Genomic DNA, 62,610 nt, shown 5'->3' with positions numbered 1-62,610 from the left:
ACAGACCGCCATCATTTCTTCCAGCCAGGACTCGTTTCTGCAGGAAATAACACAGTTATCTCGAGCTCCATTTGCAGAACACATTACTTAATTTTTCACAACTTCTACATTACACCACATGAAGAAAAAAGGGCAACATAGTGTCACTCTGCACAGTAACAGGACCGCCCCCCCCCCCCCATTTAAAACCGTGTCCTCAAAAAATAAAATAAATACATCACTGCAGTAATAATATCCCTTAATTAGCCCCTATGGTAATAATATTCCCCATCCTGGCCCCGTTTATCTCATTCTTGGCTCCAGGCATATGTTCTCCCATCCTACCCTAATGAGTATCCATCCTGCCCCATATGTTCTCCCCATCTGTCTCCATCGTATCCATCCTGCCCCATGATCCAATCCTGCCCCATGTCTTTCATTCTGCCCCGTGTCTCCAATCATGCCCTGTTGTGAATTTGGATTCTGGGCTCCCCCGGTGGCTACTGGTGGAATTGAACTTGTGACATCATCTTCCCTGTTCACCTGTTCTGATTAGATCTGGGTGTCGCTATATAACCTGGCTTCTCTGTTAGATGCTTGCCGGTCAACAATGTTATCAGAAGCCTCTCTGTGCTTGTTCCTGCTCCCAGACATCTACTAGATAAGTTGGACATTCGTCCATGTTTTGTTTTTGTATTTTGGTTCCAGTTCACAGCTGCAGTTTCGTTACTGTGTCTGGAAAGCTCTTGTTGATCAGGAATTGCCACTCTGGTATTATGAGTTAATGCCAGAGTCCTAAAGTAATTTCTGGATGTGTTTTGTTAGGGTTTTCTACTGACCATGAAAGTATGCTTTCTGTCTTCTGCTATCTAGAAAGCGGACCTCAAATTTGCTAAAACTATTTTCCTGCTGCGTTTGTTGTTTCATCTCATATCACCGCCAATATATGTGGGGGGCTTCTGTCTCCTTTTGGGCATTTCTCTAGAGGTGAGTCAGGTCTTATATTTCCCTCTGCTAGCATTATTTAGTTCTCCGGCCGGCGCTGGGCATATAGGGATAAAAAGTAGGACATGCTACCTGGCTACTTCTAGATGATGCGGTAGGTTTAGTTCATGGTCAGTATAGTTACATCTTCCAAGAGCTTGTTCCTATTGAGGCTTATGCTAGTTCTCTGGCCATGGAGATCATGACAGTTTGACCGGCCCACTAAAGGGTTAAAATCCTTGGCTGAGAAAGGAGAGAAATAAGAAGTCTGCTGAAAATTTTTTTTTTTTTTTTTTTTCTCTAGTAGTTAGTGTGCTCTTAATTGGATCACTTGCCAGTCTGTCTATGCTGCAGTCTTTCTTTTTTTTCTCTCTCCTTCTAATCTTTGAATGGCTCTATGTTCACCTGTCTATAATGGATCTACAGAGTGTAACTGCAGGTTTGAATAATCTCGCCACGAAAGTACAAAGTTTGCAAGATTTTGTTGTTCATGCTCCGGTATCAGAGCCGAGAATTCCTTTGCCGGAATTCTTCTCAGGGAATAGATCTAGCTTTCAGAATTTTAGAAATAATTGTAAGTTATTTTTGTCCCTGAAATCTCGTTCTGCTGGAGACCCTGCACAGCAGGTTGGGATTGTGATTTCCTTGCTCCGCGGCGACCCTCAAGATTGGGCTTTTGCATTGGCACCAGGGGATCCTGCGTTGCGCAATGTGGATGCGTTTTTTCTGGCCTTGGGGTTGCTTTATGAGGAACCTCATTTGGAACTTCAGGCAGAAAAAACTTTGATGTCCCTATCGCAGGGGCAAGATGAAGCTGAAATTTACTGCCAAAAATTCCGTAAATGGTCTGTGCTTACTCAGTGGAATGAGTGTGCCTTGGCGGCTACTTTCAGAGAGGGTCTCTCTGATGCCATTAAGGATGTTATGGTGGGGTTCCCTGTGCCTGCGGGTCTGAATGAGTCCATGACAATGGCCATTCAGATCGATAGGCGTCTGCGGGAGCGCAAACCAGTGCACCATCTGGCGGTGTCCACTGAGAAGACGCCAGAAAACATGCAGTGTGATAGAATTCTGTCCAGAAGCGAGCGGCAGAATTTTAGACGGAAAAATGGGTTGTGTTTCTATTGTGGGGATTCTACTCATGTTATATCAGCATGCTTTAAGCGTACTAAAAAGCTTGATAAATCCGTTCCCATTGGCATTTTACAGTCTAAATTTATTTTGTCTGTGACCCTGATTTGCTCTTTGTCATCTATTACTACGGACGCCTATGTCGACTCTGGCGCCGCTTTGAGTCTTATGGATTGGTCCTTTGCCAATCGTTGTGGGTATGATTTAGAGCCTTTGGAGACTCTTATTCCTCTGAAGGGGATTGACTCCACCCCATTGGCTAATAATAAACCACAATACTGGACACAAGTGACTATGTGTATTAATCCGGATCACCAGGAGACTATTCGTTTTCTGGTGCTGTATAATCTACATGATGATTTGGTGCTGGGATTGCCATGGCTGCAGTCTCACAACCCAGTCCTTGACTGGAGAGCTATGTCTGTGTTGAGCTGGGGATGTAAGGGGACTCATGGGGACGTACCTTTGGTGTCCATTTCATCATCTATTCCCTCTGAAATCCCTGAGTTCCTGTCTGATTATCGTGACGTCTTTGAAGAACCCAAGCTGGGTTCACTACCTCCGCACCGTGAGTGCGATTGTGCTATAGATTTAATTCCGGGTAGTAAATACCCAAAGGGTCGTTTATTTAATCTGTCTGTGCCTGAACATACTGCTATGCGAGAATATATAAAGGAGTCCTTGGAAAAGGGACATATTCGTCCATCGTCATCTCCCTTAGGAGCCGGTTTTTTCTTTGTGTCAAAAAAAGACGGCTCTTTGAGACCATGTATTGATTATCGGCTTTTGAATAAAATCACGGTTAAATATCAATACCCATTGCCGTTGCTGACTGATTTGTTTGCTCGCATAAAGGGGGCCAAGTGGTTCTCTAAGATTGATCTCCGTGGGGCGTATAATTTGGTGCGGATCAGGCAGGGGGATGAGTGGAAAACCGCATTTAATACGCCCGAGGGCCACTTTGAGTATTTGGTGATGCCTTTTGGTCTTTCTAATGCCCCTTCAGTCTTCCAGTCCTTTATGCATGATATTTTCCGCGATTTTTTGGATAAATTTATGATAGTGTATCTGGATGATATTCTGATTTTTTCGGATGATTGGGACTCTCATGTCCGGCAAGTTAAGAGGGTTTTTCAGGTTTTGCGGTCTAATTCTCTGTGTGTCAAGGGTTCTAAGTGCGTTTTTGGGGTTCAGAGAATTTCCTTTTTGGGATATATTTTTTCTCCCTCTTCCATTGAGATGGATCCTGTCAAGGTTCAAGCTATTTGTGATTGGACGCAGCCCTCTTCTCTTAAAAGTCTTCAGAAATTTTTGGGCTTTGCCAACTTTTATCGTCGATTTATTTCTGTTTTTTCGGATGTCGTTAAGCCATTGACCGATTTGACTAGACAGGGTGCTGATGTTGCTAATTGGTCCCCTGATGCTGTGGAGGCCTTTCAGGAGCTTAAGCGCCGTTTTTCTTCTGCCCCTGTGTTGCGTCAGCCTGATGTGACTCTTCCTTTTCAGGTTGAGGTCGACGCTTCTGAGATCGGGGCTGGGGCAGTGTTGTCGCAGAAAAGTTCTGACTGCGCCGTGATGAGGCCTTGTGCCTTCTTTTCCCGTAAATTTTCGCCCGCTGAGCGGAATTATGATGTTGGGAATCGGGAGCTTTTGGCCATGAAGTGGGCGTTTGAGGAGTGGCGCCATTGGCTCGAGGGGGCCAGACATCAGGTGGTGGTATTGACTGACCACAAAAATTTGATCTATCTTGAGACCGCCAGGCGCCTGAATCCTAGACAGGCGCGCTGGTCATTATTTTTCTCTCGGTTTAATTTTGTGGTATCGTACCTACCGGGTTCTAAGAATGTTAAGGCGGATGCCCTTTCTAGGAGTTTTGAGCCTGATTCACCCGGCAACTCTGACCCCACAGGTATTCTTAAGGAGGGAGTTATCTTGTCAGCCGTTTCTCCAGACCTGCGGCGGGCCTTGCAGGAGTTTCAGGCGGATAGACCGGATCGTTGTCCGCCTGATAGGTTGTTTGTTCCTGATGATTGGACCAGTAGAGTCATCTCTGAGGTACATTCTTCTGCATTGGCAGGTCATCCTGGAATTTTTGGTACCAGGGATTTGGTGGCAAGATCCTTCTGGTGGCCTTCCCTGTCACGAGATGTGCGAGGCTTTGTGCAGTCTTGTGACGTTTGTGCTCGGGCCAAGCCTTGTTGTTCTCGGGCTAGTGGATTATTGTTGCCCTTGCCTATTCCTAAGAGGCCTTGGACACACATCTCAATGGATTTTATTTCAGATCTGCCTGTTTCTCAGAAGATGTCTGTCATCTGGGTGGTGTGTGACCGTTTTTCTAAGATGGTCCATTTGGTTCCCCTGCCCAAATTGCCTTCTTCTTCCGAGTTGGTGCCCCTGTTTTTTCAAAATGTTGTTCGTTTGCATGGTATTCCTGAGAATATCGTTTCTGACAGAGGAACCCAATTTGTGTCTAGATTTTGGCGGGCATTCTGTGCTAGGATGGGCATAGATTTGTCTTTTTCGTCTGCTTTTCACCCTCAGACTAATGGCCAGACCGAGCGGACTAATCAGACCCTGGAGACATATCTGAGGTGTTTTGTGTCTGCTGACCAGGATGATTGGGTTGCTTTTTTGCCATTGGCGGAGTTCGCCCTCAATAATCGGGCCAGCTCTGCCACTTTGGTGTCCCCGTTTTTCTGTAATTCGGGGTTCCACCCTCGATTTTCCTCCGGTCAGATGGAATCCTCGGATTGTCCTGGAGTGGATGCGGTGGTGGAGAGATTGCATCATATCTGGGGGCAGGTGATGGACAATTTAAAGTTGTCCCAGGAGAAGACTCAGCTTTTTGCCAACCGTCACCGTCGTGTTGGTCCTCGGCTTTGTGTTGGAGATTTGGTGTGGTTGTCTTCTCGTTTTGTCCCTATGAGGGTCTCATCTCCTAAGTTTAAGCCTCGGTTCATCGGTCCGTATAAAATATTGGAGATTCTTAACCCTGTTTCCTTCCGTTTGGACCTCCCTGCATCCTTTTCTATTCATAACGTTTTTCATCGGTCGTTATTGCGCAGGTATGAGGCACCGGTTGTGCCTTCCGTTGAGCCTCCTGCTCCGGTGTTGGTTGAGGGTGAGTTGGAGTACGTTGTGGAAAAAATCCTAGACTCCCGTGTTTCCAGACGGAGACTCCAGTATCTGGTCAAGTGGAAGGGATACGGCCAGGAGGATAATTCTTGGGTCACTGCATCTGATGTTCATGCCTCTGATCTGGTTCGTGCCTTTCATAGGGCCCATCCTGATCGCCCTGGTGGTTCTGGTGAGGGTTCGGTGCCCCCTCCTTGAGGGGGGGGTACTGTTGTGAATTTGGATTCTGGGCTCCCCCGGTGGCTACTGGTGGAATTGAACTTGTGACATCATCTTCCCTGTTCACCTGTTCTGATTAGATCTGGGTGTCGCTATATAACCTGGCTTCTCTGTTAGATGCTTGCCGGTCAACAATGTTATCAGAAGCCTCTCTGTGCTTGTTCCTGCTCCCAGACATCTACTAGATAAGTTGGACATTCGTCCATGTTTTGTTTTTGTATTTTGGTTCCAGTTCACAGCTGCAGTTTCGTTACTGTGTCTGGAAAGCTCTTGTTGATCAGGAATTGCCACTCTGGTATTATGAGTTAATGCCAGAGTCCTAAAGTAATTTCTGGATGTGTTTTGTTAGGGTTTTCTACTGACCATGAAAGTATGCTTTCTGTCTTCTGCTATCTAGAAAGCGGACCTCAAATTTGCTAAAACTATTTTCCTGCTGCGTTTGTTGTTTCATCTCATATCACCGCCAATATATGTGGGGGGCTTCTGTCTCCTTTTTGGGCATTTCTCTAGAGGTGAGTCAGGTCTTATATTTCCCTCTGCTAGCATTATTTAGTTCTCCGGCCGGCGCTGGGCATATAGGGATAAAAAGTAGGACATGCTACCTGGCTACTTCTAGATGATGCGGTAGGTTTAGTTCATGGTCAGTATAGTTACATCTTCCAAGAGCTTGTTCCTATTGAGGCTTATGCTAGTTCTCTGGCCATGGAGATCATGACAATGCCCCGTATCTACATTCTGCCCATGCCTCCAGTCCTGCCCCCAGTGTGTCCAGCAATCTGCCCCAGTGTGTCCAGCATATTACCCCCAGTGTGTCCAGCATTGCCCCCAGACAGTGTGTCCAGCAATCTGCCCCAGTGTGTCCAGCATATTACCCCCAGTGTGTCCAGCATATTACCCCCAGTATGTCAAGCATATTGCCCCAGTATGTCCGGTATTGCCCCTGGACAGTGTGTCCAGCATATTACCCCCAGTGTGTCCAGCATATTACCCCAAGTGTGTCCAACAATCTGCCCCAGTGTCCAGCAATCTGCCCCAGTGTGTCCAGCATTGCCCCCAGACAGTGTGTCCAGCAATCTGCCCCAGTGTGTCTAGCATATTACCCCCAGTGTGTCCAGCATATTACTCCCAGTGTGTCCAGCATATTACCCCCAGTGTGTCCAGCATATTACCCCCAGTGTGTCCAGCATATTACACCCAGTATGTCAAGCATATTGCCCAGTATGTCCGGTATTGCCCCTGGACAGTGTGTCCAGCATATTACCCCCAGTGTGTCCAGCATATTACCCCAAGTGTGTCCAACAATCTGCCCCAGTGTCCAGCAATCTGCCCCAGTATGTCCAGCATTGCCCCCAGACAGTGTGTCCAGCAATCTGCCCCAGTGTCTCCAGCATTGCCCCCAGTTTGTCCAGCAATCTGCCCCAGTGTGTCCAGCATTGCCCCAGTGTGTCCAGCATTGCCCCAGTGTGTCCAGCATTGCCCCAGTGTGTCCAGCATTGCCATCAGTGTCTCCAGCATTGCCCCAGTGTGTCCAGCATTGCCCCAGTGTGTCCAGCATTGCCCCAGTGTGTCCAGCATTGCCCTCAGTGTCTCCAGCATTGCCCCCAGTGTGTCCAGCATTGCCCCCAGTGTGTCCAGCATTGCCCCCAGTGTCTCCAGCATTGCCCCAGTGTCTCCAGCATTGCCATCAGTATCTCCAGCATTGCCCCAGTGTGTCCAGCATTGCCCCAGTGTGTCCAGCATTGCCCCCAGTGTCTCCAGCATTGCCCCAGTGTCTCCAGCATTGCCATCACTGTGTCCAGCATTGCCCCCAGTGTGTCCAGCATTGCCCCAGTGTGTCCAGCATTGCCATCAGTGTCTCCAGCATTGCCATCAGTATCTCCAGCATTGCCCCAGTGTGTCCAGCATTGCCCCCAGTGTCTCCAGCATTGCCCCAGTGTGTCCAGCATTGCCCCAGTGTGTCCAGCATTGCCCCCAGTGTGTCCAGCATTGCCCCCAGTGTGTCCAGCATTGCCCCCAGTGTGTCCAGCATTGCCCCCAGTGTGTCCAGCATTGCCCCAGTGTGTCCAGTATTGCCCCAGTGTGTCCTACGGCTCCAGCATATTGCCCCCAGTCAGTGTCACTGACTGTCCAGCATTCTGGTCTGCCCGGATTGCCGTTAGGTTATCAAAAAAAACAAACAAACAAACAAACCGAGTTCTCCTCACCTGACCAGCGCTCCAGGCAGCGAGCTCCCTCCAGCAGCGCGCACTCGCCAGCGACTGACAATGACGTCAGATGCCGGCGACGTGTGCGCTGCACCTGCGGCAGCCTTCAGCTGCCAGCCTCTAATTGGCTGGCGGCTGTTGTTAACTATTGACGTGCGGGCGCGCGTCCGCACGTCAATAGGAAACCACGGCAGTGCCGGTAGGGGCCCGGTGAGCAGATGAGACGGGGCCCGATGCGGGCCCCCTCTCTGCCCACCGGGTCCGGGGGCCCATAAATGATACTCCAGTCTGATAGGGGCACGTGCAGTAATGCCCTGATGGCGGCGGCCGGCGGGCAATCTGTGCGGTAGCCCAGGCCCCCCCCACACCACTGGGCTCTGGGCTGCCGCCCAGATTATAATAATAATCTTTATTTTTATATAGCGCTAACATATTCCGCAGCGCTTTACAGGTTGCACACATCATCATCGCTGTCCCGGTTGGGGCTCACAATCTAAATTCCCTATCAGTATGTCTTTGGAATGTGGGAGGAAATCGGAGACCCCGGAGGAAACAGACGCAAACACGGAGAGAACATACAAACTCTTTGCAGATGTTGTCCTTAGTGGGGCTTGAACCCAGGACTCCAGCGCTGCAAGACAGATTGACCCTCTTATAATCCCACCCCTGAGCAGCAGTGTGGCACATGTCTGACGACTACTGCTCTGTTTTTTGTTTTCCAGCAGCCCAAAACAGAATGAGCATACCTCCCAACCATCCCGGATTCCGAGGGACTGTCCTGATTTTGACAGTCAGCTCCGCGATCCCGGGCAGGACATTAGCTGTCCCGCACTACGTGCCTAGGGCGGGGACAATGCAGGGGGCGGCACCTGAGCAAGGTTTGTGGCTGTTTTTTTTTTTTTAATAAAAGCTGGGTCACCTCCCGACTGACCCTGCCCCCCCACCCCGCTCCCTCTGCGGCGCTGCCACTCTGAGGGAGAGAGCCAGCAGCAATCAAGATGAAAGGTCAGCGACTCAGCATACCTCCTGTGTGTGCACGGAGCTCCGGCTTCTCCTGCTCTTATCTGCTATCCCGGCAGAGAAGGAGAGACGGGGGAGGTGCCGGGACAGTGCAGAGCTGTGAGCAGGAGAAACTGAAAAGCTGCACATGGACATCAGCTGCCTGCCGCCCCTGCACCACAGAGGAAAGTGTGTGATGTGTGTGTGTGTGTGTGTGTGATGCTGCATGGATGTGTGTGTGTGATGCTGCATGTGTGTATGAGGTATCTGCTGTGTGTGTGATGGCTGAGTGTGTGTGATGGCTGAGTGTGTGTGATGGCTGAGTGTGTGTGATGGCTGCGTGTGTGTGATGGCTGCGTGTGTGTGATGGCTGCGTGTGTGTGTTTGATGGCTGCGTGTGTGTGTTTGATGGCTGCGTGTGTGTTTGATGGCTGCGTGTGTGTGTTTGATGGCTGCGTGTGTGTGAGATGGCGGCGTGTGTGTGATGGCTGCGTGTGTGTGATGCTGCGTGTGTGATGCTGCGTGTGTGATGGCTGCGTGTGTGTGATGCTGCGTGTGTATGTGATGCTGCGTGTGTGTGTGATGCTGCGTGTGTATGTGTGATGCTGCATGTGTGATGTTGCGTGTGTGTGATGCTGCGTGTGTGTGATGCTGCGTGTGTGTGATGCTGCGTGTGTGTGTGATGCTGCGTGTGTGTGTGATGCTGCGTGTGTGTGATGCTGTGTGTGTATGTGTGATGCTGCATGTGTGATGTTGCGTGTGTGTGTGATGCTGCGTGTGTGTGATGCTGTGTGTGTGTGTGATGCTGCGTGTGTGTGTGATGCTGCGTGTGTGTGATGCTGCGTGTGTGATGCTGCATGTGTGTGTGATGCTGCGCATGTGTGTGTTGCTGCGCGTGTGTGTGATGCTGCATGTGTGTGTGATGGCTGCGTGTGTGTCTGTGATGGCTGCGTGTGTGTGACGCTGCGTGTGTGATGCTGCGTGTGTGTGACGCTGCGTGTGTGTGTGATGCTGCGTGTGTATGTGTGATGCTGCGTGTGTGTGTGATGGCTGCGTGTGTGTGTGATGGCTGCGTGTGTGTGTGATGGCTGCGTGTGTATGTGTGATGCTGCGTGTGTGTGTGATGCTGCGTGTGTGTGTGTGATGCTGCGTGTGTCTGCGATGGCTGTGTGTGTGTGTGATGCTGCATGTGTGTGATGCTGCGTGTGTGTGTGGTGGCTGCGTGTGTGTGATGCTGCGTGTGTGTGTGATGCTGCGTGTGTGTGATGCTGCGTGTGTGTGTGATGCTGCGTGTGTATGTGATGCTGCGTGTGTGTGTGATGCTGCGTGTGTGTGTGTGATGGCTGTGTGTGTGTGTGTGATGCTGCATGTGAGCTACATGTGTGTGAGCTGCGTGCGTGTGTGAGCTGTGTGTGTGAGCTGTGTGTGTGTGTGAGCTGTGTGCCTGTGTGTGAGCTGCGTGCCTGTATGTCATTATACAGTGGAGTTGTGCGTGTGTGTAATTATGCAGTGGGGCTGTGCGTGTGTCTGTCATTATACAGTGGGGCTGTGCATGTGTGTGTGTCATTGGTGCATTCACTCTATGTCATTCTATGTGACTGCAGACTTGTGCATCTCACATTGCTCGCAGAGCAGTGGTTATTTGGCGGGTGTCTGGCTGCAAGTTTGTGATTTGCATACATGCAGTCACATGCCGACTAGACTTGCATGGCGAATGCAACTGTATTGAACAAGGCCCAAAACAATCTAGTCGAAATGTGGCTGGGAATATACACTCACTGGCCACTTTATTAGGTACACCTGTCCAACTTCTTGTTAACACTTAATTTCTAATCAGCCAATCACATGGCGGCAACTCAGTGCATTTAGGCATGTAGACATGGTCAAGACAATCTCCTGCAGTTCAAACCGAGCATCAGTATGGGGAAGAAAGGTGATTTGAGTGCCTTTGAACGTGGTATGGTTGTTGGTGCCAGAAGGACTGGTCTGAGTATTTCAGAAACTGCTGATCTACTGGGATTTTCACGCACAACCATCTCTAGGGTTTACAGAGAATGGTCCGAAAAAGAAAAAAAATCCAGTGAGCGTCAGTTCTGTGGGCGGAAATGCCTTGTTGATGCCAGAGGTCAGAGGAGAATGGGCAGACTGGTTCGAGCTGATAGAAAGGCAACAGTGACTCAAATCGCCACCCGTTACAACCAAGGTAGGCCTAAGAGCATCTCTGAACGCACAGTGCGTCGAACTTTGAGGCAGATGGGCTACAGCAGCAGAAGACCACACCGGGTACCACTCCTTTCAGCTAAGAACAGGAAACTGAGGCTATAATTTGTACAAGCTCATCGAAATTGGACAGTAGAAGATTGGAAAAAACGTTGCTTGGTCTGATGAGTCTCGATTTCTGCTGCGACATTCGGATGGTAGGGTCAGAATTTGGCGTAAACAACATGAAAGCATGGATCCATCCTGCCTTGTATGGAGCATCTTTGGGATGTGCAGCCGACAAATCTGCGGCAACTGTGTGATGCCATCATGTCAATATGGACCAAAATCTCTGAGGAATGCTTCCAGCACCTTGTTGAAGCTATGCCACGAAGAATTGAGGCAGTTCTGAAGGCAAAAGGGGGTCCAACCCGTTACTAGCATGGTGTACCTAATAAAGTGGCCGGTGAGTGTATATATTGCATGCTTGTGGTCACAAGACCACCTGTTGCCGGCACCAGAGAATCTTCACAGCGCACAGTGCGCACGATATGTGGATTCACACATAGTGACTGTAGACCTGTAGAATAAGATCCGACAACCCCTTTAAGGATGAGCCGCTACTCATGGGCCACTGCTGTGTGCTTGCCCCCAGGCCAATATTTGCCAGTCAGCCCCTGGATGGGGGACAGGGTAGGGGGGATGAAGGAGGACGGCAAGCCGCTCCATTCAAGATGGGAGCGTGGGGGTGGGGGGGTGGAGAGATGAGCCATGCATACAGGAGGGGGAAATATGAGCCATGCATACAGGAGGGGGGGAATATGAGCCATGCATACGGGGGGGGGGGAAATATGAGCCATACATACAGGGGAGGGGGGAATATGAGCCATGCATACAGGGGGGAATATGAGCCATGCATACAGGAGGGGGGTCATTATACTGTATTAAGCATCATGTGGGATCATTATACAGTATGGAGAACTGTGTGGCCATTATACAGTATGGAGCATCATGTGCAGCCAGTATACAGTATGGAGCATCATGTGCGGTCATTATACAGTATGGAGCATCATATGCGGTCATTATACAGTATTGAGCATCATATCATATGGGGTCATTATACAGTATGGAGCATCATGTGCGGCCATCATACAGTATGGAGCACTGTAGCCATTATACAGTATGGAGCACTGTGTGGCCATTATACAGTATGGAGCATCATGTACGGTCATTATACAGTATGGAGCATCATGTGCGGTCATTATACAGTATGCAGCATCATGTGCGGTCATCATACAGTATGGAGCATCATGTGCGGTCATTATACAGTATGGAGCACTGTGTGGCCATTATACAGTATGGAGCATCATGTACGGTCATTATACAGTATGGAGCATCATGTGCAGTCATTATACAGTATGCAGCATCATGTGTGGTCATCATACAGTATGGAGCATCATGTGCGGTCATTATACAGTATGGAGCACTGTGTGGCCATATTTTTTGTTTATAATTATTGTATATGAAACAGTGTGATCAGCAGTGCTAAATGGGTGTGGTTGGGACGAGGATATGGGTGTGACTAATTATGAATGGGTGTGGTCAGAGGCGTGGCCTAAAATTTGCCGCAGACTTGTCCCTCTTTCCCATCTTTAAAAGTTGGGAGGTATGAGAATGAGTGGGGCATCCAACCTACCATTCCATTTTGTAACAGCATTAAAGTTTCACCTTTCTGCTAATTGGTGCAGGTCCCAGTGGTTGGACAACCATTTATTAGTTATCACAAAGTTATCAGCTATACAGCAGATGGGCAATACTTTTTTTAACCAGACGACACCACCATTGCATAAAATTGCTGTAAACTGTGCTATCATTGTAAAAAAAAAAAAAGGCAGGTGTTATTGCCACTTTCAATTGGATTAGATTAAACCCAAAGGAATACTCACAGGTCATTGTGCGGCGCCCCCACTGCCGCAGGGCCGAGGGGTACCCGGTACCGGGCCTCTGAGTCTCTGTTCTGGGATGGTCACGGTGGCTAGACCTGGTCCGTGACCCTGCTGAGGGGCGCCCAATGAAAGGTGTAAATGGTGGTGCTGTTGTGGTGCGGGTCACAGTGAATAATGAGGACACCAGTTTGCAGTCTCTTTACCTCTTTACTGAAGGCTTCGAGGTGCTCAATCCGGAGCACTGTTAACAGGGCTGTCTGAGACCGGCCGGTCCAAAGGCACATCAGGACTTCCCTTTGCAGGTGGGAATCAGTGTCTACCTTCTAGTGCCTGTGTGTTGTAGTACTTCCCTTCTGAGCACCCCGGGATAGTCCTCATAACTGCTGTGTCTGTCTCTGATGTTCGTTCTCTCTCCGTCCCCCAGGTGATATGGTAGGACGCACCCGTATGACGGGGTAGGCCTGGAGTGCTTCCGGGACCCTAGAGTCGCCCCTCTCCCACAGCTGCCTCCGTTGTCTGCTTAGGTGTTAAGTGGGACAGCCAACCTGTAATTGGCTGTCCGACCGTGGTTTTAAGTAATGCTTGTAGTCTCTTACTTGCTCAGCGTTCCGGCCACCGACTGTTTGCGCCTCAGAATGATGTTGCCTCGGTCTTACAGCACGACTCCTTCTGGTCCTATCGCCTCTCTACTGTATTCCCGTTGCTCACTTGGTTGTTCTGCTCTTAGGAGTCTGCCAGGATCCCATCCCTGACAGGTCCTCTCTCTAGCTCTTCCCAGCTACTTCTCCCTGTCTTCCTGTCCAACCCCCAGTTTTACCAGAGTGTGAGGAGTGGCCTACTAGATAGGACCACCCCCCCTGGTGGCCGGAGTGTGAAGTGTAGTGTGAGTGTTACCTGGTCAGGTGAACTCTTTTAGTGCAGTCAGACGTAACATCACTCCCCTTAGTGGCAGAGCGACATTACTGCAACGACCAGGACTCTGGGGCGCTGCACTTGCAGATGATGATGATGGTAAACTTACAATTTGCTGAGACATTCCTCCAACACAGTCACATACCAAGGAGGAAGCCACTCAAGCCGGTGTATAATAGTGTATAGGTACCTTCACACATAACGATTTCGTTAACGATATCGTTGAAACGTCACGCTTTTTCTGACGTAGCAACGATCCCGCTAACGATCTCGTTACAGTGTGACAGCGACCAACGATCAGGCCCCTGCTGGGAGATCGTTGGTCGATGGGAATGATCAGGACCTTTTTTTGGTCGCTGATCACCCGCTGTCATCGCTGGATCGGCGTGTCTGATGCCGATCCAGCGATGTGTTCACTTGTAACCAGGGTAAATATCGGGTTACTAAGCGCAGGGCCCCGCTTAGTAACCCGATATTTACCCTGGTTACCATTGTAAAAGTTAAAAAAAACTACATACTCACATTCTGATGTCTGTCACGTCCCCCGCCGTCAGCTTCCCTGCACTGACTGTCCGTAAAGCAGAGCACAGCGGTGACGTCACCGTTGTGACTGCCGGCGCTGACACATTCAGTGCAGGGAAGCTGCCGGCGGGGGACGTGACAGACATCGGAATTTGAGTAGTGTTTTTTTTTTTTTTAACTTTTACAATGGTAACCAGGGTAAATATCGGGTTACTAAGCGTGGCCCTCCACTTAGTAACCCGATGTTTACCCTGGTTACCCGGGGGACTTCGGCATCGCTGAAGACAGTTTCAACGATGCCAAACTCATTCCCCTGATCGTTGGTCGCTGGAGAGACAGCTCCCCAGCGACCACACAGCGACTTACCAACGATCACGGCCAGGTCGTATCGCTGGTCGTGATCGTTGGTAAGTCGTTTAGTGTAACGGTACTTATCTTTATTTGGGTCACATGCATTTATTTACAGTCCAAACTCCACATCTCCCTCTCTGCTGTCTGCTCCTCCCACATGAGTCACACTTCACTGGCTGAATCTGATAGGCTGCCAGGCACCAGACAAGAAAAAAAAAAAAAAATTCTTGGCTCACTATGGCCATGTGCACACGTTCAGTATTTTTTGCGTTTTTTTCACGTTTTTTCGCTATAAAAACGAGATAAAAACGCGAAAAAACGCGAAGAAAATGCTAACATATGCCTCCCATTATTTTCAGGGTATTCTGCATTTTTTGTGAAAATGTTGCATTTTTTTTCCGCGAAAAAATCGCATCGCGGAAAAAAAAGCAACATGTTCATTAAATTTGCGGAATTGCGGGGATTCCGCACACCTAGGAATGCATTGATCTGCTTACTTCCCGCACGGGGCTGTGCCCACCATGCGGGAAGTAAGCAGATTATGTGCGGTTGGTACCCAGGGTGGAGGAGAGGAGACTCTCCTCCACGGACTGGGCACCATATAATTGGTAAAAAAAAAGAATTAAAATAAAAAATAGTCATATACTCACCTTCGATGACCCCGGAGTCTTCCCGCCTCTCAGCGGTGCATGCTGCCGCTTCCGTTCCTATAGATGCTGTGTGTGAAGGACCTGCGATGACGTCGCGGTCTTGTGACTGGTCGCGTGACCGCTCATGTGACCGCTCACGTGACCGCGACGTCATCGAAGGTCCTGCACACACACACCATCTATAGGAACGGACGCCGCTGAGGAAATCGGCTGTCTGCAGGTGAGTATAACCATTTTTTTTTTTTTTTATTATTTTTAAACATTCTATCTTTTACTATAGATGCTGCATAGGCAGCATCTATAGTAAAAAGTTGGTCACACTTGTCAAACAGTATGTTTGACAAGTGTGACCAACCTGTCAGTCAGTTTTCCAAGCGATGCTACAGATCGCTTGGAAAACTTTAGCATTCTGCAAACTAATTACGCTTGCAAAATGCTAAAAAAACGCGAAAAAAACGCAAAAAAAAAATGCGGATTTCTTGTAGAAAATTTCCTGTTTTCTTCAGGAAATTTCTGCAAGAAATCCTGACGTGTGCACATACCCTCACAGTGCAGAGCCGACTCCTTTCGTTCACAACAGGGAGCTGGCTCTTTGTGTCTGCTCCTTCACGAACGACACCACTAGAAGACGCTACATGGAGACTTCTCCTCAGTCAGTGACATTCCCGCCATTATTCGCCCTCACTACTGGCACAATCACCTCGCGCCGCCTTTTCTCCACAATGTTCTGTGTGGAATGTAACGTGTGATTTCTCTGGAGACAAATAGACCCCACACATGAGGGGATTATCACCGGTTACCGGACGTCTAGTATATGGCGGCATAGGATTGTGCTATCGCCTCCACACCAGGAGCTAAAATGCCGAAATTTCGTTTATTTACCTCCTTCCAGTGTCCGGCTAAGGGTACTGTCACACCGTGCAATTTTCGTCGCTACGACGGCACGATCCGTGACGTCGCAGCGTCGTATGACTATCGCTCCAGCGTCGTAGACTGCGGTCACACTTTGCAATCACGGCGCTGGAGCGATGCCGAGGTTCGCTGGTAACCAGGGTAAACATCGGATTACTAAGCGCAGCGCCGCGCTTAGTAACCCGATGTTTACCGTGGTTACCAGCGTAAAAGTAAAAAAAAACAAACCGTACATACTCACCATCTGATGAACGTCAGGTCCCTTGCAGTCTGCTTCCTGCTCTGACTGAGTGCAGCCGTACAGTGAGAGCAGAGCGCAGCGGTGACGTCACCGCTGTGATCTGCTCTCACTTTCCAGCCGGCGCTCACAGTCAGAGCAGGAAGCAGACTGCAAGGGACCTGACGTTCATCAGATGGTGAGTATGTACTGTTTGTTTTTTTTTACTTTTACGCTGGTAACCACGGTAAACATCGGGTTACTAAGCGCGGCCCTGCGCTTAGTTACCCGATGTTTACCCTGGTTACAAGCGAACACATCGCTGGATCGCTGTCACACACAACGATCCAGCGATGACAGCGGGAGATCCAGCGACGAAAGAAAGTTTCAAACGATCTGCTACGATGTACGATTCTCAGCAGGGTCCCTGATCGCTGCTGCGTGTCAGACACAGCGATATCGTAAGGATATCTCTGCAACGTCACGGATCGTACCGTCGTAGCGATCAAAATTGCACTGTGTGACAGTACCCTAAGGGTCATATACGGCCATGCTCCTCTCCAGTCGCTGTGGGGTTTGGTAATAGGATGGAGGGCGGCGTCCATGCTCGGACTTCAGAGAGAGTAATAAAATCACAGCTCACCTTCCCTGTCCTTCACCCCTTACACCTGACCTGTTTAGCCAATTACCTGAAGATAAATGGTTTTACAGACTTAGGCCGGCCTCACACTCAGCGTATGTAAATACGGTCCGTTTTTTACAGCCGTAATACGCAGAAAAGTCCCAAAAATACTGGTCCGTATGTCATCCGTAGTCAGGGTGTGTGAGCGTATTTTGCGCATGGCATCCTCCGTATGTAATCCGTATGGCATCCGTACTGCGATATTTTCTCGCAGGCTTGCAAAACCGACATCTAATGGATTTATGTGCTCAAATGTTCGTTAAAACATATATACAGTATATATACAGTGGGGCAAAAAATTATTTAGTCAGTCAGCAATAGTGCAAGTTCCACCACTTAAAAAGATGAGAGGCGTCTGTAATTTACATCATAGGTAGACCTCAACTATGGGAGACAAACTGAGAAAAAAAAATCCAGAAAATCACATTGTCTGTTTTTTTATCATTTTATTTGCATATTATGGTGGAAAATAAGTATTTGGTCAGAAACAGACAATCAAGATTTCTGGCTCTCACAGACCTGTAACTTCTTCTTTAAGAGTCTCCTCTTTCCTCCACTCATTACCTGTAGTAATGGCACCTGTTTAAACTTGTTATCAGTATAAAAAGACACCTGTGCACACCCTCAAACAGTCTGACTCCAAACTCCACTATGGTGAAGACCAAAGAGCTGTCAAAGGCCACCAGAAACAAAATTGTAGCCCTGCACCAGGCTGGGAAGACTGAATCTGCAATAGCCAACCAGCTTGGAGTGAAGAAATCAACAGTGGGAGCAATAATTAGAAAATGGAAGACATTCAAGACCACTGATAATCTCCCTCGATCTGGGGCTCCACGCAAAATCCCACCCCGTGGGGTCAGAATGATCACAAGAACGGTGAGCAAAAATCCCAGAACCACGCGGGGGGACCTAGTGAATGAACTGCAGAGAGCTGGGACCAATGTAACAAGGCCTACCATAAGTAACACACTACGCCACCATGGACTCAGATCCTGCAGTGCCAGACGTGTCCCACTGCTTAAGCCAGTACATGTCCGGGCCCGTCTGAAGTTTGCTAGAGAGCATTTGGATGATCCAGAGGAGTTTTGGGAGAATGTCCTATGGTCTGATGAAACCAAACTGGAAATGTTTGGTAGAAACACAACTTGTCGTGTTTGGAGGAAAAAGAATACTGATTTGCATCCATCAAACAACATACCTACTGTAAAGCATGGTGGTGGAAACATCATGCTTTGGGGCTGTTTCTCTGCAAAGGGGCCAGGACGACTGATCCGGGTACATGAAAGAATGAATGGGGCCATGTATCGTGAGATTTTGAGTGCAAACCTCCTTCCATCAGCAAGGGCATTGAAGATGAAACGTGGCTGGGTCTTTCAACATGACAATGATCCAAAGCACACCGCCAGGGCAACGAAGGAGTGGCTTCGTAAGAAGCATTTCAAGGTCCTGGAGTGGCCTAGCCAGTCTCCAGATCTCAACCCTATAGAAAACCTTTTGAGGGAGTTGAAAGTCCGTGTTGCCAAGCGAAAAGCCAAAAACATCACTGCTCTAGAGGAGATCTGCATGGAGGAATGGGCCAAAATACCAACAACAATGTGTGGCAACCTTGTGAAGACTTACAGAAAACGTTTGACCTCTGTCATTGCCAACAAAGGATATATTACAAAGTATTGAGATTAAATTTTGTTTCTGACCAAATACTTATTTTCCACCATAATATGCAAATCTAATGTTAAAAAAAACAGACAATGTGATTTTCTGGATTTTTTTTTCTCAGTTTGTCTCCCATAGTTGAGGTCTACCTATGATGTAAATTACAGACGCCTCTCATCTTTTTAAGTGGTGGAACTTGCACTATTGCTGACTGACTAAATACTTTTTTGCCCCACTGTATATTTATATGTCATTGAGACACATATATATATATTCTGTATTTATATTTAGTTCAGCGCAATATATGTGAAAAGTCGGTAATTCAATTGCCGGCTTTTCATTTCTCCTTCCCAAACCCGACAGGATGTGAGACATGATTACATACAGTAAACCATCTCATATCCCCCTTTTTTTTGCATATTCCACACTACTAATGTTAGCAGTGTATATGTGCAAAATTTGGGTGCTGTAGCTGTTAAAATAAAGCGTTAAATGGCGGAAAAAATTGGCGTGGGCTCCCGCGCAATTTTCTCTGCCAGAGCGGTAAATCCAGTGACTGAGGGCAGATATTAATAGCCTAGAGAGGGTCCATGGTTATTTGCCCCCCCTGGCTACAAACATCTGCCCCCAGCCACCCCAGAAAAGGCACATCTGGAAGATGCGCCTATTCTGGCACTTGGCCACTCTCTTCCCACTCCCGTGTAGCGGTGGGATATGGGGTAATGAAGGGTTAATGCCACCTTGCTATTGTAAGGTGACATTAAGCCAGATTAATAATGGAGAGGCGTCAATTATAACACCTATCCATTATTAATCCAATAGTACTAAATGGTTAATAAAACACACACACATTATTAAAAAGTATTTTAATGAAATAAACACACAGGTTGTTTTAATATTTTATTGCTCTCTCAATCCACCTGAAGACCCTCGCTTGGAAAAATAATAAACCAACAATATACACTGTGTTCCAAATTATTATGCAAATCATATTTCCTCATATTTTCTCTAAATTACCTGCCTTAATTGCAGTCACTGTTATTTTCCAGTCATCTACTATTCTAGTATAATTGCAATGTTTTGGAACAAGCTGAATATTAAAACAGTATCTTTTAAAAAAAAATAAACACTCAAAATGCATGTTCCAAATTATTATCCACAGCAGAGTTTTCAACCTTTTTATTTTATTTTGAACAAAAAAAATGGTCAATTGTGAAGTTCTAAGCATTATCAGCTTATTACAAAATGAAATCAAACAGTTTTCAAGTGAAAACTTTATTCTAGGTGATGTTACATTTGCACATAGGACCCCTTGTTGGAAAGAAGCTTCTGAACTCTCTCGTCCATTGAATTTGTCAGTGTTTGGATGGTTTCTGCTTCAGTTGTTTTGCATGTGGACAGAATCCCCTCCCAGAGCTGTTGCTTAGATGTGAACTGCCTCCTGCCATCATAGACACTCCTTCTGATGATGCTCCAGAGGTTCTCAATGGGGTTGTGGTCAGGGGAAGATGGTGGCCACACCATAAGTTTGTCCTCTTTTATGCCCATAGCAGCCAGAGATGCAGATGTGTTTTTTGCAGCATGAGACGGTGCATTATCATGCATGAAGATGATCTTGCTGCGGAAAGCACGGTTCTTCCTCTTGAACCATGGCAGGAGGTGTTGTTTTAGAAACTCCACATAGATTATGGAGTTCATCTTTACCCCTTCATGGATCATAAAGGGGCCGACAATCTCTCTCCCCATGATTCCAGCCCAAAACATTACTCCACCTGCTCCTTGTTGGCGCCTTAGCCGTATTTTCATGGGGTGTCCATCAACCAGCCATCCTCCACGCCATCCATCTGGACAATCAAGCGTTGCACGGCACTCATCGGTGAACAAAACTGTTTGGAAGTCAGTCTTCATGTATCGTTTGGCCCACTGGAGCCGTTTCTGCTTGTGTGCAGTGGATAGAGGTGGTCGACAGGATGTCTTACGCACCTCTGAAGGACCCTGCATCTTGTTGTTCTGGGGACGTTGGAGGCACCAGCAGCTTCAAAAACTTGTCTGCTGCTATGACAAGGCATTTTTGCAGCTGCTCTTTTAACCTTACACAATTGCTTGTTGGAAAGAGCCCTCAATTTTTCCTTATCAACACGCACACGTGTGTGCTGGGAATCAGCTACATACTTCTTGATTGCGCGATGATCACGATGAAGTGTCTTGGCAAAGTAGATTGTAGTCATGCCTTGACCTAAATACTCCACAATTTGTTGCTTCTCAGCAGCCGACACATCCTTTTTCTTTCCCATTTTGGCAAAAAATGTAGGCTGCTTAATAATGTGGAACAGCCTTTTTAAGTAGTCTTGCCTTTATTTGGACACACCTGCCAAACTAATATGCACAGGTATCTGCAATTGCTTTCAGTGATATAAAGAGCCCTGACACACATCACCATCAATGAGTTTAAATGACAAACAAAAAAATTCCAACCTTATCACTCCTAAACTCTTTCTGCATAATAATTTGGAACACAGTGTACATATCTTCTGATGAACTGTCACGTCCCACAAAGTAAATCCATCTGAAGGGGTTAAATCATTTTACAGGCAGGAGCTGTGCTAAAGCATTCGCTCGTGCCTGTAAACCCCGGGTGCTGAATGGAAAGCAGAGTGATCTGTACTTACATTGAGTCGCGGTGAGGCGCCCTCTGCTGGATGAACTCATATGAACTCGAGCGTGGGAACTTTTCCAAGGCACCAGTTCATGAGTTCATCCAGCAGGGGGCGCCTCACCGTGACTCAATGTAAGTACAGATCATCCTGCTTTCCATTCAGCACCCGGGGTTTACAGGCACGAGTAAGTGCTTTAGCACAGTTCCTGCCTGTAAAATGATTTAACCCCTTCAGATGGATTTACTTTGTGGGACGTGACAGATCATCAGAAGGTATGTATATTGTTGGTTTATTATTTTTCCAAGCGAGGGTCTTCAGGTGGATTGAGAGAGCAATAAAATATTAAAACAACCTGTGTGTTTATTTCATTAAACTACTTTTTAATAATGTGTGTGTGTGTTTTTTAACCTTTTCATACAATTGGATTAACCCCTTCACCCTCAAGGGTGGTTTGCACGTTAATGACCGGGCCAATTTTTACAATTCTGACCACTGTCCCTTTATGAGGTTATAACTCTGGAACGCTTCAACAGATCTTGGCGATTCTGACACTGTTTTCTCATGACATATTGTATTTCATGATAGTGGTAAAATTTCTTCGATATAACTTGCGTTTATTTATGAAAAAAATGAATATTTGGCGAAAATTTTGAAAATTTTGCAATTTTCCAACTTTGAATTTTTATGCCCTTAAATCACAGACATATGTCACGCAAAATACTTAATAAGTAACATTTCCCACATGTCTACTTTACATCAGCACAATTTTGGAACCAGAATTTTTTTTGTGACGGAGTTATAAGGGTTAAAAGTTGATCAGCAATTTCTCATTTTTACAACACCATTTTTTTTAGAGACCACATCTCATTTGAAGTCATTTTGAGGGGTCTGTATGATAGAAAATACCCAAGTGTGACACCATTCTAAAAACTGCACCCCTCAAGGTGCTCAAAACCACATTCAAGAAGTTTATTAACCCTTCAGGTGTTTCACAGGAATTTTTGGAATGTTTAAATAAAAATGAACATTTAACTTTTTTCACACAAAATTTATTTCAGCTCCAATTTGTTTTATTTTACCAAGGGTAACAGGAAAAAATAGACTCCAAAAATTATTGTGCAATTTGTCCTGAGTACGCTGATACCCCATATGTGGGTGTAAACCATTGTTTGGGCGCAGGGCAGAGCTCGGAAGGGAAGGAGCGCCATTTGACTTTTCAATGCAAAATTGACTGGAATTGAGATGGGACGCCATGTTGCGTTTGGAGAGCCCATGATGTGCCTAAACATTGAAACCCCCAACAAGTGACACCATTTTGGAAAGTAGACCCCCTAAGGAACTTATCTAGATGTGTGTTGAGCACTTTGACCCAACAAGTGCTTCACAGAAGTTTATAATGCAGAGCCGTAAAAATAAAAAAAATCATATTTTTTCACAAAAATGATCTTTTCACCCCCATTTTTTTATTTCCCCAAGGGTAAGAGAAGAAATTAGACCACAAAAGTTGTTGTAAAATTTGTCCTGAGTACGACGATACCCCATATGTGGGGGTAAACCACTGTTTGGGTGCATAGCAGAGCTCGGAAGGGAAGGAGCGCTATTTTACTTTTCAATGCAAAATTGACTGGAATTAAGATGGGATGCCATGCTGCGTTTGGAGAGCCCCTGATGTGCCTAAACATTAAAAATCCCCACAAGTGACACCATTTTAGAAAGTAGACCCCCTAAGGAACTTATCTAGATGTGTTTTGAGAGCTTTGAACCCCCAAGTGTTTCACTACAGTTTATAACGCAGAGCCGTGAAAATAAAAATTCTTTTTTTTTTACAAAAATAATTTTTTAGCCCCCAGTTTTGTATTTTCACAAGGGTATCAGGATAAATTGGACCCCAAACGTTGTTGTCCAATTTGTCCTGAGTACGCTGATACCCCATATATGGGGGGAAACCACTGTTTGGGCGCATGACAGAGCTCGGAAGGGAAGGAGCGCCATTTGGAATGCAGACTTAGATGGATTGGTCTGCAGGCGTCACGTTGCATTTGCAGAGCCCCTGATGTACCCAAACAGTACAAACCCCCCAAAATTTTACCCCATATTGGAAACTAGACCCCCAAAGGAAATTATCTAGATGTGTTGTGAGAACTTTGAACCCCCAAGTGTTTCACTACAGTTTATAACGCAGAGCCAAGAAAATAAAAAATCTTTTTTTTCCCCACAAAACTTATTTTTTAACCCCCAATTTTGTATTTTCTCAAGGGTAGCAGGAGAAAATGGACCCCAAAAGATGATGTCCAATTTGTCCTGAGTACGCCAATACCTCATATGTTGGGGTAAACCCCTGTTTGGGCACACGGGAGAGCTCTGAAGGGAAGGAGCACTGTTTTACTTTTTCAACGCAGAATTGGCTGGAATTGAGATCGGATGCCATGTCCCGTTTGGAGAGCCCCTGATGTGCCTGAATAGTGGAAACCCCCCAATTATAACTGATACCCTAATCCAAACACACCCCTTACCCTAATCCCAACAGTAACCCTAACCACACCTCTAACCCAGACACACCCAACCCTATTCCCAACCGTAAATGTAATCCAAACCCTAACCCTAACTTTAGCCCCAACCCTAACTGTAGCCTTAACCCTAGCCCTAACCCTAGCCCTAACACTAGCCCTAACACTAGCCCTAACCCTAACAATAACCCTAACCCTAGCCCTAACCCTAGCCCTAACCCTAACCCTAGCCCTAACCCTAGCCCTAACCCTAATGGGAAAATGGAAATAAATACATTTTGTTTATTTTTTTATTTTTCCCTAACTAAGGGGGTGATGAAGGGGGGTTTGATTTACTTTTATAGCGGGTTATTTAGCGGATTTTTATGATTGGCAGCCGTCACACACTGAAAGACGCTTTTTATTGCAAAAAATATTTTTTGCATTACCACATTTTGAGAGCTATAATTTTTCCATATTTGAGTCCACAGAGTCATGTGAGATCTTGTTTTTTGCGGGACGAGTTGACGTTTTTATTGGTAACATTTTTGGGCACATGACATTTTTTGATCGCTTTTTATTCCGATTTTTGTGAGGCAGAATGATCAAAAACCAGCTATTCATGAATTTCTTTTGGGGGAGGCGTTTATACCGTTCCGCGTTTGGTAAAATTGATAAAGCAGTTTTATTTGTTGGATCAGTATGATTACAGCGATATCTCATTTGTATCATTTTTTTATGTGTTGGCGCTTTTATACGATAAAAACTATTTTATAGAAAAAATAATTATTTTGGTATCGCTTTATTCTCAGGACTATAACTTTTTCATTTTTTTGCTGATGATGCTGTATGGCGGCTTGTTTTTTTGCGGGACAAGATGACGTTTTCAGCAGTACCATGGTTATTTATATCTGTCTTTTTGATCGCGTGTTATTCCACTTTTTGTTCGGCGGCATGATGATAAAGCGTTGTTTTTTGCCTCGTTTTTTTTTTTTTCTTACGGTGTTTACTGAAGGGGTTAACTAATGGGGCAATTTTATAGGTTGGGTCGTTACAGATGCGGCGATACTAAATATGTGTACTTTTATTGTTTTTTTTATTTTATTTAGCTAAAGAAATGTATTTATGGGAATAATATATTTTTTTTCTTTATTTTGGATATTTTTTTTATTTTTTTTTACACACATGTGGGGAATTTTTTTTAAACTTTTTTACTTTGTCCCAGGGGGGGACATTACAGATCATTGATCTGACAGTGTGCACAGCACTCTGTCAGATCGGCGATCTGCTGTGCAGGGCTGCAGGCTTACCAGTGCCTGCTCTGAGCAGGCACTCGGTAAGCCACCTCCCTCCCTGCAGGACCCGGATGCCGCGGCCATCTTGGATCCGGGACCTGCGGCGAGGAAGGAGGCAGGAGACCCTCGGAGCAACGAGATCACATCGCGTTGCTCCGGGGGTCTCAGGGAATCCCGCAGGGAGCCCCCTCCCTGCGCGATGCTTCCCTATACCGCCGGCACACCGCGATCATGTTTGATCGCGGTGTGCCGGGGGTTAATGTGCCGGGGGCGGTCCGTGACCGCTCCTGGCACATAGTGCCGGATGTCAGCTGCAATATGTAGCTGACACCCGGCCGCGATCGGCCGTGCTCCCCCCGTGAGCGCGGCCGATCGCGTATGACGTACTATCCCGTCGGTGGTCATACGGGCCCACCCCACCTCGATGGGATAGTACGTCAGATGTCAGAAAGGGGTTAATAATGGATAGGTGTCATAATTGACACCTCTCCACTATTAATCTGTCTTAATGTCACCTTACAATAGCAAGGTGACATTAACACTTCATTACCCCGTATCCCACCACTACACGGGAGTGGGAAGAGAGTGGCCAAGTGCCAGAATAGGCGCATCTTCCAGATGTGCCTTTTCTGGGTTGGCTGGGGGCAGATGTTTGTAGCCAAGGGGGGCCAATAACCAGGGACCCTCTCTAGGTTATTAATATCTGCCCTCAGTCACTGGCTTTACCACTCTGGCAGAGAAAATTGCGCGGGAGCCCACGCCAATTTTTTCCGCCATTTAACCCTTTATTTTAGCAGCTACAGCACCCAAATTTTGCACATACACACTACTAACATTAGTAGTGTGGAATATGCAAAAAAAAGGGGATATGAGATGGTTTACTGTATGTAAACCATGTCACATATCATGTCGGGTTTGGGAAGGAGAAATGAAAAGCCGGCAATTGAATTACCGACTTTTCACTAACACCGCTGCGTATTTCTCGCAAGTCACACTGCTGGTCCGTGTGGAATCTGTATTTTTCTCGCCCCCATAGACTTTCATTGGCAATTTTTTTGCGCAATACGGTGACAAACGCAGCATGCTGCGATTTTCTACGGCCGTACAAGACCGTATATTACGGATGCGTAATATACGGCAGATATGAGCTGGGCCATAGAGATTCATTGGGCCGTGTGTAATGCGAATTTTACGGACGTAGTTTATGCGCTCATACGTCCGTAAAACTCGCTAGTGTGAGGCCGGCCTTACCGTGAGAGGGGCATATAACCTTATACGTATCGCCATGGTGACGGATGGAAGGCGACACACAATACACCTGAGGGGCAGATTGAACATTTGATGCTGCCATTCGGGGTAACCAATGCTTCATCAGTATGTGAAAATGTGTTTCATGGTCACACAGGACTTCTTCCTCAGGACAAAACCTGATAGCGGATGAACATGTCAAGCTTGGAACATTTTATATGCAGTCTTTATGAAAAGACAAAGCCAAACAAAGCACGATATGTCAAAGTTCATGAGAAAGTCCGTCAAACAAAGATAAATTATGGTTCATGAAAAAACAAAACATTTACATACATTAATTATATAAAAAGTACTTATGTATGAAGTGAGGTCACCTAAAAGAATGACTAAATGACTAAACATGTATGTGATGTGAATGAGAAAGTTCTGGCCAGTAAATAAATCATTTATAAATGGTGTTATTGAGTTGTGTCAGTAGTTTCCTATCTGAGATGTGACCTGGTGTTCTGGAAGGTTCTGAAGTCACAGGTATAGTGGTGTAAAGCTGTGCACCACTAGTGAACTTGATGGATCAGCATTGGACTGAAAAAATAGGATTATTGGAAAAGAATCCATCCAAGCAAAAGACAAATATGTAACCCAATGGTTAATAAGTAATAAGAATGAATGTCAGCCTGGCAGTGGCCATCCCAAAGTATTCGGTCCCCAGCCACCACTATTTCGCCGTCCCAACATTACACAAACACGTGTCCCACAACATTAGCCATGCCCTCAACAATGCTGTTACTGGGAAAGTCCACCTAACCACATGGACAAGTGCTTGTGGGCTGGGACGGTACATCTCACTGATGGCACACTGGGTTAACATAGTGGAAGCCAGGACCCAGTCAGACCTTGTGAAGGAACACGTACTCCTGACGCCGAAGATTGTGGGACCTACATCAATCAGGGTTGCTCCCACGGTCTACAGCTCCTGCACTTTCTCCTCCTCAGACTCCATCTCCAAAATGACCACACCAGTCACAAGCTGGAAGCACTGCAGCACTGCCTCAGCCAAGTGACAACAGGCTGTGCTGAAGCCAATATGCTTAGGTGACAAACCGCACAATGCTGAAGAGTTGTGGACAGCTCTGAAAGAACAGGCAGATCTATGGCTGACACAGCTGAACCTACAGCCAGGCATGGTCATGTGTGACAATGGCTGAAACCTGGTGGCGGCTCTGAGGCGAGCTCACACACGTGCCATGCCTGAACCTCCTGGTTTAGCGGTTTCTCAAAACGTACCCGGAGCTGCCGGATCTGCTTGTCAAAGTATGCTGCCTGTGTGCCCATTTTAGAAACTCAGCTACAGCTTCAGTCACCCTTGCAGTGCTGCCGCAGCATTTGTAGCTTCCAGCTCACCAACTGGTGTGTGATGTCCCCACGCATTGGAACTTTACTCTGCATATGTTGGAAGGGATTTGTGAGCAGAAGAGGGCAGTTGTTGACTACAAGCATCAACAAGGCAGCCAGTATTCAGTTCAGACTTCACTCATAAGACCTCAGCAGTGGACATAGATGTCAGACATATGTACCATCCTCGAAAACTTTGAGGACTCCACCAAGATTGTGAGCGGCGATGATGCCATAATTAGCTTCACATCCCGCTTCTCTGTGTTCTGAAATGCTCTTTGCTCACAATCAAAGAGGATGCATTGCAGGCGGAGCACGATGAAATGGATCAAGGAACCATACAGGGTGATTACACACAGCCCAGCCTCATCTCACCCAATGTAGCTTGGGTGATAATGAGGAAGAGGAAGAACAGGAGCCACTTTCATGCACTATAGATGGTTCTACAGGCACTACTGTCATACCATCTGTTCAGCATGGATGGCCTGAGGACAGGGAGGAGGAGGAGGGGAAGTAGAGCATGGTCAGTCTTCCTCTTGGTAGGACATGGAAGGCTTTCCTGTTACCAGTCTGGCACGCATGGCTGACTTTATGTTGCGCTGCCTTTCCCGTGACCCTCATATTCTCTAAATTTTAGATGACAGTCATTAGATTAGTGACACTTTTAGACCCAAGCTACAATTAGACCTTTCAATCTCTTTTTCCAGAGGCAGACGTGTCTACTAAAATGGTGCAGTACTTCCACATGTAGTGGGATCTATATAATGAATGATCTCCACTATGGTACTTATATAAATTTAATTTTATTGAACACAATGTTAAAAGCACAAATTCAGTAAAATTACTACATGTAAGAAAAGGTACACAATCCAATAAAGGGACTATACTGCCATAGGAGATTGCAGTATTATCTAGGCGAGATGTAGTATATATAAAGTGCAAAATACCTTATGCCATGATATGGAAGTCCATGGATAGAATGCTATCTTAGTCAGAAAGACCTAACTTCATGATATAATGTCCTGAATCAGACCCCACAAAAGATAAATGGCATACACTAGAGGTAGTAGTAGAATATTACCTTGCTAATCGCCTGCTGCAATGTTCCCGGCGTCCCTCTGCCCCGACGCGCGTTTCGCGTTAGCTTCTTCTGGAGGCGTGTCAGGGCAGTGGGTTTAGCCGGTTTAAATATATCAGATCATACCATTCATTGGGCGAATCCTAATTGTAAATTACTATCAGCCGTATGGATGTGGGGAGTGCTGTGCTGCGCGTGCGTAAGAAGCTCCAACCACCACTTAAAGTATATATCTTCCTTGTATTTTCTGCACGGTCCCATGTGGGAAAACTCTGCCCCCCCATACGGAATCCGGAAACTCAGGCGGAACATGCCGCACCGGCTGTGTGTGTACGTAAGCCGGAAGTGTCACATGGGGGTATGTATCACCCACTGTACGAAAACCGGAAATGAAGATGTTAACCTCCGAACAGACGTGCGGAACCTCAGCACTCCAATGTACTGTCACACAGTGACACTTTGGACGCTACGACGGCACGATCCGTGACGTCGCAGCGTAGTATAATTATCGCTCCAGCGTCGTAGACTGCGGTCACACTTTGCAATCACGGTGCTGGAGCGATGCCGAAGACCCCGGGTAACCAGGGTAAACATCGGGTTACTAAGCGCAGGGCCGCAGGGTTACTAAGCGCAGGGCCCCCCCCCACACACATCTGACCCTCGGCAGAAGCTCTCCCTACACTGTCTGATTCTGGAGCTGAATGTGACGAGCTGGGCGGTGCCAGGTCTCTTATAGACCTGATGATGCTTTGCGGCCAGCCAATAACTGTAATACCACAACCAACATGGCTACAGCATTCTATCTATATATATATATATATATATATATATATTGCATTATACCCGTGTCCTGCAGCAGCTGATTTATACACTGAACATGTTGCTAAGGTGCCACTCTATCAGGTGAGTGTAAGGGTATGTGCACACGTTTGCGGATTCTGCTGCGGATTTTTCCGCAGTGGATTTTGAAAATCCGCAGTGCAAAACCACTGCAGTTTTCACTGCAGATTTTCATGCGGATTCCTCTGTGGGTTTTCAACAGCACTTTCCTATTGGTGCTTGTTGAAAACCGCTGAGGAATCCGCACAAAGAAGTGACATCCTACTTCTTTTAATCCGCGGATTTTTCCGCAGCATGTGCGCAGCGGTTTTTGTTTTCCATAGGTTTACATTGTACTGTACACATGGAAAACTGCTGCGGATCCACAGCAAAAACCGCAACGTGTGAACATAGCCTAATACTCCTCTATTCTCATTAGATCTTGTTATCAGACCCTATTTTTCACTTGTTTGTTCCTCAGTATCTCGACTACAAGAAATCTCTGTAAGGCCGGCGTCACACTGGCGAGTTTTACGGACGTAAGAGCGCAGAAACTACGTCCGTAAAACTCGCATAACATACGGCACAATTATTCTCAATGGGGCTGCTCCTATTAGCCGTATATTACGGTTCAGTATTATACGGCTTTCTACGGCCGTACAAAATCGCAGCATGCTGCGTTTGTCAGCGTACTGCGCAAAAAAATCGCCAATGAAAGTCTATGGGGGCGAGAAAAATACGGATTCCACACGGACCAGCAGTGTGACTTGCGAGAAATACGCAGCGCTGTTAGTGAAAAGTCGGTAATTCAATTGCCGGCTTTTCATTTCTCCTGCACAAACCCGACAGGATATGAGACATGGTTTACATACAGTAAACCATCTCATATCCCCTTTTTTTTTGCATATTCCACACTACTAATGTTAGTAGTGTGTATGTGCAAAATTTCAGCGCTGTAGCTGCTAAAATAAAGGGTTAAATGGCGGAAAAAATTGGCGTGGGCTCCCGCGCAATTTTCTCCGCCAGAGTGGTAAAGCCAGTGACTGAGGGCAGATATTAATAGCCAGGAGAGGGTCCATGGTTATTGGCCCCCCCGTGGCTAAAAACATCTGCCCCCAGCCACCCCAGAAAAGGCACATCTGGAAGATGCGCCTAATCTGGCACTTGGCCACTCTCTTCCCACTCCCTGTAGCGGTGGGATATGGGGTAATGAAGGGTTAATGCCACCTTGCTATTGGAAGGTGACATTAAGCCAGATTAATGATGGAGAGGCGTCAATTATGACACCTATCCATTATTAATCCAATTGTAGGAAAGGGTTAAAAAACACACACACACATGATTGAAAAGTATTTTAATGAAATAAACACAGCGGTTGTTGTAATAATTTATTGTTCTCTCAAATCCATTTGCAGTCCCTCGCTTGGCAACATAATAAACGCACAAGATACATACCTTCTGATGTACTGTCAGGTCCAACGATGTAATCCATCTGAAGGGGTTAACTAATATTACAGGCAGGAGCCCTGCTATAATGCAGCTGTGCTCCGTGCTTGTAATTCCCCTGCGAATGAATGAAATGTAGGTCATTGACCTACATTTCCTTCAGTCGCGGTGATGCGCCCCCTGGTGGATGTCCTCATATGACCTGGAGCGTGAGAAAAAGTTCCCAGGCTGCAGTTCATGAGAACATCCACCAGAGGGCGCCTCACCGCGACTGAAGGAAATGTAGGTCAATGACCTACATTTCATTCATTCGCAGGGGAATTACAAGCACGGAGCACAGCTGCATTATAGCAGGGCTCCTGCCTGTAATATTAGTTAACCCCTTCAGATGGATTACATCGTTGGACCTGACAGTACATCAGAAGGTATGTATCTTGTGCGTTTATTATGTTGCCAAGCGAGGGACTGCAAATGGATTTGAGAGAACAATAAATTATTACAACAACCGCTGTGTTTATTTCATTAAAATACTTTTCAATCATGTGTGTGTGTGTTTTTTAACCCTTTCCTACAATTGGATTAATAATGGATAGGTGTCATAATTGACGCCTCTCCATCATTAATCTGGCTTAATGTCACCTTCCAATAGCAAGGTGGCATTAACCCTTCATTACCCCATATCCCACCGCTACAGGGAGTGGGAAGAGAGTGGCCAAGTGCCAGAATAGGCGCATCTTCCAGATGTGCCTTTTCTGGGGTGGCTGGGGGCAGATGTTTTTAGCCACGGGGGGCCAATAACCATGGACCCTCTCCTGGCTATTAATATCTGCCCTCAGTCACTGGCTTTACCGCTCTGGCGGAGAAAATTGCGCGGGAGCCCACGCCAATTTTTTCCGCCATTTAACCCTTTATTTTAGCAGCTACAGCGCTGAAATTTTGCACATACACACTACTAACATTAGTAGTGTGGAATATGCAAAAAAAAAGGGGATATGAGATGGTTTACTATATGTAAACCATGTCTCATATCCTGTCGGGTTTGTGCAGGAGAAATGAAAAGCCGGCAATTGAATTACCGGCTGTTCACAGATATCGCGCTGATTGAAATCTAAATACAGAATATATATATATATGTGTCACAATGACATATATATATATATATATATATACTGTATATATGTTTTCCCGAACATTTGAGCACATAAATCCATTAGATGTCGGTTTTGCAAGCCTGCGCGAAAATCTCGCAGTACGGATGCCATACGGATTACATACGGAGGATGCCATGCGCAAAATACGCTGAAACACCCTGACTACGGATCACTATTTTGGGAACATTTCTCCATATTACGGCCGTAGTACGGACGTATAATACGTGGCGTATTGTCTTACGCCAAGTGTGACGCCGGCCTAACACTTTCAGGTTCCTTGGTTAGAAGCCATCAAGGACTGCTTGGACCTTAACGGGGTCCATCTGAAACCCCAATGCAGAAGCCAAATGTCCTGGGAACTAGACCTGCTGTACCACAAATTGCCATTTCTCCAGGTTAGCAAATACATAGTTGTCACGTAGAACCTGGAGAACCTGTCTGACATGCTCACCATGCTCCTCCAGAGTACGTGAGGAACTGAATATATCATCCAGGAAAATTACCACAAATCCACCAATCAGGGAGCATTGGTTACCCCGAATGGCAGCATCAAATGTTCAATCTGCCCCTCAGGTGTATTGTGTGCGGTCTTCCATCCGTCACCATGGCGATACGTATAAGGTTATATGCCCCTCTCACGTTACGTCTGTAAAACCATTTATCTCCAGGTAATTAGCTAAACAGGTCAGGTGTAAGGGGTGAAGGACAGGGAAGGTGCGCTGTGATTTTATTACTCTCTCTGAAGTCCAAGCATGGACGCCGCCCTCCATCCTATTACCAAAAACCCCACAGCGACTGGAGAGGAGCATGGCCGTATATGACCCTTAGCCGACACTGGAAGGGGGTAAATAAGCGAGATTTCGGCATTTTAGCTCCCGGTGTGGAGGCGATAACACAATCATATGCCGCCATATACTAGACGTCCGGTAACCGGTGATAATCCCCTCATGTGTGGGGTCTATTTGTCTCCAGAGAAATCACACGTTACATTCCACACAGAACATTGTGTAGAAAAGGCGGCGCGAGGTGATTGTGCCAGTAGTGAGGGCGAATAATGGCGGGAATGTCACTGACTGAGGAGAAGTCTCCATGTAGCGTCTTCACTGCGGATCACGTGACCCCTGACTCCTCCCCTGTGACCTCATCACAGGTCCTGTGCGCACAGAGCAGCCATATCTGTGGAGTGCGGCTCTGCAGGTGGAGGTATGTGGAGATTCCCCAGTACTGAGCGCAGCCGGGGACATTAACCCCTTCTGCACGGAGGAGACTCTTTATAAGAACCATAACGTTGTTGTTCTGTTTCCTGTAATAGATACATACGAGCCAACTATGGAGGACAGGAAGTGAGGAGCGGAGTGTTCTCCTAGTACAGGGCCCCTTTCTTGGCCCCACACAGTGTAATGCCCCCATTATGCCCTGTAAGCAGGTTCTGCCCCACACCCAGCTGCCTCGGGCACTTTACCAGGAGCTGGTACCTCAGATTCTTCCCCGCACCCCTTTCCTTTGTTGGCGCCAAATCTGTTCTGCCTTTGGGGCTCTGGCCTTTATAATATCAGTAACTGCGCCATCAAGGTCTCCTGACCAGGTGCACCCTCTAGACTCTTCCCTCCGGAAACCTCCCTCTTCCCATTGGTGTCACATGGTCCCGTCTGGACGGCAGATAGCAGTCTGTACAAATGCAGCACAGCCCTGAGGAGGCTTTTTTATGACTCTCCTTATTACACCCCTTATGTAATATATATGATGGCGCTCACACAGTGTAATGTTTCCACAGTACTGGCATCTCTCGTAAAAAAGGTATTTTCATACTACCGCCATACCCCCCCACACAGTATAATATTCTCATAGTACCGCCATACCCCCACACACAGTATAATGTTCTCATAGTACCGCCATACCCCCACATACAGTATAATGTTCTCACAGTACCACCATACCCCCACACACAGTAATATGTTCTCATAGTACCGCCATACCCCCACACAGTATAATGTTCTCATAGTACCGCCATACCCCCACACACAGTATAATGTTCTCATAGTACCGCCATACCCCCACACAGTATAATCTTCTCATAGTACCGCCATCCCACCACACACAGTATAATGTTCTCATATTACCGCCATCCCACCACACACAGTATAATGTTCTCATAGTACCGCCATACCCCCACACACAATATAATGTTCCTACAGTACCACCATACCCCCACACACAGTATAATGTTCCTACAGTACCGCCATACCCCCACACACAGTATAATGTTCTCATAGTACCGCCATACCCCCCCACACAGTATAATGTTCTCATAGTACCGCCATACCCCCACACACAGTATAATGTTCTCATAGTACCGCCATACCCCCACACAGTATAATTTTCTCATAGTACCGCCATACCCCCACACACAGTATAATGTTCCTACAGTACCGCCATACCCCCACACACAGTATAATGTTCTCACAGTACCACCATACCCCCACACACAGTATAATGTTCTCATAGTACCGCCATACCCCCACACACAGTGTAAAGCTCCCACAATAGTGGCTTCCCACAGACACAGGATAATGTTTCCACAGTACTGCCATCCCCCTCACACACAGTATAATGTCCCCACAGTACCGCCATATCCCCCCACACAGTATAATGTCCCCACAGTACTGCCATCCCCCCACTTTCTAATGTTCCCACAGTACTGCCCCTACATGCACAATATGGTACCATCCACCTCACTGACTACCTCCGACCACTGATAATTAATAAATACTCACTTATCCTCATTCTTGGTGCAAATACTAATGAACCCAGGATCTATGAGATATTTCCCATACGATAGTTGGATAGACAGGAGTGTATCATCCATAAAGGTAGCCCACTCGGTTGCTATGATACCTATGAAGTGACAGGGCTCGGTGGGGTGCGGTATTGGTCACCCTCTCCTTCCCACCATCACAATTTCAGTGATATCCACATTCCCATGACGGTGATACCGCTGAATAGATTAGTGAATCAGGGAGTAGAAAGCTCCTGATCCACCATTCAGCCTTCACTTCTGAGTCTGAGACTCCGTGCACTGCAGGCACAATGACGTCACTACATCACACCTGTAGTACGGAGCCTCAGTACTCACACCGCACAGACCAGAGCAGCGCTCCTCAGGAACCGGGTTGGCTGAGTAGTGTGAGGTTTTATATCAGGAATTGTGGGGGCATCATATTAAGAGAAGAGCTGTTGGGACTCTCATACTGAATGTGTGGCTGGTCGGGGCCATTATACTGGGGTTGTGGTGGACTGTAAATGCCTCCATACTGAGTGGGGTTATTATTTTGTGTAGAAGGTTGTGGTGGCCATAATTAGAGATGAGCGAATATGTTCAGAAAATGATCGCCAAACATAACTTCAGCACGAATATGGTACATTCGGATTCATGATCGGTAACACGAGCATTTTTTTTAACATCAGAAAAAGTCAGTAACATTCGGTAAAAGATATAATAGAAGCCGGCAATACATGTGCCGCGTTTAGTAAAATCACAGCTGCCAATTTGGGAGACTGGGGTTCAAGTCCTGGCTCTGCCCTGTTGGATATACATAATATACCATTAGTCAGAGGTGTCAAACTGCATTCCTCGAGTTCCGCCAACAGGTCATGTTTTCAGGATTTCCTTATATTGCACAGGTGATAATTTAATCACCTGCACAGAATGATTCCAGCACCTTGTGGAATGCTAAGGAAATCCTGAAAACATGACCTATTGGCGGCCTTCGAGGAATGCAGTTTGACACCTTTGCCATTAGTGGTCCATAACACTATGGTGCCTACCTCAATAAACATGAGTGTCACGAGCAAAGAGAGTCATGTTGGCTCGGACAATGCCTGGATTAACAAGGTCCGCATCAGAGTTCGAGGAACCCGGACAATCTTATGATAAATGGACTACTGGACCAAACCATACATGGACAAGGCTAGAGAACCTGGATCTGATGAAATGCTACTGTAACAGCAGACCAAATGGGAGAGGATATATGAAGCATATGAGGAAACTCTGGATGAATACAAGACCTGAATGTCCACTAACTGAGAAACAACTAGTCACCCAATGTTTCATTATCATAAAGAGAAAGCTATTATCACAACTTGAGATGGATCAACTGCACTGCAGATCCACCACACATGAAGACCTGGAAGAACATGTGCAAACCCCTGAAGATCCTGATCCAACCCTGCAACTAGAGAGCACTGCAGCTGGTTTGAAACAGAAGATCTTAGATAAACTAAATACCATCAATACCAGAGATCGACTGCCAAGGCTCAGCAAATAAAGACCACCAGACAGTATGCTAGAGGATGCCAATAGAGCAGCTCTTGCATCAATACCTACCACCACTATAACTCAAACTAATAACCTGATCTATGCTACTGCCTCAGCAATCATGGAAATGCTTGGCTATACAACCAGCAAGAACAACAGAAGTGCCTGCTCCCCTTGGAAAAAAAGACTCTAGACAAAGATAAAGGTGCCACAAACGGAAGTCAGCCAACTATCAGAAATACAGAGGTGTGTAAGGATCAAGAATAAGACCAAGCTGGACAAGTACAAAGGCCTGACCCCAATTGAAGAGACTGCTAAACAAAGGCTCACAGGACTCACTGCAAGACTAGGGACTTGGCTGAGGCCAAGAAGATAAATGCCCTGTTCTCCAAAGAGCCATCCAAAGTGTAAAAAACACAACACCAGTGCAATGTGGCTGCAATATCTGAGAATGAAACACAGCAACCACCTAGAGCAAGAACCAGTCACCATTACAGAAACAGACATCCAACAGAGGGTCAAGTACATGAAGAGCTGGACAGCACCTGGCCCAGACATGATCTTCACCTACTGGCTAAAGAAATTCACTGCAGTACATGAACGCATGGCAAAGCAGATGAACCAACTGCTAGAAGCAGGCCACCACCCAGCTTGGCTAACACAAGGAAGAACAGTGCTGATCATGAAGGATCCTCACAAAAGAACAGTTCCATCCAACTACCACCCAATAACCTGCCTTACAACAACATTGAAACTTCTGTCAGGCATCATAGCCACCAAGCTACAGAACCATATGAACCAGTACATGAATCCAGCTCAGAAAGGCATTGGGACTGACACCAGAAGCTCTAAGCACCAGCTCCTAGTAGATAGAACAGTCGCTCAAGACTCAAGATCCAGACAGACAAATCTCAGCACAGCCTGGATTGACTACAGGAAAGCCTATGACTCAATGCTACACACATGGATCTGTGAATGCTTTGCTCTGTACAATGTCAACAGGAAATTGCTAAACTTCCTCTGAAACTCAATGGGGCTATGGAGAACAACATTGGAAGTCAACTCAAGACAACTATCACAAGTGACCATCAAATGCGGCATATAACAAGGTGGTGCACTGTCACCATTGCTGTTCTGCATAGGCTTGAACCCCCTCAGTCAGATAATTACAGAGCCTGACTATGGATACAAGTTCAAGAGTGGAAGCACCATCAGCCACCTCATCTACATGGATGACATCAAGCTGTATGCGAAAAACGAATGAGACATCAATTCACTGATTCACCTGCAAGGATCTACAGTGAAGACATCGGAATGTCCTTAGAACTGGAGAAGTGCGGACAGTTGGTAATAGAGAGGCAAGGTAGTCAAGACTGATGGAGAGGAATTACCAGCAGGGCACGTAGCAGATGTACAGACATGCTACAAGTACCTCGGCATCCCACAGGGATACGGTAACCATGATGAGTAGGCAAGGAAAGCAGCAACATCCAAATACCATCAAAGGGTAAGACAGGTTGAAGAGCCAGCTCAATGGGAAGAATAAAATCTGCGCCATCAATACATATGCCCTGCCAGTTATCAGATACCCTGACTGCATAGTATGCTGGCCAAAAGAAGAGATGGAAGCTGCAGATGTGAAAACACAAAAGCTCCTCACAATGCATGGAGGTCTCCAACCTAAGTCTAACACCCAAAGATTGTACACCAACAGAAAGGAGGGTGGTCGAGGCTTGATAAGCATCCAAGCCACCATCACGGATGAAATAAGGAGTATCCAGGAATACATCAGAAAAATGGCACCAAAAGATGAGATGCTGAGAGAAAGCCTAAGGCCGGGATTACACACAGCGAGATACGGCCGAGTCTCGCATACGGCCGAGTCTCGCAGGTTAAAACCAAGCTCTGGCACCGGCACTCCAGAGCGGAGCGTGCGGCCGCATAGCAATACATGGAGCTGCACACTCCGCTCCGGAGTGCCAGCGTCAGAGCTTGTTTTTAACCTGCGAGACTTGGCCATATCTCGCTGTAGTGTGACTCCGGCCTAAGGCAGCAACAACAACAGATCTGGAAGGAAGAACAGGAACATGAACCACCATGGCAAGAAACGCAGCTGCATGGGATGTACCATCGACAGATAATGGAGGTGGCTGACATGGAGAAATCCTACCAATGGCTGGAGAAAGCTGGACTCTGAGACAGCACAGAGGACTAATCATAGCAGCACAAGAGCAAGCACTAAGTACCAGATCGATAGAAGCAGGAGTCTACTACACAAGACAAGACCCAAGATGCAGACTATGCAAAGAAACCTCAGAAACCGTCCAACACATAGTGGCAGGATGCAAAATGCATGCAGGAGCAGCGTATACTGAACGCCACACCCAAGTAGCGGGAATTGTATACAGGAACATCTGCACAGCATATGGGCTAATTCCCCCTAAGTCCAGGTGGGAGACCCCAGAAAAAGTGGTGGAGAATGAAAGGGCTAAAATCCTGTGGGACTTTAAGATCCAGACGGATAAGCAGGTGTTGGCTAACCAACCAGACATTGTGATAGTAGACAAGGATCAGAAGACAGCATTGGTAATAGATGTGGCAGTGCCAAGTGACAGCAACATCAGAGAGAAGGAATATGAGAAGCTGAAGAAATACCAGGGCCTCAAAGGAGAACTGGAGAAGATGTGGAAGGTGAAGGCAACAGTGATTCGATTCCAGTGGTGATTGGAGCGCTTGGACAGTGACCCCTAAGTGGGAAGAATGGCTACAACAGATCCCAGGAGCAACATCTGAGCTTTCTGTCCAGAAAAGCGCAATGCTGGGAACAACTAAGATCCTGCACAGAACCCTCAGACTCCCAGGCCTCTGGTAGAGGACCCGAGAATGAGAAAGGACAACAAAGACCACTAAAGGCTAAGCATACAGTTGTGAGCTGACATTAATGGCCTGGGAAGCTCCATGGATATTACCCCCTTCCCAGGCTATAAATATCGGCCCCCAGCCATCGTCTTCCCTCTTTTGGGGGAGCCCATGCCATTTTTTTTTCAGAAAAATAATCTTTTATGAATTAAATACATGTACAGTAAACTGCACACACACTGTACTAATTGTATTTGTCACAGACATCTGTGTATCTACCTATTCTATTTGTATTTACTGTATGTTATTATTATTATTATTATTATTTATTTATATAGCACCATTAATTCCATGGTGCTGTACATGAGAAGGGGTTACATACAGGGTTATAGATATCGTTTACAGTAAACAGGTTTACAGTGACAGACTGGTACAGAGAGGAGAGGACCCTGTCCTTGCAGACTTACATTCTATGGGATAGTGGGGAAGAGACAGAAGGTAGGGGTGAGGCGGCGGCTCTGGCGGCGGAGAGGCGGCGGTGAGGCGGCGGCTTGGTTATTGTAAGCTTTCCTGAAAAGATGGGTTTTCAGGTTCCGTCTGAAGGATCCGAGGGTGGTGGATAATCGGACGTGTTGTATGTAATCCATCTCTTCTATCCTGTCGGCTCCTGCTGTGATTATCACAACTGCATCTGGTGAATTACCGGCTTTTCTTCTATCCGTCTATCCATGCAATATACAGTATGTATATATATGTGTGCGTCTCTGACATCTCTATATCTGTAGCAACCCTGCTGGCATCACTGCATGGCCTCCCATCCCCCACCTGCTTTTCACTCAAACTCACTTCTACGGTCCATGCTCTGAGTTCTCTGCTGCCAGCTCCATGCTGTGTGCCTCATGTTTGCTGCTTGCTCTGTGCATGCTCTGTCTGTGTGCATAGGGGGCGGCTCCGGCAGTTCCTGTGTCTTATTGAGACTGTGTGCACCTTGCTAAGGTGTCCCCGGCCAATAGCCATGAGGCTTCCTGTATTTAAGACTTCCCCACCCATTGGTGAGGGCCTGTGCAACTTTCTCCCTGAGTCAGTTCTTAGCTGCTAAGGTGCCAGGTCCTGTCTCTGTGACTCTTGTGTACACCACCCAGTGGGGCGTTGTATCCTGGTCTGTGTCCTGTTTGCCACCCAGTGGGGCGTAGTACCCTGGCCTGTGTCAGCCACCCAGTGGGGCATCATGCCTTGTCCCGTTCCTGACTCAGTCTTAGTCTAGTTCTGTTCCTGTGTCCGTTTATATCCCTGTCTTGGTTTGCTTTCTCGGCCCTGCACTCTGTGTCTTGCTTTGCTCTGCTTTCGGCTCTGCACTCTGGGACCTTGCTTTGCTCCTTGCTCTGCATTCTGTGACCTTGCTTTGCACTCTGTGGTTTTGCTCTCGGCTCTGCACTCTGTGTCTTGTGTTGTGAATTCTGTTTTTGGCTCCCTCTGGTGGCTACTGGTGGTACTGGCTTACTTTTGTCTTTTATTTCCAGTGCACCTGTTCCCATCAGGAATTGGGAGTTTCCTATTTAGTCTGGCTTTTCAGTCATTCTAGTGCTGGCAATCAATGTTACCAGAGTACCTCTGTTGCTTGCTACCTGCTCCAAGTCTGCAATTCAGCTAAGTTGGATCTTCTGCATCTTTTGTGTTTGTTTGTCCAGCACGCATTTATATACTCTTGCTGCTGGAAGCTCTAGTGATCGGAAATTACTACTCCGGTGTCATGAGTTGATATCGGAGTTAAAGTAATTTCAGGATGGCTTGTTAGGGTTTTGAGGTGACCGCGAAGTCCTCTTTTGTATTTTCTGCTATCTAGTCAGAGGGCCTCTCTTTGCTGAACCTATATTCATACTACGTATGTGTTTTCCTCTTACCTACCCGTTATTATATGTGGGGGGCTACTATCACTTTTGGGGTTTCCCTGGAGGCAAGCCAGGTCTGTGTATTCCTCTACTAGGGGTAGCTAGATCTCCGGCTGGTGCGAGACGTCTAGGGATAAAACGTAGGCACGCCCCCCGGCTATTATTAGTTGTGTGTTAGGTTCAGTATCGCGGTCATCTGAGATTCCATCATCCTAGAGCTAGTCCGCTTTTGCTTAAGTCCCTGCCATTGGGACTTATGACAGTCTTGCTCTGCTCTCCTCTCAGCTCTGCACTCCGTGGTTTTGCTCTCGGCTCTGCACTCTGTGTCTTGCTTTGCTCTGCTCTCAGCTCTGCACTCGATGTCTTGCTTTTCACCACTCTCGGCTCTGCACTCTGTGGTCCTTCTGTGCTCTGCGGCTCCACTCAGCTCTTGCTCTGCGGCTCCGCTCCTTGTTGTTCTTCCTAGCTCCGCTCCTTGCAGTTCTTCCCTGCTCCGCTCCTTGCGGTTCTTTCCTGCTCCGCTCTTTGCGTTTCTGCTCTTGGCTCCGCCTCCTGCATTTTTGTTCTTGGCTCCGCCTCCTGCGTTTCTGTTCTTGGCTCTAGCTCCTGTGCTTCCGCTTTGCATCCGCTCTTGCAGTCTTTATCTACCTATTCATAAGTCCTCCTGTCTGAACAGGTTCATATATCTGCCTATACACCGGTCCTCCCAGTGTACCAGTCTTGTCTGCCTGTCCTGCCAGAGCGTCAGCCGTGCCCGCCTGCCAGCTGTGCCCGCCTGCCTGCCAGTGTCCCAGCCATTCCTGCCAGTGTCTCTGTTGTACCCGTCTGCCTTCCTGTGTCCCAGCCATGCCCGCCTGTCTGCCAGAGTGCCCGCCTGCCTATCTATGTTCCATTCCTCCGGTGGGATGAGCAGCCACAGCCAGACACCACCCTGGAGTAGTACCTGGTAGCTTCCTGCTGCACAAGCCTGACCTCACCATCAGAGGCTCCAGCTAATACCAAGGAAGCTACTAAGTTACGCCCCTTCCAGGGTAGTCTGGTCTGTGGCACAGTGGGGCCGCACGCCCGCGCCAACCAGTCTGGGCGCAAGCGTGACAGTTTGCACAGGCCATGGTCCCCGCTGAGTCCCATGTACTTTCGCTCTCTGAGCAAGATGCACCAATCATTGTCTCTGATGCTATCTTTAATAAACTTCTTGCCTATGAAAAGCAAGCTCCGCGGATCCACCAAGCTACTATGGGGATCTGAAACAGTGCCGTGCCTTCTTGGAGTAGTGTATGCTGAACTTTCAATGGTATGCTTCTGCTTTCCCCTCTGATCTGTTCAAGGTTGGATACATAATGTCCTACCTAGCAGGAGATGCTTTGCTATGGATCAACCCCTTCTTTGAAGCAGGGGATCCCATCATCATGGACTTGGAGGCCTTCCTGGCGGCCATCCTTAAAGTCTTCGATGGGCCTACTTCTGAGTCTCCTGAAAAGTCTTCCCCTCCAAGATCACAGAGACGGTCCAGACGAAAGAAACTTGTGGGTAAACCGTCACTTCCGTCCATGACCGTCCAAGACTCACCTGTTCCACAACCTGCTGAAGCAGCCACCCGAGCAAGATCCAAGTGGTCTAATAAGAGGGGGATGGCAAATCTGCAGCCTGAATCTTGTGCTGAGATTGAAATACAGTATCGCTGTGGTTGTAAAAAACTTTCAGATGGTCTCTGCCCTGTGAAGCCTGTACTCCAAAACCCTGGGTCAGTAGGAGAGGCTGCCCCTGGCCTGGCCGAGAGTACTTCCTCTCCATCAAAGTTAATGACTGTTTCTCTGCCTTCTGGGAGCTTTGGTGTGTTTAAGCGGCCTGTCATACGGAGTTGGTGTATGGTCTCCGTTCTACCGCCCCAGAACCCAGTGTGGGCATTGTCTGATAATGGCCAAGCCCTGCTAAAGAGCAGTCTAGTCCTGCCAGGACAGCTACAGCTCCAAGTTGGAGTTTTATACACAAAGAAGATTGTTTTCCATATGCTGTCTGTTATGCCCATGGGTCATTCTGAGCAAAGGACTCTACCACTCGCTCTGGTCAAGAGGTCCAGTATAGTGCTTAGTTTAAACTTACCCAGTCTTGAGAAGTATCTGGTTCCCGTGCGTCAAAGACAGTTAGCAGTGTCATCTTCTTCTTCAGCTGGTCTGCTGGTCTTCGAGTCAAGGTGTGCTTGATGTCACCGAAGATGGGGAAGCGGTGACGATGTCTCCACACATCTCCAGCGACTATACCAGTAAACAGTTAGTCGTCGAGTCAAGATGTAGTGATGTCACCAAAGATGGGGAAGCGGTGACAATCTCTCCATATAGCTTCAGCGACTATACCAGCAATCTGTTCCCAGGAACATCCCCGCCTCTTGGATGATTTCTTCTGGATAACGGGCAGAAGATGGTTCCTAGGTGGATACCTTCAGCATCCTTGTGACCGGTTGGTGAAACAGAGATTTACTCACCTCAGCTTCCCTCTGACCCAGTGGAGGTGATGTTCCCTTCTCTCAACTCCATTGTCTTTTCTTGTGAACAGTTCCCAGGAACATCTCTGTTACTTAAATTTTTTTTACTGGATAACGGGCAGAAGATGAATCCGGTGAGAGTTCCCTCAGCTTCCGTGTGGCCGGCTGGTGAAGATTTCAAAACAGAAGTTTATTCACCTCAATTTTTCTCTGACCCGATGGAGGTGTTGTTCTCCACACTCATCACCAATGACTTTTATTGTGTTCTGTACCTAAGAACATCTCTGCTACCTGTCGGGCAAAAGTTGAACCCTGTGAGAAGGTTTCCAGTTTCCAAGTGTCCAGCTGGTGAAGATGTTAAGACAGCAGCATTCAAGTCCGTTACCTGTCTACCTGGAGGAGTTGGTCCAGCTCATTGTGGAAGCTAACCTTGTTAAGCACCAAGAGACTTTGTTTTCTGAGATTCCTGGTGACCCGCCTGCCTTATTCTACCCTGAAGATGTCATGATGGCCTGGTCTGTGTGTGGACCTATTCTTCTACTGCAGATTAGCCTGCGAGCTTGAAGAAGAGGGCCATAAAGGGGGAGGGAGTACTGTAACAACTCTGCTGGCATCACTGCATGGCCTCCCATCCCCCACCTGCTTTTCACTCAAACTCACTTCTCTGGTCCATGCTCTGACTTCTCTCTGCTGCCAGCTCCATGCTGTGTGCCTCATGTCTGCTGCTTGCTCTGTGTATGCTCTGTCTGTGTGCATAGGGGGCGGCGCCAGCAACGCCTGTATCTTATTGAGACTGTGTGCATCTTGCTAAGGTGACCCCGGCCAATAGCCATGAGGCTTCCTGTATTTAAGACTTCCCCACCCAATGGTGGGGGCCTGTGCAACTTACTCCCTCAGCAGTTCTTAGCTGCTGAGGTGCCAGGTCCTGTCTCTGTGACTCTTGTGTCCGCCACACAGTGGGGTGTTGTAGCCTGGTCTGTGTCCTGTGTTTGCCACCCAGTGGGGCGTCGTACCCTGGCTTGTGTCCATGTCTATGTCCCTTGTCCTGTTCCTGACTCAGTCTTAGTCTAGTCCTGTTTCTGTGTTCGTTTATATACCTGTCTTGGTTTCCTTTCTCTGCTCTGCACTCTGTGTCTTGCTTTGCTCTGCTTTCGGCTCTGCACTCTGCGACCTTGCTTTACTCAGTTCCTCCGGTGGGATCAGCAGCCACAGCCAGACATCACCCTGGAGTGGTACCTGGTAGCTTCCTGCCGCACAAGTCTGACCTCACCATCAGAGGCTCCAGCGAATAACAAGGAAGCTACTTAGTTACGCCCCTTCCATGGTAGTCTGGTCTGTGTCACAGTGGGGCCGCACACCCGCGCCAACCAGTCTGGACATGAGTGTGACAATATCTATGTATTCTATATGTATATATCTGTTCTTTCTATTCTAACCTGTCACGCTGTGATTTTACTGAACGCGGCACATGATTTGCCGACATTTGTGGGACCCCTCTATTCTTGATAACCAACCTTACTGAAGCTGACAGTTGAGGGTTGCTGCCCCCAGCTGTGAGTTTTGCCTGGCTGGTTATCAAAAATACAGGGGAACCCACACAGTTTCATTTTTTGTTATTTATTTACAGCGCAGTAGTGGCTGATGAATACACCCATCAGCTGCTCTCACTGTTATTAGCGGCTGTAGGTGTCAGATGATGGGAGCTGTTGCAGCGCCCCAGAGTCCTGGTCGTTGCAGTACTGTTGCTCCGCCACTAAGGGGGGCTATGGTACGTCTGATGGCACTGAAGGAGTTCATCTGACCAGGTATCACATACACCAATACACTTCACAGTCTGGCCTCCAGGGGGAGGCTAAGGGTTCTATGTATTAGGCCACTCCTCACAGTCTGGTAAAACTGGGGGTTAGGCAGGAAGTTAGGACAGAAAGCTGACTGGGTTGGAACCAGGCAACACCTTGTGGCAGAGGGTGTTGTAGGGGAAGATTCAGAGGGGTCCCTGTCAGGGGTGGGATCCTGACAGAGACCTAGCAAACAGAGAACGTTACGGGACCGCGCCTGCACGATATAGCGGCGGTACCCCAAGAAAGGACAAGAAGCGAGGTTTATTGTGCTGAGTGAGAAACGAGATCAACGCAACAAGGAGAAATACCAGTAGGAGTCGTGCTGTAAGACCGAGGCAACATCCTATTGAGGCGCAAATAACCGGTGGCCGGAACGCCGAGGAAGTATAGAGCTCCAGGCATTACTTCAAACCTACGGCAGGGCAGTGAGTTATAGGCTGGCTGTCTCACCTAAATCGCCTACGAAGACATAGGGGGCAACATTTGGAGAGGGGCGGCTCTAGGGTCCCGGAAGAGCTCCGAGCCTACCCGTCATATGGGTGCGTCCTAGCCATATCATCTGGGGGGACGAAGAAGAAGAACATCAGAATCGAGTTGTGAGGGAACACGAGAAACAGACACAACAGTTGTGGGGACTACCCCGGGGTGCTCAGCAGGGGAGGACCACAACACACAAGCGCTAGAAGGTAGGCACAGATTTCCACCTGCAAAGGGAACTCTGGAGGTGCCATCGGACCGGCCGGACTTGCGTAGCCTGGTGAACCGTACTTCGGACTGAGGACTGTGAGACCTTTAGTAAAGAGGTAAAGAGACTGCAACCTGGTGTCCTCGTTATTTACTGCGACCGGCACTTCACCGCACTACCACCGCCATCCACACCTATTATTGGGCGCCCCTCAGCAGGGTCACGGACCGGGTCTAGCCACCGTGACAACCCCAGAACAGAGACTCAGAGGCCCGGTACCGGGTACCCCTCGGCCCTGCGGCAGTGGGGGCGCTACACTGTAGTCCCATCAGCTGACCCCAGTGACCGGAGGTAAACTTTATACCTCCGATCACAGCTCGGTCACGCTGTTTTCTGACAGGGTGGGAACTGCGGCTCTCTGACCGGCCGGGATGATTTTACCGCCGATCAGAAGCGCTACGCCGGTGATTACCACACTGTCACACAGCTTGGGAAACACCGGCTTTTGTGCTGTGCATGTTCGGCTATATTCGGTGATTTACAGAACATTATAATGTTTGCTCATCTCTAGCCATAATACTGTGTGAGGTGCTGTGGGGCCGTCATACTGTGTGGAGACCTCATACTGAGCTACATGGGCACACAGGAGAACAAGTTCCTTGTGATGAGTCAGATAGAAATTGAGAAATACAGACCTTTGGTCTATATGATTGCAGCCCTCCTGAATTGATATGGTGTTGTGTGCCAGGAGGGAGACATCAGATAGTACGTCCTGAAGGTAAGCAAAGATATAATGACAGTAAGGGTATGTGCACACGTCCGGATTTCTTGAAGAAATTTCCTGAAGAAAACCGGAAATTTTCTGCAAGAAATCCGCTTTTTTTTTTTTTTTGCGTTTTTTTTCCCGTTTTTTTCGCGTTTTTTTTTTAGCATTTTGCAAGCGTAATTACCTTACAGAATGCTAAAGTTTTCCAAGCGATCTGTAGCATCGCTTGGCCATCTGTAGCATCGCTTGGAAAACTGACTGAAAGGTTGGTCACACTTGTCAAACATAGTGTTTGACAAGTGTGACCAACTTTTTACTATAGATGCTGCTTATGCAGCATCTATAGTAAAAGAGAGAATGTTTAAAAATAATAATAATAAAAAAAAATGGTTATACTCACCTGCAGACAGCCGATCTCCTCAGCGGCGTCCGTTCCTATAGACGGTGTGTGTGTGCAGGACCTTCGATGACGTCGCGGCTTGTGATTGGTCGCGTGAGCGGTCACGCGACCAATCACAAGACCACAACGTCTTCGCAGGTCCTTCACCACACCATCTAAATGAGCGGAAGCGGCAGCATGCACCGCTGAGAGGTGGGAACACTCCGGGGCCATCGAAGGTGAGTATATGACTATTTTTAATTTTAATTCTTTTTTTTTTTACCAAGTATATGGTGCCCTGCCCAGTCCGTGGAGGAGAGTCTCCTCTCCTCCACCCTGGGTACCAACCGCACATGATCTGCTTACTTCCCGCATGGTGGGCACAGCCCCGTGCGGAAAGTAAGCAGATCAATGCACTCCTAGGTGTGCGGAATCCCCGCAATTCCGCAATTTTAATGAACATGTTGCTTTTTTTTCCGCGATGCGATTTTTTGCGGAAAAAAATGCAACATTTGCACAAAAAATGCGGAATACCCTGTAAATAATAGGAGGCATATGTAAGCGTTTTTTTCGCGTTTTTTTTTCACGTTTTTATAGCGAAAAAAATGCGAAAAACCCTGAACGTGTGCACATGGCCTAAGAATTCGGATTCCAGGCAGGGAGCATAGTGGAGACAAAGAGCGGGAAGAGGTCATTATCTCAGGTTTGCTGCACTATTGTGGCTTATAACAAAAGTTATGTACCGCCACATGTAACCGGAAAGTTCCTGACTCTGCACAATGCAGAAGAAGCGCTCATAAAGTCTAAAAAAACAAGAATATATCACCGCGCTACTCCATACATGTTTAAAGCCAAATTGTGAAGATGTTAAATATGCAAATGAAGAGAAACTTACTGCGGTTATGCCAAAAGGGCGGATCTGATGAGTGGCACTTAGTTCAGTGAGGTGATGATCCCAACAATTGCTGGGAAGAGTGTATGATCTCCCCTATGAATAAAAAAAAGGGAAGTTTTGCTGTCACCCACAAGACTTTTACTATGAACAGTTAAAGGGCCACTGTCACCCCCTCCAGCCCTTATAAACTAAAAGAGCCACCTTGTGCAGCAGTAATGCTGCAGTCTAACAAGGTGGCTCTTTTAGTTTTTGATTCAGTTATTTATTACCTCAATAAAGCGTTTTAAAAATTGGCCACAAATACCAGATTTTGTACCTGGAGGCGGTCCGAAGCGTCCTCTATGAATCTCCCAACGGCCGTCACTCTTCTCTTCAGGGGCGATGGTCGCCGCCCCCTTCGCGCTGTTTCTTCTTAAATCTGGCGCCTGCGCTGTGCGTGCCTGCCTGGGGCAGGCGCAGTGTTCATTGTCAGTCACAGCTCCAGATGCCGGGTGCCTGACTGCGCCTGTGCGGGCAGTGCGGCCACCCTGTTGCTGAATCCCCGCACTGTGTTATTCATTATGCACAGTGCGGGGCTGGGGTTCCTGGGCATGCGCACTGCGCTGTTAAGACGCTCCCCCAGCTCAGACGCTCCCCCAACTCCCCCGCCTTCCCAGGAACCCCAGCCCCGCACTGTGCATAATGAATAACACAGTGCGGGGCGGGGATTCAGCAACATGGTGGCTGCACTGCCCGCACAGGCGCAGTCAGGCACCCGGCATCTGAGCTGTGACTGACAACACTGCGCAGGCCCCAGGCAGGCACGCACAGCGCAGGCGCCGGATTTAAGAAGAAATAGCGCGAAGGGGGCGGCGACCATCGCCCCTGAAGAGAAGAGTTTCGGCAGTTGGGAGATTCATAGAGGACGCTTCGGACCGCCTCCAGGTACAAAATCTGGTATTTGTGGCCAATTTTTAAAACGCTTTATTGAGGTAATAACTGAATCAAAAACTAAAAGAGCCACCTTGTTAGACTGCAGCATTACTGCTGCACAAGGTGGCTCTTTTAGTTTATAACGGCTGGAGGGGGGTGACAGTGGCCCTTTAAGAGCACTGATGTGTTCGTAGTTGTACTTACTGAATCGCCTTGAGGTGGTGTGACCGCTAGAAGATCAATAGCGGTGGAGAGTTGGTGGTGAATCCTTTAACCCCTTCCTGACATCAGACGTACTATCCCGTCGAGGTGGGGTGGGCCCGTATGACCACCGACGGGATAGTACGTCATACGCGATCGGCCGCGCTCACGGGGGGAGCGCGGCCGATCGCGGCCGGGTGTCAGCTGCATATCGCAGCTGACATCCGGCACTATGTGCCAGGAGCGGTCACGGACCGCCCCCGGCACATTAACCCCCGGCACACCGCGATCAAACATGATCGCGGTGTACCGGCGGTATAGGGAAGCATCGCGCAGGGAGGGGGCTCCCTGCGGGCTTCCCTGAGACCCCCGGAGCAACGCGATGTGATCGCGTTGCTCCGAGGGTCTCCTACCTCCCTCCTCGCCGCAGGTCCCGGATCCAAGATGGCCGCAGCATCCGGGTCCTGCAGGGAGGGAGGTGGCTTACCGAGTGTCTGCTCAGAGCAGACACTTGGTAAGCCTGCAGCCCTGCACAGCAGATCGCAGATCTGGCAGAGTGCTGTGCACACTGCCAGATCAATGATCTGTGATGTCCCCCCCTGGGACAAAGTAAAAAAGTTAAAAAAAAATTCCCCACATGTGTAAAAAAAAAAAAAATATCCTAAATAAAGAAAAAAAATATATATATTATTCCCATAAATACATTTCTTTTGCTAAATAAAATAAAAAAAACAATAAAAGTACACATTAAGTATCGCCGCGTCCGTAACGACCCAACCTATAATACTGCCCCACTAGTTAACCCCTTCAGTAAACACCGTAAGGAAAAAAAAAAAAAAAACGAGGCAAAAAACGCTTTATTATCATACCGCCGAACAAAAAGTGGAATAACACGCGATCAAAAAGACGCATATAAATAACTATGGTACCGCTGAAAACGTCATCTTGTCCCGCAAAAAACGAGCCACCAAACAGCATCATCAGCAAAAAAATAAAAAAGTTATAGTCCTGAGAATAAAGCGATACCAAAATAATTATTTTTTCTATAAAATAGTTTTTATCGTATAAAAGCACCAAAACATAAAAAAATGATATAAATGAGAGATCGCTGTAATCGTACTGACCCGACGAATAAAACTGCTTTATCAATTTTAGCAAACGCGGAACGGTATAAACGCCTCTCCCAAAAGAAATTCATGAATAGCTGGTTTTTGATCACTTTGCCTCACAAAAATCGGAATAAAAAGCGATCAAAAAAATGCCACGTGTCCAAAAATGTTACCAATAAAAATGTCAACTCGTCCCGCAAAAAACAAGATCTCACATGACTCTGTGGACTCAAATATGGAAAAATTACAGCTCTCAAAATGTGGTAACGCAAAAAAAAATTTTTGCAATGAAAAGCGTCTTTCAGTGTGTGACGGCTGCCAATCATAAAAATCCGCTAAAAAACCCGCTATAAAAGTAAATCAAACCCCCTTCATCACCCCCTTAGTTTGGGAAAAATAAAAAAAATTAAAAAATGTATTTATTTCCATTTTCCCATTAGGGTTAGAGTTAGGGTTAGGGCTAGAGTTAGGACTAGAGTTAGGGCTAGAGTTAGGGCAAGGGTTAGGACTAGGGTTAGGGTTAGGGCTAGGGTTGGGGCTAGGGTTGGGGCTAGGGTTAGGGTTAGGGCTAGAGTTGGGGCTAGGGTTAGGGCTAGGGTTAGGGTTAGGGCTAGTGTTACGGCTAGTGTTAGGGCTAGTGATAGGGCTAGGGTTATTGCTAGGGTTAGGGCTAGGGTTAGGGTTGGGGCTACAGTTAGGGTTGGGGCTAAAGATAGGGTTAGGGTTTGGTTTACATTTACGGTTGGGAATAGGGTTGGGTGTGTCTGGGTTAGAGGAGTGGTTAGAGTTACTGTTGGGATTAGGGTAAGGGGTGTGTTTGGATTAGGGTTTCAGTTATAATTGGGGGTTTCCACTGTTTAGGCACATCAGGGGCTCTCCAAACGGGACATGGCATCTGAATTCCAGCCAATTCTGCGTTGAAAAAGGAAAACAGTGCTCCTTCCCTTCAGAGCTCTCCCGTGTGCCCAAACAGGGGTTTACCCCAACATATGGGGTATCAGCGTACTCAGGACAAATTGGACATCATCTTTTGGGGTCCAATTTCTCCTGCTACCCTTGGGAAAATACAAAACTGGGGGCCAAAAATAAGTTTTGTGGGAAAAAAAAGATTTTTTATTTTCACGGCTCTGCGTTGTAAACTGTAGTGAAACACTTGGGGGTTCAAAGTTCTCACAACACATCTAGATAAGTTCCTTGGGGGGTCTAGTTTCCGATGTGGGGTCACTTGTGGGGGGTTTGTACTGTTTGGGTACATCAGGGGCTCTGCAAATGCAACGTGACGCCTGCAGACCAATCCATTTAAGTCTGCATTCCAAATGGCGCTCCTTCCCTTCCGAGCTCTGTCATGCGCCCAAACAGTAGTTCCCCCCCACATATGGAGTATCAGCGTACTCAGGACAAATTGGGCAACAACTTTTGGGGTCCAATTTATCCTGATACCTTTGTGAAAATACAAAACTGGGGGCTAAAAAATCATTTTTGTGAAAAAAAAAAAGGAATTTTTATTTTCACGGCTCTGCGTTATAAACTGTAGTGAAACACTTGGGGGTTCAAAGCTCTCACAACACATCTAGATAAGTTCCTTAGGGGGTCTACTTTCCAAAATGGTGTCACTTGTGGGGGGTTTTAATGTTTAGGCACATCAGGGGCTCTCCAAACGCAACATGGCATCCCATCTTAATTCCAGTCAATTTTGCATTGAAAAGTAAAATAGCGGTCCTTCCCTTCCGAGCTCTGCTATGCGCTCAAACAGTGGTTTACCCCCACATATGGGGTATCAGCATACTCAGGACAAATTGCACAACAATTTTTGGGGTCCAATTTCTTCTCTTACCCTTGGGAAAATAAAAAATTGGGGGCAAAAAGATCATTTTTGTGAAAAAATATGATTTTTTATTTTTACGGCTCTGCATTATAAACTTCTGTGAAGCACTTGGTGGGTCAAAGTGCTCACCACACATCTAGATAAGATCCTTAGGGGGTCTACTTTCCAAAATGGTGTCACTTGTGGGGGATTTCAATGTTTAGGCACATCAGGGGCTCTCCAAATGCAACATGGCTTCCCACCTCAATTCCAGTCAATTTTGCATTGAAAAGTCAAACGGCGCTCCTTTCCTTCCGAGCTCTGCCATGCGCCCAAACAGTGGTTTACCCCCACATATGGGGTATCAGCGTACTCAGGATAAATTGTACAACAAATTTTGGGGTCTATTTTCTCCTGTTACCCTTGGTAAAATAAAACAAATTGGAGCTGAAATAAATTTTGTGTGAAAAAAAGTTAAATGTTCATTTTTATTTAAACATTCCAAAAATTCCTGTGAAACACCTAAAGGGTTAATAAACTTCTTGAAAGTGGTTTTGAGTACCTTGAGGGGTGCAGTTTTTAGAATGGTGTCACACTTGGGTATTTTCTATCATATAGACCCCTCAAAATGACTTTAAATGAGATGTGGTCCCTAAAAAAAAATGGTGTTGTAAAAATGGGAAATTGCTGGTCAACTTTTAACCCTTATAACTCCATCACAAAAAAAAATTTTGGTTCCAAAATTGTGCTGATGTAAAGTAGACATGTGGGAAATGTTACTTATTAAGTATTTTGTGTGACATATGTCTGTGATTTAAGGGCATAAAAATTCAAAGTTGGAAAATTGCGAAATTTTCAAAATTTTCGCCAAATATTCGTTTTTTTCACAAATAAACGCAAGTTATATCGAAGAAATTTTACCACTATCATGAAGTACAATATGTCACGAGAAAACAATGTCAGAATCGCCAAGATCCGTTGAAGCGTTCCAGAGTTATAACCTCATAAAGGGACAGTGGTCAGAATTGTAAAAATTGGCCCGGTCATTAACGTGCAAACCACCCTTGGGGGTGAAGGGGTTAATAATGCGGGAATATGCTGCTATTCAGATGTGGATGTAGTATCCTGTTAGGTTGCCCCTAGTAACAGCACAATAGGTATTCATTGTCTGTATAAAGTATGGTGGAGTCAGTGGTTAATAGTCCGTGGGGGGATCTAACAGGGTTTGATGGCAGTAACCTATGGGCTTAATCAGGTTTAAGGCGGTACTCACTGCGTTAATCTTGGGTGTGGGGTCGACAAGTGGTGCGCCTGCGTCCGGAAGACTAACTGCTGTGCTGCAGAGGGGGAACCGCTGCACTGGACGCCGACAATGATCACAGGTGCCCAGGCCGGACACACGCTGTGTATGTGGCGGAAATGGGATGGGTGGGGGTTCGGAGTGACATCACCGACTGAGAGAAGGAACAAGAAACCAACACGTTTCGAGGACAGCAGCCCTCCTCGTCAGGGTCGTTGCTGCCTGTGACTTACATCGTCATTAAATAGATTCAGGGTCGACTTTTTTTTGTTCTTCTCCTTTCCCTTTACTGAGCACAGCTGCGAATAGTTGGTAGAATTGTTTGGGGTCCAATCAATGATCAATGAGGGTAAATAAAGAAAAGTTAGTGGACTCATTGGAGTGATACATATAAACTGGGCAGTATAAAATCAAAAACTTTGTTTGCGATAAAAACGTGTAAAAACATGTTGCAGCATGTTGATATATTCGCGGTGATAATATTGCGCGGTGATATATTCTTGTTTTTTAGGCTTTGCTTTCTAGCAAGTTTACACAGAACCGGCTTCAATCACCAGCAGCTCTTTTACAATTCTTACCCTCGGGTCAGTCATTTGCTGAGCGCCAGTGTTTATATCTATACTTTTTCATTGCACGTAATGGTAAACTGACTGAACAGCGATCTAGTCTGAGCTGGTGCATAACCAAAAAAGACTTACATAGCAAATAGATGAATGGCTGCACTCAACTGTACTAAAGCAAGTTCGCCGTTCAGTCAGTTTTCCTATATTGACTATGTACTGTTTTTTCTGACTTGAACGCCCCGCCCTTCACCATGCTGTGATTTTAATTACATCCAAACACTGTTGGTTCTAACCTTCCTATAAATGCAGGCTTTACCATGTTATTAGCCATAGGTAAGTGTTCACACTAGGCAGACAGGTCAGGTAGCCATCCGATCGAGATTACCTTGACATTTGGTGGATGAGCTCACATTTTTTGGCCAAATCTTGTGCTAAGCATCTCATGTGTTTTTCATAGATTTCACAAGCCATTATGCTATTCACATTTGATGTATCGCACATTTACTTGCTTTAGAACAGTTGAGTTCAGCCATTCATCTATTTGCTACCGTATTTTTCGGACTATAAGATGCACCGGACTATAAGACGCACCCAGGTTTTAGAGGTGGAAAATACGAAAAAAAATATTTGAAGCAAAAAAGGTGGTAAAATATTTAATAACAAACATACTATTATATGTGGTATTATTATATATAATAGTATGTTATTATGTTGGAAGCTGCGGGACCAGTGTGGTGTCTGTGAAGTACTATATGAAGACGCTGGAGGGTGAGTATAAGAATGAGGGCACAGGGCTTATATTTAAAGCACCACTCCAGCACTGAAAAATAACACTGGACTGCTGCTTTAAGAATCCATGGGAGAACTATAACTCCCAGCATGTCCAGCAGATGCTATGGCATGCTGGGAGTTATAGTTCACCACAGGAGTGGCAGAGTGCTTTATTGTGTGTTGTAAAGACTAACCTTTTAATTGTGGCAGCCAACCAGCTGTGGTGAGGTAAAATGCTGGAGCATCCCATCCCATGACACCACAGAGCGCTCCCTCTTGTTGCCTCTCCACAGCACAGTTGGAAGCTTGCAGATTGTATTGTGGTGTCTGCAGGACCTGTGATGACATCAGAAGAGGGAGGGCTCTGTGCTGCCATGTGATGCTCCAGCCCGCCTACTCCTGACATCACACAGGTCCTTGTGCTGGAGCACTCAGCATCAAGCACAGCCCGGGCAGGCAGGTATGCCGCAATCTAGTCTCCCCCTGCCCCTGCTGCTGCTGCTGCCTCCTCCCCCTCCCCAGCTGCTGCAGGAATCCAGCGCTGGGGAAACCATGTGTGTCCCTGTGAAGGACTATTAATTTGCTGCTCCTGGCTCACTGCTCAGCTGACAGGTGGGCTGGGAAGCAGCTAATGAATATTCACTGCACTTTAATGATCGGGACCATGTGGTTTCCCCAGCTCTGATTCCTGAAGCCGGGCAGGGACATTTTTCTACCTCCTGCCTCCCAGTGCAATCCCACTCGCTGCTGCCCACTCCCCACGTTACATCCCTACCATAAGACGCACCCACACTTTCCTCCCAAATTTGGAGGTAAAAAGTGCATCTTATGGTCAGAAAAATACGGTATATACTTTTTCATTAGCATTCATAAAGTGTTGTGCCTGCTATCTGATGTATATACTTATCATCAAGTTCTTGTTAAGTAAAGGAAAGTCTATTTTTCAACTTTGTTCTCCCTCATTCATCTCCATACCATTTAGTTTGGGCCTACAATGACAGCATGCAATCTGCAGAGTCAGGAGATATGACTCAAATTTATATATATATATAATATTTTTTTTTATTTTTTCCGTTGGAGGGCCCAATTCCAGCTGTTGCTGTCGGACCTGTGATTTCTATCTCCTCCACTGTGTACAGGATAATAGAGTATAATAAAGTAGTTATGGACGAGACCTAACTAACATTGTCAGTGACTCTGCTTTCCATATAGTGATGGATATTTCTTGTTGGTGAAACTATGATGTTTTCACTTTAACCCCTCATTAAACCCCTCTGATCAGTGCGATCACACAACATACAAGCCTCTGATGGCTCCGGTGATGCCCTGTACTACTGTAGTGCCGTGTATCATCACTGCTGTCAGTGTAATACTAACGGCCCCATACACATGAGATAAGAGTTGGCTGAACGGTCATTTGGCAGACGGCCATCTCTCCCGACTCCCCCATACACACAAATATTCTAGCTTTCCTGGGGTCTGTATGAGAGAGTCGCCTCCAGACTCCTCTAGCGGAGGATTATCTACAGGAGGAACAAACGGATTATCCTCTGAAATTCAGGATGTCCGATCCTTCTCTGCCCTGACATCATCTGTCGGGAGGCCCCAAATACATTATATAGTCGCCCAAACCCCTGAAATCAGTGATTTCATGGAACTTTAGTCTAATGTGTATGGGGCGGTAAAAGGTAACTTATTGGACGCTGCCTCTGGCCTAATAGACCTTCATACATTGCCGCCCAGACACCATTATTAGGCATGTAAGTACCGTAATAACTAGGCCGCCCCATACCATCGAGTACTTGGGGGCGGGGGGCATTCAGCCAAACTCTGTCTGACCTGAGATCTAACGTGATAGAAGATTACAGTGCGGGGAAGACGGGAAACCTTCATATAGACGGCCGGTGGTGATGGAGTCAGTCACCGACCCTGGCCAAATATGTTTCTAGAGCCGTAGTAGAAGATGAAGATGTCATCCTCATCATGAAGTAGTTATTTCTCATGTCGCGTGTAATGAATATCTCCTGCAGTATTGCTAATGCCGATTCCAGGGTCGATAAATGAGACGAGAATTAGCGTTATGGAAGATGAGTCTATGAGGAACGTATTCAGCTGCCGACTCCGAGGAGGAAACTGCTTGTTGTCTGTGGCCTAAATATATAGGATTTATTAGTAGATGTAAAGAAGGAAACTAAATACTGTAAAATAATAAATCTCCTCATATGTTTCCCTTATTACCTCCAGTAATTGTATTATTACAGGATTCTTATGATGTTACATCGGCTCATCTTCTCATTCAGGTCTCTACAATATCGGATCCTCTCAGTGAAGATCTTCTATAGAAGAGAATTTTCCTGATTTACCCATCAAAGATGGATATAGACAGAGACAAGATGGCGGAGAGGATATTACACCTCACCCTAGAGATCCTCTTCCGGCTTACTGGAGAGGTGAGAGATTCTGATGACGTCACATTACGTCATTCTTATCTATGGGAATAACAGATGGACAGAACTGGAGAGGTGAGGACTCTGGAAATGTCTGTAGTGAGATTTATTAATGTGTCTCTCCATTACCAGGATTACACAGTGGTGAAGAAGACCTCTAGTGATCGCTGTCAGGACCCTGTGTCTGAGGGATGGGGAAGACCCCTGAGCCCAATCACGGGACCTCCACCTCACCCCCTGATCCATGAGGACATCAATGAGCAGAAGATCCTAGAACTCACCTACAAGATGATTGAGCTGCTGACTGGAGAGGTGACACTGCTGGGAATGCTGGGACATTATACAGTAACACTAGGAAGGGATCGGGGGGATGACGGTATCATTGTATGTGTCAGGTTCCTATAAGGTGTCAGGATGTCGCTGTCTATTTCTCCATGGAGGAGTGGGAGTATTTAGAAGGACACCGAGATCTGTACAAGAACGTCATAATGGAGGTTCCCCAGCCCCTCACATCTCCAGGTAATAGACAGGACTAAATACACACGGCCTATAATTATCTGTATGTAAAGAATGAATTCACTCCCTGTATGTGTTTCCTCCAGATCTATCCAGTAAGAGGACAACACCAGAGAGATGTCCCCGTCCTCTTCTTCCACAGGACTGTAACCAAAAAGATCCCAATGCTCCTCAGGATCATCAGGTAGATGGAGAGAAGGTGTCAGGAGATCTCCCCTATGATGTGTAGACGCCGGTGAAGGTCTTGTGCTCAGTCTTGTTTTATCCCCCAGTATTATATGTTTTATACTTGTGTAATGAGAACGGTGGAGATGGCAGGATTAGAGCTGATCATAGATGGGACTTCTCCATCTGTCGGTGACTTTTACAATATTTGTTTCAGGGTGAAGATCTGACCCATATTAATACTACAGAGACATATGTGAGGGGGGATGAGTGGTGTAAAGAGGAGATTCCCACATATGGCTACCCAGGTGAGTAGTAACCACTAAATGCAGAGAAGTCACAGATTCTTCTCAGTCACCGGCTGTGGCTGCTTTATCGGTGGTGTAGTCCGGCCGTATTACCATGATCACCATTTTGCCTCTAGACCACAACATTCTCCTCCACCCAAAACTGTTCAAATGACTTTGGGTATTGAAAGCCCTTTTCTATAGAACTTACAACCTGGTAGATCCGCCTACCCCCTGGGTTTAGGAGACGCCGTTACCTGCCCAGATCTGTGAACTATAAAGCCAAATGGCAGCGTACGTAGAATGTGCTGACAAGATAGAAAATCACCTGAAGAAAAATATTATGATGGGCCTGTAAGAGAAAGCGGAGGGTAATGATGCTGTTGGCTTCCTAGAACCCTGAGATCTTATCGGATGAATCTCCCTTCTCTCCCTTCTGTGCTGCTGAATGTGATCATATGGTCCCTACAAGACCAGGTCCAGTCTTTCTGGCCAAACTTCACTTTTATGATCGACAACATTAAATGTGCAGTGAGGCCAAGTGTGAATTTCTGGACAATAACAGAGTTTCCCTTTATCCTGACTTTTCACTTTGTATTAAAACCGACTAACTTCAAGGAGGATTGTGATAATCTACATAAAACCTATCACACCGGTGCCATGATATATCTCTGAGCTGTGCGTGGCTGATGGCTGTAATATACATTTATTCCCGCCTGCAGGAGATGTGTTGGCTCCAGCCCTGGTTTCATGGATTCGCTCCACATCATAAATTACATTGGTTTTGATCCTAAGAAGTTCAGATTACTGCACAATCTCTCCTGAAATGGGGAGCAATATTATTTTCTGTAATCTTCTGGTCAGGATTCATAGTAGCTCTAATGGTCCACCATAAATGAATGCAGCTCTGGTTTACTGTTGTGTAATCTGTATTTGTAGTTTTCAGTTAATGAGATTCTCGTTCTCTGGGGCGGGGCTATATGTGGTGCTCTGGGGCGGGGCTTCGTGTTGCTCTGGGGTGGGGCTTTATGTGGTGCTCTGATTACATATTCATCTTTATTGGCTTATCACAGGTCACTGATCCCTCACTGACCTGCCCCTCAAAAATTACATCCAGCAAAAAAAAATTACATCCAGCAAAAAAAATTTACATCCAGCAAAATGACACCAGCGGCGCCTGTCCAGTAGTATTTATCTCTTACTTATAGACTATAACTAAATGACAGAAATCAGAATAGTCAAAATCCCCATAAAGTGATGCCGAAGACCATCGGAGATGCAGGGACCACACCAGGAGCAGGTGAGTATGTGACAGCCGCCGCTCCCCCTCCCCCGCCGACCCCTGGGACAATGACTCGAGTATAAGCCGAGAGGGGGCACTTTCAGCCTAAAAAAATGGGCTGACAATCTCCGCTTATACTCGAGTATATATGGTAATTAAAGTATTTTATATAGCTTGCCATTTTTATTGACAGTTTAAGTAGAAATTTTCAAAAATATAAAACTCAAAGATGTTTTATTTAAAAAAAATGTTTTATCTTAGCAGATGACTGTACCAGGAGACCAGAGAGACAGCTGACATCTTCAGTGTTTAAATCTGATGATCTTGAGATCCCACAAGATACAACTGAAGTGAATGCTGTTACTCCAGATATATCATCAGCCATTCACAGCAAAGATCTGTCATCTGATCCTATGAAACTGGTCCCATCTTCTGATTCATTACTGACTACTAAGGAAAATCAAAGTCACAAGAGAGGCATTGAAAAACAAACTGCTCCTAAAGCAAAGAAGTCATTTTCATGTTCAGAATGTGGGAAATGTTTTGACAACAAATCACATTTTGTTACACACCAAAGAACTCACACAGGGGAGAAGCCTTTTTCATGTTCAGAATGTGGGAAATGTTTTATCCAGAAATCAGATTTGGTTAGGCACCATAGTACTCACACAGGAGAGAAGCCTTTTTCCTGTCCAGAATGTGGAAAATGTTTTAAGCATAAAGGGAATCTTGTTACACACCAGAGAACTCACACAGGGGAGAAGCCGTTTTCATGTTCAGAATGTGGGAAATGTTTTAGCCACAAATGGCATCTTATTAGTCACCGTAGAAGCCACACAGGGGAGAAGCCTTTTTCCTGTTCAGAATGTGGGAAATGTTTTAAATGTAAAATACATCTTGATAGCCATCATAGAACCCACACTGGGGAGAAACCTTTTTCCTGTTCAGAATGTGGGAAATGTTTTAACCAGAAGTGTCATCTTGTTAGTCACCAGAGAACTCACACAGGGGAGAAGCCTTTTTCCTGTTCAGAATGTGGGAAATGTTTTAAATGGAAAGTGCTTCTTGTTAGACATCAGAGCAGTCACACAGGAGAAAAGCCCTTTTCCTGTTCAGATTGTGGGAAATGTTTTATCCAGAAATCAGCTCTTCTTAGTCACCAGAGAACTCACACAGGGGAGAAGCCTTTTTCCTGTTCAGAATGTGGGAAATGTTTTAACCGGAAAGCGCGTCTTGTTAGACATCAGAGAACTCACACAGAGGAGAAGCCTTTTACATTTTCTTAATGTGGGAAATATTTTACTTGGAAATCAACTGTTAATAAACATCAGAGATGTCACACAGGGGAGAAGCCTTTTTTATGTTCATAATGTTGGAATAGTTTTAACCAAAATTGAATCTTCTAAAATGAGTTGTCTCTTGTCATTCCTCATGTTTGCTGACAAAAGGACAAAACTAAACTTTATTAATTCCAAATGTAAAACTATAGCCACAATTTACCCCCTGAAGGTTAGTCAGTAGGTGACTAATAGAAAAAACATGTACCCCACAGTTCAGTATATAGGGTGAGGTGACGTATACACACTCACTCTCCAAGCCTCTCATTTCTATGGGTTTCATCGTCCTCACCAAAGGCGACTCATCAGGAGACTATTTGACCTATATTCAAGCGAGACTAAGCAAAAAAAAAAACTAAAGTCATGTTATCTGAAACAGTCAGAAAACCAGCCACATATTGGCAGATCCCAGACCTCAAACGATATACAGGTCCTTCTCAAAAAATTAGCATATAGTGTTAAATTTCATTATTTACCATAATGTAATGATTACAATTAAACTTTCATATATTATAGATTCATTATCCACCAACTGAAATTTGTCAGGTCTTTTATTGTTTTAATACTGATGATTTTGGCATACAACTCCTGAAAACCCAAAAAACCTGTCTCAATAAATTAGCATATCAAGAAAAGGTTCTCTAAACGACCTATTACCCTAATCTTCTGAATCAACTAATTAACTCTAAACACATGCAAAAGATACCTGAGGCTTTTAAAAACTCCCTGCCTGGTTCATTACTCAAAACCCCCATCATGGGTAAAGGTACCTTCACACGAAGCGACGCTGCAGCGATAGCGACAACGATGTCGATCGCTGCAGCGTCGCTGTTTGGTCGCTGGAGAGCTGTCACACAGACCGCTCTCCAGCGATCAACTATGCCGAGGTCCCCTGGTAACCAGGGTAAACATCGGGTAACTAAGCGCAGGGCCGCGCTTAGTAACCCGATGTTTACCCTGGTTACCAGCGTAAAATCTAAAAAAAACAAACAGCACATACTCACATTCACGTCCCCCTGCGTCCACTTCCTGACTGACTGAGCGCCGTACAGTGAGAGCAGAGCGGTGACGTCACCGCTGTGCTGCTTTCACTTTCACTTTGCGGCGCTGAGTCAGAGGAGGAAGCAGACTGCAGGGGGACGTGAATGTGAGTATGTGCTGTTTGTTTTTTTTACATTTTACGCTAGTAACCAGGGTAAACATCGGGTAACTAAGCGCGGCCCTGCGCTTAGTAACCCGATGTTTACCCTGGTTACCAGTGTAAAATATCGCTGGTATCGTTGCTTTTGCTTTCAAACACAACGATACACAGCGATCGGACGACCAAATAAAGTTCTGGACTTTATTCAGCGACCAGCGACATCACAGCAGGATCCTGATCACTGCTGCGTGTCAAACGAAACGATATCGCTAGCGAGGACGCTGCAACGTCACGGATTGCTAGCGATATCGTTATAATGTCGTTTCGTGTGAAGGTACCTTAAGACTAGCGACCTGACAGATGTCAAGAAGGCCATCATTGACACCCTCAAGCAAGA

General features: G+C 46.5%; 1 protein-coding gene across 1 annotated transcript; it reads left to right on the top strand.

Annotated features, from left to right (window-relative positions):
* The first annotated feature begins 33,331 nt into the window (after positions 1-33,331).
* LOC143766941 (uncharacterized) lies at positions 33,332-61,416 on the top strand. The gene is made up of 7 exons (XM_077254957.1): positions 33,332-33,470; positions 57,339-57,488; positions 57,618-57,797; positions 57,881-58,004; positions 58,088-58,185; positions 58,384-58,474; positions 60,000-61,416. Exons 2-7 carry the CDS (start codon positions 57,411-57,413, stop codon positions 61,019-61,021), a joined length of 1,593 nt encoding a protein of 530 aa, XP_077111072.1. The 5' UTR covers positions 33,332-33,470; positions 57,339-57,410; the 3' UTR covers positions 61,022-61,416.
* Positions 61,417-62,610: the final 1,194 nt, after the last annotated feature.

Source organism: Ranitomeya variabilis, chromosome 4, assembly GCF_051348905.1.
Source record: "Ranitomeya variabilis isolate aRanVar5 chromosome 4, aRanVar5.hap1, whole genome shotgun sequence".
Taxonomy (NCBI): Eukaryota; Metazoa; Chordata; class Amphibia; order Anura; family Dendrobatidae; genus Ranitomeya; species Ranitomeya variabilis.
The sequence above is the reverse complement of the archived record's forward strand: the minus strand, read 5'-3'. Positions and strand labels throughout refer to the sequence as shown.

What these genes read in the sequence shown, in the direction of transcription:
- LOC143766941 (XM_077254957.1), top strand. Translation starts at nt 57,411, where the DNA reads ATGGATATAGACAGAGACAAGATGGCGGAGAGGATATTACACCTCACC. An exon ending in TCTTCCGGCTTACTGGAGAG is followed by an intron (nt 57,489 to 57,617) that starts GTGAGAGATTCT and finishes CTCCATTACCAG; the next exon opens with GATTACACAGTGGTGAAGAA. An exon ending in ATGCTCCTCAGGATCATCAG is followed by an intron (nt 58,186 to 58,383) that starts GTAGATGGAGAG and finishes TATTTGTTTCAG; the next exon opens with GGTGAAGATCTGACCCATAT.